Source organism: Dermacentor albipictus, unplaced genomic scaffold (assembly GCF_038994185.2).
Source record: "Dermacentor albipictus isolate Rhodes 1998 colony unplaced genomic scaffold, USDA_Dalb.pri_finalv2 scaffold_35, whole genome shotgun sequence".
Lineage (NCBI taxonomy): Eukaryota > Metazoa > Arthropoda > Arachnida > Ixodida > Ixodidae > Dermacentor > Dermacentor albipictus.
This window is the reverse complement of record NW_027225589.1, coordinates 583,360-655,448: the sequence shown is the minus strand read 5'-3', so window position 1 is coordinate 655,448 and position 72,089 is coordinate 583,360. Positions and strand designations below refer to the sequence as shown.

The following is a 72,089-nucleotide window of genomic DNA, read 5'->3' as shown; positions in this document are numbered from 1 at the left end:
TGCTTAGTTGGCTATTGATTCCAGTTTAATGGTAAAGAGAACTGTCTTGCTTTCATAGTGATTCTGTGCTGACTTATACATTTGAATTTTCCAGAAGACAATAACAAAGATTGATGAAATATTAACTTTTTCTTGCTAACCTGCCGTGTGCTTTTTGTCAAGTTTACTGTGGATTCTTTGTTATCCTATGTTGTCTTTTCATAGTAGTCTTCTTGAGAACTAGCCGTAGTCGTGTGTACTTACAGCAAGAGTTGTTGACACATTTTGAAAAGCGGCTCGACACTGCCATCCAAGAGTGAAACGACTTACATAGATTAGTTACCTTACTTTATTTGCAAGAGGCCGGCACCACGCACTAAGGGTAACTTGACACACTGCTGGAGTCATCAGACTCATCTAGAATTGTTAACGGACTCCCTCAGCACTAGTCTTGTGACCCTTTTGAGAGGGTATAGGTGACTGTTACAACAGAGTATGCATGACTATTGTGTGCGGAGTCACGCAAACACCTTGTATTGACACAGGCACAGATAGTCTCGGGACTCTTTGCCAAAAGAGAGTTCGGGTGTCTCCCACAAAGTGAGTCGTATACGTGACGAGTCCAGACTCTTCGAAAAGAGTAAGGGATACTCTTTTTTTTCTTAGTGTGTACTTGTTTATTCATATTAGCCAAGCATAGCAAATCATATAGTTCCTTAAGAACATTGTTCTTAAGTTTTTGTTAGCTCATTAGGATTTGGACTACGCTCAATGGGTTCGTAAACCCAATAGCCCTGGTCAGATTTGTTTGTTTAAAGAGTTTAACTATAGAGAGGATCGCATGTACTTCTGCAGTAAACGTACTTGTCTAGCGATTAAATGTGCCGGATGATAAAAACGATGGTACTACAGCTGCGTAAGCAACGGCAGGAGGAGCTTTCGAACCATCTGTATAAAATTGAGCAGAGAAATACTTCTTAAGTTCAAGAAAATGCGATTAAATGTGGCAGACCATCCAATGTAAAATTCGACGGGCTGCCACTCCGAAGGCGATGGAAGCCTAGTTGGAGCCATCAGGACAGGAACAAGAAGGGGGACGCCTGTTTTTTCTGACAGTGATTCCAATCGGAGGACAGATGACGCCTGTGTGTGGGTGTTACTGAAGATCCTGCTAGTAGACAAGTAATGAATAATTGAATGACACAGGTGGTCTGCAGTTGAGTTTGCATTCAACGCGTAGGAAAACCTTAAATATGTCCTTTAGAAGTACAGACACCTTGCGTTAGATTCTGCGTATGAGCTTTGCACCAGACTAGTTCCGAAGGCATATGTTGGAAAGTGGATGCCTAACTGGTGGATGGGGGCTAACAATCTCAAAGCACTAAGCCCAGCAGAAGTGTGGACTATGGATCTATCCCCACGGCGTGATAATATTAGATATTTGTACAAGCTTAAAAGGCATTTCCTGTCGCTTCCCTAGGATTTGCACGACAAGAGCTTCAGCAGACTCATAGCCTTAAGGCATTTGGTCTTTAAATACTTCAGGTGTGTGACAAATTTACCTTCCTGTCTAAAAGGATGCCTAAAATGTATATCTACGGCTCATAGCTAGCTGTTGTCCATTGAAATCTATTACGCGGTCCGGCATAGTAGCTATCTTGTTAGAAGAAAAGTGGCACACGTACTTTTTTGAGGGTTTAGTGCTCAGAGCAATGCCGCGCGACATGTGAGTAGGCATTACCCGTTAGCTAGCGCCTATGCGCAGACGATCTAATGTTCAGGCATCGACCTGTTTGGCCGACATAGATGTCACAACACGAAAAACTGCAGGACTATACACTGTAGAATGGGAGTTGTTTACGAGCTTCTATTTTCCTGCGGTCACGTATATATTGGCGAAACAGGTCGATGTCTGAACATTAGATTGTCTGAGCATAGGCGCTCACTAGCGGGTAATGCCTACTCACATGTCGCGCGGCACTACTCTGAGCATGGGTGCACTCCAATCTATGAAGACACCACAATACTTTCCGGGCATAGAAATCGGAATACGAGCGATATTATTGAGGCCTACTATATCATGCAAAAAGGGTCGCGTTGTGTAAGTATGCCATCGTTAAATTTGTATGACGGTGAATTTGAATGTTTATTTCGTTTAAGGAGTTCTAAAACATCTTTTCTTGCTTGCTTTGCTATTTTGTTGTTTGAACGGGTTATATTTCTTTTTCGCTTTAATGTTCCGTTTGTTGTATCGGGACGATGCATTTTGAGAGGAGGTCATTCAAACGCTTACATTGCTTATCCTTTCCTGGGGACATCTTTTCACCTGCTAAGGAGTGGTAAATAGGAACATTATATCGAATCGGCGACAACACTTGACAGTGTCTTTATGTTGGCCGAAACATGTCCATTGAGGTTGCACGTGAAAGGCGAATAGTGGTGTATGATCTAGAACATGCACGAGCTGCAGCGATTGCACTAAAATTGATAATAAGCCATGTTTATATATACCCAACGGGTTCGATTCATAGATCGGATTTCGATAACCTTGCGACTGTGGTCACCAATATCGTTGTACGTTGAACGTCAGTTGCATTCTTTGGTGCAAGTTCGCCCGATGAATCCTATTTTGCGACTCATGTTTTCGATACTATCTGTCTTTTTCTCGTCACAACAACAGCACATTATGTGCATGAGGACTTAATTTATTTTTGAGTGAAGATTCTTTACCAGCTAATCTTTGTTCCAATAGCATCGCTCGGCGCCTTGCGCTGCTTCAGGCATCAGAACTTACTCGAATGTTGGCACGGATTCTATAGCAAAACAATCTTGTCCGCAATAATAATCTATGCCAGACGGGAATAGTGGCGTACAGTCAAGAACACTAAGACGCTCTTGTGATTTCGCTGTTACGTACCATGATTCGAGTACGAATATCTGACGCACCTTACCGACAGATGATATTTTCGACAATCATTGGCTGGACACCTCACACTCGTTGTGTTTTAATGTAACTTGTATTGCGGGCGAAAATTTTATTTCCGTTACGGTTTAGTTTCGTGACTCTTAGTAGTGACGTGGCCTGATTCATCATCACAACCATCATCATCATCATCAGCCTGGTTACGCCCACTGCAGGGCAAAGGCCTCTCCCATACTTCCCCAACTACTCCGGTCAATTACTAATTGTGGCCATGTTGTACCTGCAAACTTCTTAATGTGATCCGCTCACCTAACTTTCGGCCGCCCTCTGCTACGCTTCCCGTCCCTTGGAATCCATTCCGTAACTCTTGATGACCATCGGTTATCTTCCCTCCTCATTACGTGTCCTGCCCAAGCCCCCCATTTCTTTCTCTTGATTTCAACTAAGATACCTTTAACTCGCGTTTGTTCCCTCACCCAATCTGCCCTTTTCTTATCCCTTAACGTTACCCCTATCATTCTTCTTTCCATAGCTCGTTGCGTCGTCCTAAATTTAAGTAGAACCCTTTTCGTAAGCCTCCAGATTTCTGCCCCGTACGTGAGTACTGTTAAGACACAGCTGTTATAAGCTTTTCTCTTGAGGGATGAGGGCGATCTGCTGTTCATGATATGACAATGCCTGCAAAACGCACCCCAGCCCATTCTTATTCTTCTGATTATTTCAGTCTCATGATCCGGATCCTCAGTCGCTACCTGTCCTAAGTAGATGTATTCCCTTACCACTTCCAGTGCCTCACTACCTATTGTAAACTGCTGTCCTCTTCCGAGACTGTTAAACAATACTTTAGTTTTCTGCAGGTTAATTTTAGACCCAGTAATTAAATTTAGACCCAGTGAAGGTGAAGGTGATTCTTCACCTTCACAATTTTTTTAAATTTGGTACCTTCTTCTGCATAACGTTTATTTCGTAGAAATAAAAACGTACGTATAAGAGCACTTGAATTTGAATAACTTCCTTACTAGTTTGTGACATACGGGGTGGTGTGGACATGTTCAGTGTACGGAAATATAACGAAATTTCAGGATGAGTGCATTGCGCCAAAACAGCCAAATTGTTTGGTTGTGTAAGGTGTATCCCTGTACATTCTTTTTGTTTTTACCTTAGGCAGCCATACATAAGGGGTGCGATCTTGTACGCGTTCCAAAATAGAACGGAGGCGGTACGTTCCACCGAGCCGCACACGGTTGGTCAGTTTGAACGGTGAAGAACGCCATGACGTCAATTGTGAAGTGATATCTGCTGTCAATCATTCCGTGTTGTCTGCTATTGGTCAAACGCAATGGAACGGACCGCCAATTTCGCGACGGAAAGAACGGACCGCCTCCGTTCGAGTTTGGAACGCGTACAAGATCGCACCCAAGATTTCGAAGATTAACGATCCTGCTCACCCCTTAGTTGGGCAGTTAATGTTACTTAATATCCTGCGCATAAATCTGGCAACTGAAATGTTAACTTTTTAATCCTTTATATTCACACTGTCTCATTCTTCACCATTAGCACAATGCTACAATAAAAACTGTTTCTTGAAGAAAAAAAAGAAAAAGTATGCACAATACGTTCACATAAATGCAGCCTCGAATTTGTGAAGGTATGTGCGTGTTTTGTCCTGAAATACGTATGACTCATTTTAGAGAAAGCATAACTCACCTATTTGGAGCTGCTGCGGTATGATAATCAGACGCCAAACCTAAACATAAAACAGATCTCGGCAACAAACCTTGCCGAAATTTCGGATTTGACCACATATGGCGCTAATAGCGACATTTGGGGCAGGAACACTGAGAATGGCTGCTCCCGAAAGGGCAGTACAAATGACTGCTGGGTAAAAAATAATCATGCAGAACCAACGCACTTTCTCGGATATATGTGAAGCGAAGCTTCCTGGAAGTGGTAATTAAGTTCTAGTAAGCTAAATGTTATAAGAACATTTGTGTTGGTATTCACTCTACGCTAGGGGTAATCTTTTTTTTTGCATTCTGGCGAAAGTGTTATAAAAAAAGCTTGGCTGTAAAACAAGTCGCCACAAACTGCTCAACTATAAACCCAAACGCTCAAACTTACCTCAGGGGATATGCCTCGTTCCGCTGTGCCCTATATGATCTTATTGCGCTCACCCTACCACTGACCCTGACCAGCTACGTCAGGTGATCTCTTTATAATTGAAATGGCCATGGTGTCACGCCTCAGTGAACTATTGCGCATTCTGTCTACGGTTGTGGGCCGTCCGTGCGGGTTGGAAGTTGAAATAAAAGCAACATTATTTGCAATAAACCTATGGCAAGCTCCACTGGGGCGTTTATTTTGAAAGATTATATGTAAATTTGGTGCTTATGCTTTCGAGTCACGCTGGTACCACGCTTGACACATCGTTGTAATGATGGCGAATTACACCTGAATTTGTCAATTTAAATCGAAGAAAGTTCTTTGGTTTCTTGTTTAGACCAAATGATCGCATTTCTTATCTGCATAAGTGGAAAAAATTTCTCATTTACTCTTATCTTTGTACCGTTGTATTCCTTTAGCAACATCATAAACCTAGTGAGAAACTCTAAAATATGCGAAGAGGCAATCACTTATGGTTCGTGTCACCACCACAAACCATATTGGGATAGAGCGGCGCACATACTCGTTAGTATCCAGAACTACCTACGCAGTCAAAACTGAGCAACCTAATAAAGTAGCTGTCCATACGAAAAGAATTGACTGCTGTGACGAAATGTGCGACTACCCATTTGCATAGATGAACTACAATGAAGAATGAGAGCGTGTTCAGTTTCTTTCCGAAATATAACTATCTATAATTGTACAAAAGTTAGTTAAGATTTTGCCACCGTGGTTTTCGACTGAAGTACCTGATTTCTCTGTAGTGGCGCAACAAAATACCCTTGAATAAAGCCGCTTATTGTGCGGCTACCTGGTAGACAGGGAAGAAGGCACATGTACTCTTACAGAAATTACACCTATGGGTCGTATCTTGCCACACAACACCGGTCATCTGCCTTGCCCGCGCTTCCTTTCTTTAACGCTGCGAGCATGGCACTTCCCACTCACGAACGGCTTGCGCGTTATCAGTGTGATACACCATTCTCGACAGGAAAGTAGCGCGCGCAGCGTTTTCAAAAAAGGAAACGCAAGCAAGGCAGTTGACCATTATCGTTGTGTGGCAACTATACATCCCACAGGGTGTGCATTTGCCTAAGAGTGTAGTCGGCAGGCACTGTCCCATAGGATTGCTGAGTGTCTCTTAGAAGGTTGTTGGATTTTGTGATTTGTTTGTGTAAGTCATTTCTGTTTAATTAAGGTTTGTATTTCGCTAGCTGAATCAGCATTAGAACTTTGATTCGCTTTAGTTTTGACAATGACAGCCTGATACTAAATGCATGAAGACTGACACAGGACTCGGCCCTTGCGAACGACAGGTTTGACAGTGCATCATGTACACTAGCACAACATATTTGATTGCTGAAAAAATTTTGGTAATAATGTCTAATATAATAGTATATCTAATATCTTTAAATTTATAAAGTGATATACAGCACCCCACACGTACACCAAAAAGCATCATTATAGGGAAACAGCTACTCTAAGTTTAATGAGGAACACAACAGAAATTTCAACGCGCTTTTGCGTTCTTGTTCGTCTGTATGTTTTCGCTCTCGTAGACATTTGCACCACTGCTTCCTAATAGCGGTTTTTCATAACATTGTTTTAATTTGTCTTCTTGTTATGGTGGGTGGATTGTGAGAAAACTACATGCTGTGTTTACTCAAGCAGGTGAATAGGCATACTAATATTTGCACGATATGTTTGCTAACTCAACCTGGAACAAAGAAAGGAGCAGATACCTTAGTGCCGCCCTTCGAATAAGCGCACACCGCAGGCTGCTCTTGATTTGCTAGCTAATATGAGCAATGCTTCCTTTACTGAATTCTGTTCTAATCGGAATGCAGCTGCAAGTTAAACCTGTGACATTTTTCTTGGCTACAGCACTGCATGGTCAATGATTCAATTCAGCGGCTGTAAACAGGAACGATTGGCAGGAAATATATAATCTCAACCAGGTACAGAAGAATGCGAATTGTTAATGCTGGAAACTGAAGTGAGGACAGATTTGGTGTTATTAAGTAACTACTGAATGTAGCTGAGCAGTGTACCGGTGCGTTATCGGCAACCATAAATCTGAATTCCTCATTCATACAGTACAGACTATGCGGGCAAGTATTGTATGTTGGAAAAACGTGCACTGGAAGATGACGGTTGGGATAAATTGGAGAATTCCAATGAAAAAGTTTGCCATTTAGACTGAAAAGGGATGCAGAGGAAGTTATAAGAAAATGTAGCACGGCACTCAGTCTCCTCGGATGGCGTTCTAACATTAGGATGGGGCAACATGCTAGCGCGACGAAGCACACAGGACAACTTGTGCCGCACATTAGTAAGCGCTTCTGAACCAGTGGAGTCTAAGGAGTTTCTCGAAGATAGTTTAACGCGATAGAGTTAGGGTCCTGGTGTCGCACAAAGTCTAGTGTCGTCGTCGGGCCTGGTTGACGGCGTTCACATTGCAACGGGAGCGAAAATTGCCGCATATATTATTCACGGCCCTAAAGTTCTTCTATCACTAAAGTTGGTAATACCTTGCCTTGCATTCTTTACAAGATTCTTCCTTTGAATTTCGAGAATGACAGCCCACAAACAAATGCCATATCGAGAGAGAGACGAAAGGGAAAGAAAGACAGGGAGGTTAGCCAGTGTAAATACCAGCTGGCTACTCCGTGCTGGTGAAAGGAGTAAAGGGGATAAATCAGAAGGAACAGAGAAAAAAAAGAGAAATTCGCGCAGTAACGCGATGTTACCCACAGCGATAGTCAAAGGTGGTTTACAGACCCTTAAAAACTTCAGCAAAGACCTTAAGGCCTTGAGTGCCGAATCCCGTCTGGACCAGTGACCTATAACTTTCTATTCCGTGAAGGGGGAGACTGTACAGTTTTTCGAGCGCGGTCACGAGCACTTATCTTGGCACATTGTAACGTTGACAGTCACAGAGGAGGTGCGCGATCGTCTTTAGCAGCCGCAGGTGTAGCAAGCAGGTCTGTCGCCATTACAATGTGGAAGGAATAGGAGTTCGTGAATGCCACGTCGAGCCATAGGTGGCGCAGAAGCTTTGCTTCCGCTCGCGGCAACGCTTGTGGAACACTGAGTTGGAAACTTGGATTCAATCTGTGAAGACGTGCGTTGGTGAATTCACTGGTGTTCCACAGAGTTTCCGTAGGCTCGCAGTCGAGGGAGCGATGACCTGTGGCTGCATTTGTTCTTGACAGCGGTAAGGGTATAATCTGGGCACCATCGTGGGCCGACTGGGCAGCGTAATCCGCACTGACAATTCCCGAAATTCCACAGTTGCCCGAAATGTCATGAAACGAAACACCGACAGCAACATACGTTTTATGTTAGACGTACCCAGACTGAAACATTGAAATTGCGAAACAATAACTGAAGATTAGCCAATGCAAGAAACCTCGTTTATGCCCGAAAGCTCACTGTCGTGCATAGCTGTTCGCCGCCAGCGCTTTCCGGTAAACATTCCGGTTCCGTAAGCTACAGATGCCGGCATGCGCGAGACCCAGTTAGGGATCTTTGAATGATATCGCGTTCCACTCTTAAAGGCTCAGCCTAAGGGTCCCCCAAACATTTTTGAGACAAGACTGAAAAATACAACTGGCATTTCTGCTCGAAATCACTGATACTTTTGAGCTCCCAATTACATTAATACTTTGTTTTATGTTGATGGTTATTGTTTTATCTCCTCAGTACAGTGATTGTAGACCGTGCACTCAATAACGTTAGTGTTTATGCTCATAATGTTTATACCAGCAATTGAAGGCACAGTGCCGGTCTGGCTACCCAGCGCCAAAAAAATTCTGCTCTTCACTTTATAATTTCATGTTTGAATGTTAGGGTGTTCATTTTAATTTACTAGAGAATAATTCTGATACTTTGAAGGCCTTTAGCGGCACAAACATTCTTCGTGCTTATTGAATCGTTTGTTCACTTAATATCCGCAAACTAATTAGGTGGACCCTATGTCTAACCATTTTAGCGTACAATATGTCTGGTGCTGGCATAAACCTTCTATGTATTTCTAGTGTTGCAGAAACCTCGCCTTCCAGCTGCTAAGGCAAGTCGAAATCACTCCACAACGACATGACGCAACTTCCCCTCGTCTTTTCAGTGATCCACTTCTTGGTCAGTCTGATCTGCTCAGTCGTGAAGTGGTTTTTTTCACTCACCCACTATTCCCTTGCGAACAAACCTTGAACCCTCGTGGATCACACGTTCTCTTGTGGCGAATTGTTCACCTCTTCAACCGTCTCCGAAGTTGTTTGCGACGCTGCTTTGACCATTTTCTTCACCCTGTCACCAACATTATCTATCAGGAAGGCTGCCATGGTTTCCAAGCTAGAGTTATCCAGCACTCTCTGCAGCATGTTGCTGTCATCATGAAGGCGGGTGCTGTGTTCGGCACCCAGGAATTGCGTGATCTTCAGAGCCCTTCCTATTTTGTCCGCCTTCAGCTGCTCGTAGGGGAGAAATAGCACGTTGGAGTCACTTCTGCGTTCATACCAGGGAAGCAGTTGATCGAAGTAGTCACTGTAAGGCACCTGAAGATAAAAGCGGTGCTTTCTTAGTGAGATACGCAAACCTACAATGGGTATTAGGGCGAAAAACATATATGCGTCATCGATCTGGCAAACTTGAGCAAACGTGCTTCGGTGACACGAAGGGTACTACAAAAAAGGCTATGAACCCTCGGCCTTTGATTGCAGTTGAACCCATTACCTCTGATGTTAATTAAGGCGAAGTATATGCGCAAATAGTTCAGTAGGATATAATTAAGGCACTCGAACCATCGGTCTTAGTTAGGAGTTGAACCATATACTTTTAGCGGCTGTAGGACGTACATGTAATGGCAATTAAGGCGAAGGTAATTAAGGCACAGGTTATATGGTTTGAGGTAATTAAGGCACTCGAACCGAGAATCTTGTGTGAGTGTCGAACCCTCAACCTTTGGAATAAGGGGGATGACTAAGAGAACTGCACGAAGTGAATTGTGGGGGATGACTAAGCGAATTAAGAGGATGAGTAAACGGATTCAGATGATGAGTTAGCGAAAAAAAAGGCATGACTAACCGAAGTAGGCTCAGCCATTTAAGAGATATGTACCTTATGTACTATGACTAACCGAGGAAGTGTTCCATACAATCCTATGACTACGGTAAGCAACGTATGGAGGAAGGATAAAAATTTATTTATTGGATTTCACGGGGCAATATGACGACCCAATTATGAAGCAGCATGCCGTAGGGGGCGACTCCGCAAATTTGAACCAAATGGGTTTCGTTAAGATGCATTTAAATATAACTACACAGGTTTTTTCACGTCGCGCCCCCGCCGAAATGCGGCTGCCGTGGCCAGCATTCGGTCCCGTGTCCTCATACTTAGCAGCCGTACTCCATAGCGAACCTCGGCGCGCAGTGGAAAGGTTGTAAAAAGGGACAAGGCGTGTGGGTAATTATGTAACTATTACCATACCACAATAAAAACCACAGAGACAAGAAAGATGGACAAAGGCAAGCGTTACTAAGAATTGTTTTATAGAAGCATAGAATTGTACATATATATCCGTTTGTGACGCATGCCCAAACCAAGTAAGAAAACAGGCACATATATATCAATGGCGTTTGCGCAAGAAGACAAATTCCGCATCAAGTAATGAGATAGAATGCTCACTCATACGCTTTTCTCTTTTCTTCTTGATAAAAGGCCTCCAGTGCAAGTATTGACGAGGAGTTGTTGCTCCTGCTCAGAATGTCGTTATCAGAAAATCGAGCTTGACCCCCATACACGGTAACATGAACCTACATATGTGAGTCCTTATCCTGGTTTGCTTTGTTGTTTGTGCATGTTACCTTAAATGGTCATTCACGCAACGATCGGTTTGTCCAATGTACCACTCCCTATAAGGGGGCAAGGAAATTGCATATGGAAACCCTCTGGAGCACTTAAAGGGCTTCTCATGCCTAGCGCGGCAGTACCGCCTGCTCTCACAGCAAACTCGAGAGCATAGATTCTAAAGCTAGTTGGGCGCAGAACAAACAAGAGGAATACCGTCACAATTGGCAACCATTTTAAGCTTGTGTGACACCTTGGGAATTTTTGGTATAATTTCGGGTCTCGCCTTCGGTCTTCGTACCTCTGTTCTTGCGTTTTCTGCGCGTAATTTTACTTTTTTTTGCGGCAGAGACTCTGCTATAGCGCTGATGACCATCAAAGGGAAACCAGCTACCAAAAGTCGTCCAACTTTGTTTGAGAAACTAGACACCATTTGGCGCACGCACGATTTTCGCCGATTTGATTCCAAGCAAAGACTACCTACCGCTCGTTTCACCGCCTTAGACTATGTGAAATGATACGGCAGTAATTGTTTCGAAGTTTGCGGGAGATGGTGCCTAGCAAATGTGACCAACTTCAAAAGACAGCTTTAAATTTAAGAAGTGCATGTCTGTGGCGCCAGGAAGTTCATGCCGCAAACGAGCCATTGGCCTTGTTTGTTAAAAGCTTCCAAAATAAAAGCAGGGGATGCAAAACCACCCTCATTGTTTAAAAGCACTAAAATATCATCAACACATATAATATTTTTAATATCTGCCTTGCATAAAAAACAAGCTCTAAAGACCAATAAAAAAAATCCAAAAAATGTCATACAAGATAGGAGCGACACAAGAGCCTGAACACACTTTTGGGGGTTGCAGATACGGCTGTTCGTTAAAAAAATTAAGGTCACACAAAAATATAGCTCGAGTAAAGTTAAAAAGTTCTCCACTCAGACGCCCTCTGAGTGGAGGGCATTTGAGGCATCGTGAGGAATTGAGTATAACAGGTCTTTAGTAAAGCATTGAACGGGGCTAGTTGGTGGATGTTCATGATTATATTGCCTTAGTGCTACACTGAGGAACATAAGGGACAATACGGGGAGGCACTAATAGGTCTTCTACGTCAACGGAAAAACCATACTTAATGCCGTCATTAGGCTTAACGCATTGCGCAACCTCTGGAGAGCTTTTGACACGGAAGGATTGGCCACATGTAGCTTCTTAAGCTTCTTCAAAAGAAAAAGGCTCAAGTAGTGCTACCACACCCTGCGCTCGCGAATAATATTCGTCAGAGGAATATCGCACTCGAGCGTTTTCGTTACACCCAATATTCATGTGAATGATCCTATCCATGTTAGCGGTTCTTCGGAGGTTCCGCAATTCGTCAACTCTAATGATGGCATTTAGTATGGTTTGATTACGTAGCCAGATCTGTTATACTGAATCCTTTAGGATATGCTACTGGGGCCCTAGAACGTAAAACTATTCCAATATGTTTTTATTCCAATCTTCTGACGTCAAATGTGCGTAACCGCCGAAGCAAGAACTGGTGGGTCAGCCGCAGGGTTGTTTGAACAAACCAATCAAGCGCTCTCCTCGTTCATAGGAGGCAACTTTTGCTTACTTGAAAAACGAATAGCATTGCCTACACTCTGCGGCTTGTCTTATCTAATTGGCTGACAAGAGGCGAGGAGCGCGCTCAAGTACAGAGGGATTCGACATGGCCGAATCACTGCACTGAAAGTCGATAACCTGATGAAGAAGGTGGTGCCGGCGTCTGCGATTGGTGCGCTTTCCCGCAAAATCACGGCGGCATGCAACGGAAGCTTAAGAATGACGGTAAAGCTGATCCTCAGCAAAGGAGAGCTGGCAGAATGAGGTCGTAAACGTGCCGAAAATGCTCGAAAACGTTACACGGCCACGCAAAAAGTTTTATTATACGCAAATAAATCCATGCTCTCCCGCAGGCGCGAGTACCCCGTGCCTCAGCGATAGGCGGTAGCCATCTTTTATTCCTTTCTGAACGGGGTTGCCTGCGGCTATTCAGAAAAAAATTCAGTTTTGTTCGGCATATAATGCATCTTTAATGCGTACTCGTCACCTTGACGCGGTAAGTTTTTGCGGTTTTGTGACGTCGCGTGACAGGCAGGTGAAGTGGGTGCAGCCCGAAAACTTTTGACCAATAGCCGGGGGCTAATGGCAAAAAGGCGTCGAATCGGAAATAACTAGTTTTTTTCTCTTTTTTTCGGTCAAGTCATGCTTAATCAATGTGTACACCTCATATCAGATGGGGAGGTATTGCGGTTCTCGTGATGTCGCATGACAGACACGTGAAGTGGGGGTGGGCCAAAAAAGTTTTTGACCAAGCGCAGAGGGCTGATTACAGAATTGGTAGAAAAGTTTGGAATAATGTTATTATACGGCACCCCTGGATTTGTTAGGGAAATGTATTGAATATAATGATATGGTCAACTTTCACAATTCTGTGGGCGTGTCAGCGAAAATTTTAATGTTGCTCGAGTTTTAATTAGGAGTGATTTTTGTTCTTTTCAACAAGCAGCCATATCTGCACTGGCGGGGAATGTGTATATATTGATGTGTCGCTCCTATGTTTTGCGACATCCTTTCTTTTGTGTTATGTTGATTGGCCTTTGGAGCTTGTTTATTTCGGGTAGGGGGCGCGCAGGTTTGGATGATTTTAGGGATGTGGATGCAGTTGAAGTGCTTTTAAACAATAAGGGTGACTTTACACACCCTGCTTTCATGTTAGAAGCTTTGAACAATCAAGCATAAGTGCTGGTTCATGAACTTACTGACGCCACAGGCCCGCAGTTCTTAGACTTAAAGTTGTCTTTTGAAGTGGTCATGCCTGCTGGGCTCACCAAACACGAGCCTTGAAGCAATTGCCGTATGATTCCCCACATTCTAAGCGGGAGAAGCGAACAGTAGGTTATCTATGCTTGGAATCAGCTCGGCGAAAATTGTGCATGCGCCAAATGCAGTCTAGTTTCTGAAACCAAGTTAGACGTCTTTTTGCAGCTGGTTTCCCTTAGACGGTCGTCAATGCTATAGCAGAGCCTCTAGGGGAAAATGCAAAGCTTAAAGGAACGAAGGGAGAGAGCAGAGGTCCAACGATCGGAGGTATGACAGGAAGTTATACCCTATATGCACAAAGTGTCGCACAACATTAAAGAGATTGCTAACTCTCATGATATTCTTCTTGTTTTTTTTTCTGAGCCGAACAGGCTGTCGAAGCTGTGCGCTGGAGTTTGCTGCGAGAGAAGGTGGGGTTGCCGCATGAGACATGAGAAGCCCGTTGTGAAGTGCTCCAGAGGGGTTCCATATGCCATCCCCTTGCACCCTCGTGGGCAGCTGTACATTGGAAAAAAGAAGCGTTGCGCGCATGACAATTTAAGGGAACATGTGCAAAAAAATAAAGCAAGAGGAGGATAAGGGATCTCATATGGTGGTTGTTGTTACCGCGATTAAGTGTGACGCTCGATTTTCTCACGCCGCCATTCTGGGCAGGAGCGGCAACGCCTCTTCTAGACTAGCACTGGATGCCTTCTTTAACAAGAATAACAGTGATAGGTGTATGCGTGAGCCTTCGATCTCTTTACTTGATGCTGAACATGGCTTCTTGCGCAACCGCCTTTGATGTTCATATGACTTTTTTTTTCATGGTATGCATATGCGGGACAAGAGCATATACATGTAGAATTCTGTGATTCAATTAAAGAGTTGTGATTAGCGCTTGTCTTTGTCCACCTTTCTTGTCCCTGTGCTTTTTATTGCGCTAAATTACTAGTTCAATAATAAAAAAAACTACCCAGCCCAACAATCAACTCTTCCAGAGTGTAAGTACTTAGGCAGCAGCAGCAGAGCAGGCACATTATGCAGGTGTTATATCCAGTTAGCGCGCATGAGATATTTACGGCTAAGCTGCCTTTTCTCAAGGTGTGTAATTTTTTTTTGCTTTTTATACATTTAAGTACTCTAGTAGTCACTAAAATACCGTGGGATGAGCAAGGAATAGTTAAGCACGTTGGAGTGACTACGTCATGTGAAGAGCCAGTTTGTCAAGAATGCAGCGCCAAATTGTCAATTAACAACTGTTACCACCTTCAGAAGTCAACGATATATCTTTAAGAACTTGACCTCGATAAAAGCGGAGCTCTCTTCTGAGTAACTCCTCATGCAATATTTTTCCAGTCACCCATTTCTTAGACTCCCGCAAACGTAAGCAAGAGGGGCCATCCGAAAGATATTATCGATTTCAGATAAATTTGGTGTACATGGTGACGAAAATTGTATAATTTAAAATGCGAAAAACAGGAATCAATATTCTCGTGCCAGCGAGTAAACAGATATCGCTAGCTCAAAAAGGTGTGTACATGCTTGAGAACGGAACGGAAAACATGGTGTACTGCTCAAAATCCAGATGGCAATCATAGCATTTCTGCGTTCGAGTTTGTTGGCAATAAATGCTAATAGACGCAAAGAAATCCCACATGATCGTTTCAAGTATTTCATTTTAAGTTTATAATAAATTCGAAGCTGCTAGCCGAAATCTTTCCCTCTTGTGAACGTTTTCTTGTTGTGCTGTGTGTCCGCGTTTCAGTTGAGACACTTGCAGTTGTGACACTCACACTTGCAGTGAATGTCTATCTTTTGTGCATCGCTATTTATTATGGTACGGAGTGGAAGCTGGTGTGTTGTGCATTACAGACTCCGGCCAGTCTGGAACTGTCAGAGCAGGATATAGTGGAACAGTTGGCACTAAGGGCAGCAAAAGTGCTACTTCGCTTTCTGCGGTCTATGGTCCTGCGACAAATGGGTGGTTACAGTCATATGTGCAGCCGGATAAGCTTTCTTTCTGATCTTAGCCTCGCCCATCATCTTTCTCTCTTCCCCATCTCTTGAAATTCCTAATATTGTTATTTCCGTGAAAGGCAGCACGAGCAGGCACAGCAGGATGAACCTCCGTATTTTTTATAGCTTTGTTGCCTCCTATCAGCGAATGCCGTTATGCAGACATAGCGAAAGATTCCATTCGGGAATGAAACGCTAAACACGAGATCGATATCAAGGTCTTCTTACTTTGCGGAATATAAAAATCCAGATGCTTCACTGTGGCGAGAAAGGGATTGAGAAGCCAGTTGGAGGAGCATGAAGATGAAACAGTACATAAAACGTTGAAAATATGTATTATTATATAATATTATATAATATTATGTAATATAATATAATATAATATATTATATTATATTAGGTACAGGTAAACGTGACTGCGGCAAAGCATGTCATAAAGCAACTCTAGTGTTTACATTCCTATAAAAACATTTTGCCCGTATCTCGCGTTTGAAATTATGGACGCCGAACAAGCTGATGATAACGTTTGCCGACCTTTTATACTCCACCATAAACTTTTATGCGTCAGATATTTTTTTCTTAGGTAATGGCGATAAGTGCTTGCAATAACACTTTAAGCGGCTACTTCGCGGTAGCTCGGTCCATTCAATAAAGCTTAAACATGCAAGAAAGTTAGCTCACCTTTCCAGAAAGGAAAAGAGCGAGGAAATTCTCGAAGGACACATCTGTGCACGGCTTCGGCGTGACTCCCTTTGGGAAGTGGTAACAGGAAACAGCACAGTCGTAAGGGTTCCTGGCTATGTATATATATTTGGCCTTGTCAACTGGCCGAAAAGCGCTGAGCGGAAGATGAGTCACTGTGGGGCCTCTCCTATCTGTGTTCTCTGCTGCGTCGGGCCAATTAGTTTGATGAACGGACACATGACTGCAAACTCCCCATTGTCTGAAGGTTGCCTTCCGCGCGTCAATATATATGAGCAGTGTCCAGTTGGTACCGCACTTCGGGTACGTTACAAGCACAGTGTGTCCTTGTCGTGGTCTGTAGTTCATTGCCGAACGGATAGCTTCATCGTTGAACTACCCCAGCGTACGTACTCCGTCAACTTATTTGTACAGTCCTTCGTCCATGGTGGTGGTGCTCTCAATGCCTGGGTAAAAGAATGGATATGTGCATAAGCCTGATGGAATGTACACAGGCAGTGGCATAGTACTATTTTAAATGAGACACGAAACTGCAAGTACAGCCTTTATCAGACGCTTGAGCAGCTGAACTTAGATTGTCTCTCTTTAGGAAACCTTTCTGCGTGCAGTGGTTCCCTCCTCGCCGAAAATGCCGCTATTAAAGCTGAGTACAGTACACTGTGCCTACCAAATCAAGATGGTTTATTAAGGTTTATTATTGGTTTATTAATTAAGGTTTATTATTTATTATTATTTATTATTATTAACAATTCGAGATTCACGTCTTAACTGAAACGCGGACAAACAGCACAACTAGAAAATATTCACAAGAGGGAATAGATTTCGGCGAGCAGCTTCAAATTTATTATATACTTAGAATGCAATACTTGAAACGATCATGTGTGATTTCTTTGCGTCTGTTGGAATTTATTGTCAGCGTGCATGCTGTTTATGATGGCTCTAAATGTTCATACGTGGAACGTATAATGATCTGCTTTCTTCGCCTGCTAAAGCTGAAGAGACCTCCCGAACTTTACATTCACAAGATGGCCCAGTTGAAAAAGACAACAGGAATTCCTCTCGCAACTACCGAAATTTTTGTAGCGACTACTGAAATTTCTGCTGTGCGACCGAAGTTCCTGATGTTTCTGTAGTTGCGACTGACTTTTCTGACGTTACAACAGACATTTTGCTGTCTCAACAGAATCATTCTAACGCGAAGACTAATAGTTCTGAAGTCGCAACAGAAACGTTCTGTCGCGACAAGAGTTCGGTAGTCGTGACAACAGCTTTCTATTGTGACAGTGACTCTGACGTTACGACAGCCATTCTGAAGTCGCAACAGGAACATTCGGTCGCGACGGCCAAGAGTTCTGAAGTCGCAACAGAAGCTTCCTGTCGCGACAAGAAGAGTTTATGAAGTCGCATCTACAACTTTGTATCGCAACAGCGATTCTGACGTCGCAACAAGAAATCTCTGTCGGGTCCATACATTTTCTTTTAGCGTTAGAAATGTGCCACTTTCTGTCGCAGCTACATAAGGTCTGATGCCGCGACATAAGCACTTTCCGTCGCAACGCTTTAAAATTCTATGTCAGTTTCGCATCGGTGGTGTACGCTGTACTTCTCTTGCGCGGTATTCAATCGTCCTTCTCTGAAGCAGGCAATGCTGATAACACGGACAACAGTAATAAAGTCGACGTGGCCAATTGTTATAAATGCGCCCTGACGACGAGGCACTATTATTGCCCTACCGGCCTCCTCTAAATCGGCCGCTTATAAAAATCATACCATGTGCGGGAATGGCAGGCTATCCGTTTTGTTTTATTTGGTAAGATGTGGCACACAAACCTGTAGACTTACTTGTGCCACTACACTGAAGCATTAGTTAATTTCCCAGAAATAGTGCATAAGCTTTAGCAAAGCGATAAAGATGTTTTGGGTTTTTCCACAAAATTGCATTGAAAGCTGTCTGGCTCGGGTCTCATTATTTCGGTACAGCGCTGCCGTGAAAAGCCAGTATGCTGTAAGAATGAACACTCATCGACGAATGTTTATGTGGCTATTTCGCATTGAACACAGGAATTATATGTGTGCTGAAAAGTGTAAAGAGCGAGAGACAACTGTCGAAAGTAGCAGTAACGACCCTAACAGTGTCCCCGGTCACCGTTGTCTAGTTCAGAATGTATTATTTAATATGAATACCGTACAGAAAATAGATGTTGTAGCACTACACGATGTACCTGTCGGTGTTAAAAACACTTTTACTCTTCTAGGGATGTGGCAGTTGACGCGGTGGAGTGAAAGCACATCTTGGCTCTTAAAATGAAAACGTAAACATGAACGCAGAGATTCTCACTGTTGACATACTTAAAATGTACACTTAGAAGCATGTTCGGTGTGGTGCAGTGGTAAGATGTGGGTTCGCAATCCTCAGCTTCCAAGTTCGAATCCCCGGTGGGAAGATTTTATATTTTTCTGTTTTCGCTAAAGAATTGGCACAGCCTTAAAAAGGTTTCTGTCAATTTTTCGTTAAATATTGATCAAGAACTACAGAACTTTCGGCTGCAGGATTTAACACTATGGACAACAGAAACAATGTCTCCAAATACAACAGGCTGAAATTTCCTGTTGTGGTTTTCAAATGGGGGTCGTATTGCGGCATGGTTTTCTCGAAACGAGTTGATTTTGGAACCGATGCGAAACTGCTTCGCGCTGCAGTTGTCTTATTCAAGCGGAGGAGAATGAGGATGATGAGTCTATAAATTCGCTATTTGCTTACTCTTCTTAGAAAAAAAAAAACGTTCTTTAGAATTTGACTGATAATTTCGTGCTAGTTGAAGAGGAGAGGGATAAATTTATTCTGCATTCCATAGCGGGCTTTCTACAAGCTTTGTGGCGAATGCAAACATGTAGTGCATTTTGCTATGCCATTTCGTGGCGAACACGTAGCCAGAGAATAGCCTGTCTAACAAAAGATCTGCTGTGGTTCAGCTGAAGTGGACGGAAATGAACTGAAAAATCAACAGGGGAGATAAATGGATCATTTACCGGAGTCAATACCAACTGAATTAATACATATAACAAAAAAAAGAAGCAAGACGCATAGACGGAAGAAGAGTTTTAAAATGCCATAAATATACTTGTCAAGACGGCAGTGTATTTGCTGGGTTGTACAAGAAATCTGATAGCGCATAATGCGATTTTCGATGTCAGTGATAATCACCATCAGTAATTATCTCACGTTGCACAGGGCAAAATCTACGGGACAAAAGACCACGCGGATTCTCTAAAGATTATTGTCTTATAATTGAAATCATTTCTGATCATTCACCGGGTCGAACAGCGTAACCCGGTGATAACGGGTGTGCACATTCGCATAAAGACATGCAGATTGAGCGCAACACTAGATTTGTATCAAAGCGTATGTTAGTAATAAAGTGCATACGCTTGGACGAGTTCGTTTGAGACTCATAGTACCATAGAGCTCAAGCAACGCTGAGAAAAAAAAGAACAGATGATGCACTCGTCGAGATGGTGAGATCTTTGCCTGCTGCCTGATTTTTAATCAATTGCTTTTTGTGGATATGGATCAGAGGAGAGGGGCATCAGAGCTATCATCATCATTGCGGTTTCAGTTAGAGGGGTAGCAGCATTAGCGGATGACATGAGGCTGGCCGTCTGTACCTGTGTGCTACATGTGTAAAGAGTACAATGTTACCATGTCGAGTGAAGAATGTTGATCTGAGCTACACGCGTGAGGAAGTGCTACACATATTTGCATACATTGATGGCTACTGTAGTGGTGGTGTCTAATTCCGCTAAAAAATCACAAATGTGATGTATAGTCCCCTGTCTGCTATTATTAGTAACCAGCTTGAGGAGGGTTTAGAACTAAAAAAGAAATCAAATTTGGCTCGCATTTATATTCGTGTCGAATACGCTGCGATTTCATTCTGATACAGTTCTACGTGGAAAAAAATAACGCATTTTTAATGGTTCGCGATTCGGTTTGCAACACTACACCAGTTTAAGAAATGATTCGACGCCCTCCCCTTTAGCCTACTTCATGGCGACAGGTTGCACAGTGCTACCGACTTGTCCACGGGTGCATGTTTTGCCAGGAGGAGGCACAATTGGATTACCTGCGTTATAGTAATCAGGAATTTATAAAAAAACATGACTTTCTTGTGGCAAGGTTTAAGGTTACACTAACACACCATGTGTCCTCCCAGTTGCAGCAATTTTATTTATTGCCGTTGCTTTATTGTTGGGCACCGATTGCGTCACCAGGACATGCCCATGCGCTGCCGTCTCCCGTTCATTCTTTTGTTGTCTGTTTTACATATTACGTGGAAACAGTAGAAAAGAAATATATTATAGGACGTCTAAGCGTGTAGAATTAGTTATTTGTGAGAGTAAATTTTAGAGTTCCTGTCCTGACGGTTATGAATTATTTCTTCATAAATATCAAATTGTATTTGAGCGAATAACATTGTCAACGATTCAAAAGTAAAACTTTCCGTGCACATATGTTTCAAAGTCAAAGTACAATAATATAAGTCTAATATGTACGGAACGTACGGAACTAACAGTGATACATTTTGAGGAGAATAGGACGTAAGTTACTGTAAGATATACACTATAACACCTGATGTCTTAGCATCCAGATGTGCAGAAATCAAGTGTAAAAAAAAGACACATATAATGAGCATCCAGCTCAGTCGAGGTGTGTAGAATTGAAGAATAATGGACTTCATTTCCAATAACTTAGGCGAAGAAACAAAATAAACGCCATAGAAAGGATTTAGTTGGCGCCCTACAGGGGCACGTACGCTAAGATGGCCAAGATTCACGAGTCACGAGCAGTGCAAACGCTAAATTGCGAGCGACGACCGTTTCAGTAAATCTGACATATCAGATTCACTCGTTCCTTTTTATAGCCGAGCTCTTAGGTGCCCGTTGATGTGGTGAGCGTTGGCGTTGTCCCTCATAACGTAGCGAACGAGCGCAGCGAAGGATGAAAGCGAACGCGCAATTCAGTGGGAGAGGAAATAAAGCGAAAGCAATGAGAGCGCGAGGAGCAATGTGGAGGAGGAGCGTATTGAAAGAAAAGCGCATTGCCGCGCGAGAGAGACTCGGCGGCGACATTAGCCACAAGATGGCGCCAGTGTAGCGCAAGTCGTCTGTTTACCAAAGCGCTAAATGAGCGGAGATCTGTCTGTGGCGGCTGTTGTGAATCGAGCCCACGCAGGACCCATGCGCTGTCTGTCGAGATCTCCCGATTAGCGAGGCAGTCGTGCCACACTGCGCCCTCTTTGGAACGCGTCGCACGAGACAGGTTATCCGCACCAATGAATATATCGCGAAATAAAAACACGTACAGCGCTGCACTCATGTTTGGCACTAAGGAGTACGGTAATCGTCGGTGAATTATTTTTCTACTAGGTTTCTTTCACAAATTATTCCTTTTATTATTACGACGAAGTGCCATATTTCATTGCTTTTTCGAGTGTTAAAGGCGGTTTGCATCAGGTTGTGCGTGATTGCGGAAACACGAACAGATTTTGTGCGTCTCGTAGTCAAAAACATAAGGTACGATATTTTGTTGCACTTTCTTCAGCCAAGTACTAAATATGACTGCTGACTTTGCCTGAACTGGCAACCTACCAAGAATATTGCTCACTGCTTCCTTTTCGGCCATGCGATTATATTATTATTGAGTACTCGAACCCCTAGGTTGGGGGGGGGGGGAGTGGAGTTGAAGCTATAGGACCTAATCCTGCATTTTGTTGACAATCAAATCAAAGAGGTCGTGTTTCACCGCTTCGATAAATCATGTTTACCTAGTGATTTCTGCTTTGCAGCTGTGTGCTATCGTCGACAATCATCGAAAGGCGGAACTGCGGAGCACGTGTCCGGGGCGTTACTGAAGGTACAGCGCGTGCCGCCAGCCAGCGACCGTTGACCCCGTTCACGCACATATGGTTTCTACATAGAAAAAAACCTATGCATTCTAATACTTGCGTGAATGTGCCAGGCACTTTAAAGCGAAAGCATTGAACTATACCGTTCAATGCTTGTATACTCACAGCACCCGCTACCGTAGGGTGAACAGCTCTGCATTCCGTGTGAAAACTATATAACGGTGCATGCGCATAATAATGATTGGCTGACGACGCGCACTGCACCCTCAGTCATGTTTCCGGCATTCACTCCGTTATAATACACGACAGTACCTTACAAGGCAATGCGAACTTTCTAATACATATTACAATGCCACGCTGAAGGAACATAGAAGAGGAATGAGAAGCGGTGCGATGGTTTTCGGTGATCGGCTGTTTCGGAACGTTCCACATCTTCTCCATTTTTTTACTGTAAATGAATTCATTCTACATGTGCAACAAGTGACGAAGTTGCTAGGTACAGGACGCCCTAGACACGCAGTTTTACAAGATCTTCTAAGAAGCAGACGCGTGGCCAGAATACCACCAGAGCCAACAAGCATGGCCGACGCCAAAATAGGCCGTCAACGAACCCCGCCGAAGAGGGCATCGATCAAGTCCACCAGACACCTAGGCAACCTAGCTACTTGACGTCGGAACCACGTATTCTCAGGAAAACCAGATGCAGACGTGGATGACTGGCGTGGATGGAGAGGAAAACAGCTTCAAGCCGTTTGAGGTGTTCTTCGAATGTTGCGGAGAACACAATGACGTCGTCGAGGTAAACTACGCAGGTCTTGCACTTCACGCCTGAAAATACAGTGTCCATGAGGCGTTCGAACGTAGCAGGGACAGAGCACAACCCGAAAAGCAAGGCCTTAAATTCGTATGGGCTCTCTGGCTTCACAAAAGCAATTTTTTCACGGTCTCTCGGGTCTACCTCAATTTGCAATATCCGCTTTTTAAGTCCATTGAAGAGAAGTAATGTGCTTGTCAAAGCCTGTCGAGTGAATCGTCGATACGGGGAAGCGGGAACACGTCTTTCTTGTAACTTGATTTAGTTTCCGGTTGTCCACGCAGAAACGCAAGCTGCCGTCTTTTTTCGTGACTAGAGCTACAGGAGATGCCCAGGGACGCATTGATGGTTCGATCACGTTGTCTTGAAGCATTTTTGTCACTTGTTGCATGGCTTGACGTTCTCTGGGAGCAACTCGATAAGGATTTTGGTGAATTGGCCTTGCCGTATCCCCTGCAATTATTCGGTGTTTGTTATAGGTGTCCGACCGACGCTGGCCGTCGACACAAAGCAGTCCTTGAATTTCGCCAGTAACGTAAGACGCCGTTCTCGTTCGTGCGGCGACAAAGCAGTGCTGACGTCAAGTACAGGAGGTGGGTCTTGCGCAGGTGCTTCTTCGAGTAATGAAAAGCAGCCGCGGACATCCGCAACACCGTCAAAATAAGCCACAGTCGTGCCCTTTGGAAGGTGCCGTTGCTCTGCGCAAAAATTTGTTAGCAACAGGCTCGTACGCCTGTCGGTGATATTTACGATTGCTTATGCGACCGACATACCATGAGTGAACAACAACGTGGTTATTTTGACGGCAACGCCTTCGCAATCAAGCGGTACATCACAAGCTATAGAAACAATGGTGCATGATCGAGGTGGGATGACAACGTCGTCTTCTGTTAGAGGAAAGGAGCGTTGTTGGGGCAATACGCGATGGACTAAACCAGGACTCTTATACAACGTCACCATGCGATCGGGGATATTAATTAGAGCGCCATATTCTTTTAGAAAATCCATTTCAATATTCAAATCTTTACATCACACAGGAAGAACGATGAAAGCGGCCACGAAAGAAGAATCCCCAATAATAATTCCAGAAGTACATCTTCCAGTACACATCAGTAATTGATTGCCTGCCATCCTTACGTGAGGTCCCGTCCATAACGTCTTTAATTTCTTCAGGCGGCGGACAAGTACCTGACTCATTATAGAGAAGTCGGCACCAGTGTTGTCTAGCGCTGTCACCGGCGGCCTGTCCATGAAAACATCAATGTCGGCGCTCACAATTTTTTCGGTGTTTATCGGCTTCACAGTGTTCTACAGTGGGAGTGTTTGGGCTTTTTATTGTCTTGCGGCGGGCGTACAACCTTACCCCCAGAGGTCGCCGCCTTCAGTTTCCCCGGCGTGGGCTGGGCGACCTTCGTCCTCGGAGGTCAGCAAAAGTACGTCCAGTAGGTGAAAACATCTGATGTGGCGGGGTTGGAGAGCGCAACCGATGGCCGAAATCGGATCTATCATTGGGCACAGATTCGTCATTCGGGAGCGCTATTTTAGGTCTTCGAAAAGCTGCATCGTCGCGACGTTGCATGGAATCGTCATTTGCACGTCGACCATAGGACCACAGACGATAGGTCAAAATGATGTGTCGCGATGCCAGGAACTACGTGAAATGCAGCCGGTGCCTCCGCAGTGAAAACAAAGTGTTCGCCTATCGACAGTGCGCCATACGTCGGTTCTCCGAAATTGCGGCTGTTTCGTAGCGTCGTTTCGAGGCGTTGACCAAGTGACGCTGAACGACGGCTGCTGGTGCAACTGCAGCGGCATAACGGTGCGCGTCTCGAAGCCTCCTCTTAGGGTGGCGACCAAGGAGTCGCTATCGGAGGCTGGTTGTACGTCGGTGAGGTTGTGACGGGTGGTGGACATGGGACAGCGGCGGCGTAAGTCATGGACCCACCAGGTTTTGACCAACCGATCTTGAAGATCGGTTGTCGCGAATGCTTGCCTGATTTCGTCATGCACCACTTCGGCTATTGATGCTACGGGTATATCTAATGTCACAATATTTTGCACTTCCTTTCTGACAAGCTCTCTGTACAATTTACGCTAGAAATTCTGATGCTCGGCAGTCTCTGTGGTGGCATTGATTGTAGTGCTGGTGGACAGTCGATCGTACTGCCTGCACCATTGATGAAGGGCCCGCTCAATAGCCATAACCTTCATGATAAAGTAAGTGACGGTGTCTGGTGGATTCCGCACAAACCCTGTGAACAACTGCTCTTTTGCACCTCGCATGAGGTAGCGTAACTTCCTATCTTCGGTCATGTTTGGGTCGACTCTTCAAAAAAGGTGGCCATGTCCTCGGCAAACATTGTGACCGACTTATTAGGTTACGGCACCCGTAGCTACATTATCTGCTGGGCGCGGTTGCGTCAGTCGGCACTTGCAAAAGTATAGCTGATCTTCTGCCGAAAGCCATTCCATGTCGTCAGGCTAATTTCACTGTTCTCGTACGGCCAATGTCCAAGTACGGCCACTGTGTTAAAGTACAGACACTATCGTCAAGGGCGAAATATACGTGGGAAAGCATTTGCTGCTCAGTCCGCTGGTTAATCTGTGCGACGCCTTCATATTGTAAAGCCAGTCTTCAATGTCTTCGAAGACTGCACCGCGATAGCGATCGGGAACTAGCGGATGCAGAAAGGTTACCTGTTGTGGACTGGGAAACCGGCTGCTTTAGGGTACTTGCGGTGGGCTGGTCTCAGCCATTGCGAGATGTGTGCAGCTCCCGGAGAGAGGTGGTTGAAGAGGGGAAAACTCCGGGCCAATGCCACGCAGTCGGCGACTAAAGCGATGAACGGGTGTCGTAACTGGTGACAATGCGTCCGGGCTGGATGAACGACTTCCAGAAGGACTCCGGAGCATCAGGCGAGCTCAGTACCCAGCTCCGAAACCAGTGTCGCGGTACAACGCGAAGAAAAGACAGGGAGATGTTCTTCAAGAATGACAGGACAACCTGTAATCCTGTTGTTCAACGGAACAGAGGCACGTATTCCTCGCCGCCGCCCAATTTCAGCCACCCACTAGACGGAGTTCGTTAACGCCCCCATCGTCGTTGTTCTCTGCATAGTATACACGCGTCAGTATAATGTGACAATAAATCAGTTGGTAGTTTTTGCTCTCCAGTGCCACTACATGTCTGATTCATATCTAGTGCACGTTTCGTCCCCATTGCGCCTTACAGAACATGAATACACACCAACCTAAAAAATTTGGGGCACGCTTAAGCTTTGCCTTGAAGAGTGGAACGCGACAGCATTCAACGATTCCTGACTACTCCTCACGCTGCCCGGCAACTGCAGCGCATATAACCGTAATGTTTAGCCGGAAACGCTCGCAGTGAACGCTATGCACGAAGGCGGGCTTTCTGTTCGAAACGTGGCCTCTGGGCCGCGCTGCGGCGAAAGCGAGCGCCATTTAGAAGTGATTCAAGGAAGCGGGCTCGCCCCTCCGTGGACTCCAAGATATTTACGCACCAGCGTGCGCAAACAGCGAATGCCTTCTCCGGTCTGTGCATTGTAGAATTGCTGGAAAGAGATTGACTTTTCACGTAATAGAATGTTGTCTCCTACATTCAAATTGCAATCCGAGAGTCATATTGTCTGTAGGTTGTGTGTAAGTCGTAGTTCAGGATTGTTTTCCGCATTTAGCTTGAGAATATGAATTAGTTCAGTGAATTCTTTGCGTGAAGTGAACGGCCTCGGTATGTGTGGTTCGAAAATCTCGTTATCAAAACGTCGTCCGGTGCGGGCACCATGTTTTCTGCGACACGGGCTCGTTAATGCTATCACGGTAATACAGTTGAATTCACGCTAAAAATAAATCCACCCCAACTAGCCCATTTCATTTATATTCGAAATCCGACTGCGAAAGCGGTACCTATAATCCCTGTAACTAGCCCAGTTCATAGCTATTCGAAAACCCACGGCGAAAGCGGTGCCTATAATCGCTGTAACTGTCTCATGTCTGGAAGTTTATTAGAAATGGCTGGAGAATTTCAAATAAACTTACAGTTGGCAGTCAGCGCTTGTTTGTGGTATTTGTTTCCTTTTGTCCTTGTTTTATTCGTGCTGTTTAACTTCCGTTGTAAATACAAGTACAAACAGCGTTGAAAGATCGCAGCCGAAAACGTCCTCATGAAAAGTGATATTTCAGTGCTATAAAACCTGGTGGCATTGACGATCTTTATGATCTGTGTGTACGAATGTCTGTGTGCGTGTGCGCGTGCATGGACGTTGGGAAACATCGAGAAACTTGTTACAGACCAGCAACAAATGGAACACGAAATATTGACTAATTGGATAGTCATGGGAAATACAAAAACGTCTGACTTACTTTAAGCGATGGCAAGCAACATCACCGCAGCGCTGTCCAGCTATGTGGCAATAGCATGATTTTAAATTTTGACACAAGTTACGTCGACCACCCAGTTGACACCCAAAATATTCATTATCGTAAGCAACAATTTTTGCACATTGTTCTACACTTCACATGAAGAAATAAAAAATAAGCTGCTTGGATAACCTCATGAAGTTGCTTACATAGCAAGATGAAATATTATACCAAGAAGACACAAGTGAGAAAGGCCGCAGTGGTTTTACTATAGGCTTTTTTTTTAATAGGTGACAGCTTGAAAACGTGGGCGTACCAAGTGAATGTCAGGTGGATATAACAGTACGAACCACATTACATTCAGCAGGCTATTTTGCTTTTGTTTCAGTGTCCGTTCCACTTCGCGCTAGAAGCCAAAATCATGCTTTTATTTAACGCATATACAGCTGAAAATACACATTGTAACCCCAATCACATATGTATATAAGGCCATGCGTGTGCGCCATAATATGGATATTACGCTACATTTCCTCAAGGAAGATCACAGTCTTCCCATAGTGCCATGACGCCGCTCCCCTGGGTCTTTTGCCTGATCCATTCTTTCGTACGCTTCACCTGCTCCGTCGCAAAATAGTTTCGCCAATCGCCGACTATTCCCTTGCGAACAAAACCGGAGCCCCCATGCATTTCCACCTTAAGCTCGGCCATGTCCTTCATCACTGCGAACGTTTCTGACTCCTCCGTTGAAGCTTTAAGCCTCATCTTTGCCACGTCCACTGGTTTTACACTGAAGATAGCTTTCATGCTTTCCAGACTGCAGGCGTGGAGGACTCTCTGAAGAAGGTCATCGTCTTTACGCAAAGCAGTCCCGTGTTCTTCGCCAAGAAAATCGGCGATTTTAAGCACTTGCGACCTCGTGTCCGCCTTCAGTTGTTCATATGTGATGAATAGAATATTTTCTGCTCCTCGATGCTCATACCATGGCAGTAGGTGATCGAAGTAGTCGCCGTAGAGGACCTGGGCAAGTGAAAAGCGATCTTTGTTTAAAAAAGAGGAATAGGCATTGTGGATTGTATTAAGGCCAGCAAGCTTGACCATTTACTGGCTTCACCGTTGGGTTTCTGTTTTTTTTCTAAGCTATTCTGCGTCCATTCTTTCTTCCGTTCATTGAATGTTGAAGTGGGTTTTTCGATAGTCCTTACAAAAAGGTAAAACCACATTGCACTCGATGGAGTGTATTATAAAAATGAAACCAGGCTCTAAACAGTATTCTTTAGGTTGCAAGCACAATTTACTACTAGGAAGTCTCATTTCACGCCACTCTTTAGCTGAAATCTGTTTACAACACATTTATTAATATAACAGAAACAATAGTGAGTGCAAATAGTCGCAGGATTATATCGAATATTATTCTATTGTCATAATACGCAGTCTTTTTTAGACTTCTGTTCGACTATATGTGCCACCGATTTGAGAAGCTGAATAGCACCATAGTTGTGCATGCGCGGATAGTTGCGCTATTATTCGTCAAGCGTGAGGCTGCAACACCGTTAATTGGCTGGGACTGAAATAAAGCACCACAGGTTACCAAAACATATAATTTATTGGTAGCTAAGACGGACAACTTGAAATTGGCGAGTGTATTGGAAAATTCGCACTGCCAGGTTTTCACTGAAGTGCACGATTTCAAGCTACATTCACAGGCATCTCAGAAAATGGACTTTAGTGTGGAGTCTCTGGTGTGCACGCGTTTTACTCAAGGGCGCATTTGAAGCAAGACCGATCACATAACATGTTAGTAGTTGTTCCGAGTTACTCAGCAGATGACTAGAGTTGCATTTACCAAATGATGCTATTTGAAATATGACAAATTGGATGGGATGGATCGAAGATGCAGTCGCCCTCTGGTACCCTAAACGTGTTGTACGTACTGGAAACGGAGTATGGGCTCTAGAGTACAAAAATGCCCCTCACCAAAGGCACAAGTTACATCCATTCACGCAATAAAATATGCTTACATGCCAGCACTTCTTGCAGCTAGCGGTCGTATTAGGGGGTAATTTTGCAATTGCGTTCGTTGCCTATAAGTAGTGTCCCGGTTTATTTCGCGCAGGATGTTTGGAGACTAGCGTAAATATGTGACCCCCGTACTGGTTACGCACAAGTAGGCCCTCTGTCACTCAAGTTCGCTGCACTAGTAGATGGTACGGTCTCCCGCGCTTGCATCAATGTCTTACGCTTGTGCTTCTTGCGCAGGCGTGAACGTTCCATCAGGTCTATGCGGTTCAACACCCCTCGATCTCGCTGCCTCAGTCTTTTCACGCCATTTCTGGAGCCTGCGGGTGGTCGAACGCAGAGGCGCCAGAAGCGAGCACGCATGAAATATTTCGAAGAAAGCATTCGCATGGGTACGTCATATCACGCCGGATTGCTATTAATTTGAATTTATGAGTTACACCGTCTACGGCTGAGCGAGTTCACTCAAACACGATCGTTCCCGCTGACACAGAAGGACGTACAGCGAAGCTGCGCCTTTTTGAATACAGCGCGCGAGTCTGAAATTAACTCCAATTGCGTCATGCAGGGAGCAAGAACGGAGTCATGTGTGGACGGGAGACAGGCATGGCTGAGCAGTGACTTTTTTCTTCTACGCTTCGTTGCTAAAGTAAGGCGCATGGCTACTACGGTCACAGAGACGTAAGCTATAAAGAATTGACGTGTATTGATTACATGCTGTTTTTGCGAGCGACCCATGTTGCGAACTTTAAGGACGTTCCACTCAGAAGCCGTCTATGTGTTCAAGCGATAGCCGTTAATTTCGAGAAATCTATAGCGTGCTCAGAAACATGCAAAGAAGATTTTTTTCAGGGTAATATATTTTACGTATGTCTTCCTTGGGAGCTGTCGAGACAGCTGGTTAAAAAAAAAACAGTCATTGTGTGCATGCGCATGAGGTTTCCTCCCCTTTCAACCATGTTTCAGAAAAACAAATTTTCTATATGTTCGCTGTGAAAAGAAGCAGTCGGCCATGGCATGCAGGCTGCCACGTCAGAATAATCGTTCCGAATGCAAAAGAAGTCTGCTGTTTTAAATAATAATCAATAAGCTGAAGTTGAAAGCAGGCCGAAACGCGTTATCGGACACCTTTTACTACGGGCATGCAGGCTTTGTTATTTGTATGCATTGTTAGGAGCACTGGAAACATTTCGCTAGAATAGCAGCTGGGGCTTGTTGGTTTTCCATCCTGCTGGTAACAGTGCAAAATGTAGACAAGAGACGAGACAAGAAGACACCACAAGCGCTGACTTTCAACAACGTTTATTCCGAAAGAAACACGGCTTGGTTATCAATGGTTATAACCATGGCTTGGTTAGCAATGGTTATAACCATTGCCCGCACGTGTCGCAGTCCCGTGATCGCTTATCATGTGAAACATGCACTTTTTCTTTTTTGCACTCAAGATAGTGATTGCACATGCAAAAGCTCAAGTTCTTTTCTTGTCAGTAACGAGGACGGCGTGCTAACGCATCCCATATCAGGGATTGCCCCTCAAAAGATTGCGCCGCAGAATTCAGACGCTGTAAAGTGCTGAAGAAACACAATGACCAGCTGGTCCGGGAGATGATTGAGGCAGCCGAGATTACCAGACTTCCTTTTTGCCTGTGCAACCACTATCTTGAGTGCAAAAAAGAAAAACTGCATGGTTCACATTATAAGCGATCACGTCACTGCGACACGTGTGGGAAATGGTTATAAGAAGCCTTGTTTCTTTCGGAATAAACGTTGCTGAAAGTCAGCGCTAGTGGTGTCTTCTTGTCTCGTCTCTTGTCTACATTTTGCGCTGTTACTAGCAGGACTGGAAACATGTCGGGAGGCCCGTGGGGACATTTTTCTTTCTTTCATTATCTTGAGGGCTCTCATCGCAGCACGAGAAAATGAACTACGTTATGGATAGAATCATGGAAGCAGCATTACGGGATGTTTATCAGCGTGATCTGCAGCTCTTGCACTTGAACTTGTGCCCGAAGAGCAACATTTAAAATTGTGAATTATTCAATAAGGTTATTAGGTAATTGTACTAGATAAACGCATCTTTGTACCATAGGCGACTATATGTAATATGCAGCTCGTCCAGATCGCCAAAGTTGAGTGGCAATTCTTGATGTTTGCTTCAAGTTACTCAGAAACACGGACAATAAACCATTTATACTATTTTCGAAACATGTATATGATTTTGTTACTTTCGTTCGCTATTCGGAGAACACCGCCTACAGAAATTTGTTAACGAGTGTTATTGCAGCAATGCAGAACCGTCCATGTTACTTTTAGTGATTTGTCGCACAATTCCTGAAGCACAAGAGGTGTCCGACCAATTTCGGCAGATGTGGCCGTTTTTACTAAGTGATAATTCGCGAATGCATCTGTGTTGCTATATTATTGTTTTATTTAGTGTGGCACTGTGTAGGCTATTAGGCCGGGTAGCGTGTGTGCAAAAATAAAAGTATCATAATTTGAAAACAGATGTAGTAGCAGAAATGCCAGTTACATTGGTGCCAAACGCATTGAAATGTGCCGCGAGATGCAGCTAGCGGAGTTGTATCGACAAACAGCTATCATCCTTGTCATCGGCAATGCAGTAGCAGCGCTTATTATGGAAAACAGGCATCGTTGTGTATCTGGCACTAATCAGTGCAGCACCTATTGCGGATCTTGTCTTTGTCAAAAAACGAGCATGAAAATAGAAAAAAAGTCGCAACCATCTCTTTAAAACATTGCGAGTAAGAGATACAGCAGTTTCGATACGAACTAAAGCAAAATTGTAATATCTATGTAAAAATCAGACTTCTCACAAGCTTGCTTATGTCTGAGCAATGGCGGGGTCTTTATACGGCACTGCGTCGAAATATGACCGATTCTACAAACCCTACCAAAGTGGGAGATACTTCTATTAGCACTAAGAGGATTGGGCTCTCTCCACTCAGTACCTAGGGAAAGTGACAACGCTGAGGATAGCTCTAGATACACGCTCAACATAAAAGAGGGATCGGTCGCGCACACTTTAGCCGACAAGAAAGTCTTAATACATCTGTACCTCCCAGACGAGCTACTTTCGAAACTGCAGACGTTTGGCGTGCGTATAAGTCGCTTGAATAAAGTTAACTATGGTAAATAAATCGAGATAGATCCGGTTTCCGGATGAATACGATAAAGAGGACACAAAAGTTACCTTTCCTTCCAGGTAGAGGCTGAGGAACTTCTCAAAGGAAACATCAGGGACAGTTTTCGGAGTCAGCCCCTTCATGAAGTGGTAGAAGGACACGGCACAGTCATAAGGGTTCCTGGTTACGTAGATGTACTTGGCCCAGTCGACTGGACGTAATACGTTGAAGGGTAAGTGTGTCATAATGGGGCCAGTTCTCAACTGGTTCTTAACAGAACTTGCTCCAGTCATATCGATAAACGGGCACGTCATTCTGAACTCCCCAATGTTGGAGACTGGCGCCGCATGTGATAAAATGTTGTACACGATAAACTGCGTCCAGTTGGTGCCACATTTCGGGTACGTAACGACAAGTACGTCTCCTTCGCGTGGTTTGTAGTTCATTGCGGAGAGGATAGCTTCATCCTTGAAGAGCTTGTGCATCCGTAGGCCTTCGACGTAACGGTATGACTATTCGTCCATCGTGGCACAGTTGGGTGGCCCTGCGCATTGCATTGATGATAGATGAAACATTTAAATTGGCGGTGACAGTGCGATAACGTGTCATCAAACTATGCTGTCGCCGAGGGCTTACGAGAATTGTTTATATCATGAGAGTGGTTACAAAGTAAGAATTTAAACGTGAGAAACATAAGAACATGAAATAACCAAGTGAACTAGAGAGCAATATTTTGGGTAATAATAACTCTAACCGTTACGAAACAAAAAGAAGAAAACTATGGGTGTCAACTTGTTAGAATAATTGTGAAAGCGCGTATTTACAAAATCATAATACGCGGGGTGATATATTATTAGGTGGACACCTAAAGTGGGTACTGTTAACACAAATGAAACTATCGGAGTCTTCTTTGCCGTGTCATCACGTGCGCGCATTTTGTTTATTGTTCAAGTAAAATCTGCTGCCAAGAATAGCTTCCGAGGCCCATGGTTTCTATATATTAGGTGCACCCCAAGAGTCAAGCTTCCGCCCCAGCCACGGCGCTGTCGATACTTTTGAAGACTATTACCGAAACTTTTAGCGATGCTTTTGAAGACTATAAACCTTACCGCAGCCCAGAAAAGAGGTCTGTTCGCCTAGTTTGAGAACACTGGCGCATTGGATGTTCTTACGCCTGTCGAAGGCACCGCCACGACGCGTAGCATGCAGACTGCCGGATACCGTATTGTCAATCATCATCATCAGCCTGGCTGTGCCCATTGCAAGGCAATGGCCTCTTCCATACTTCTCCCAGTACCCCTGTCTTGTGCTAATTGTAGCCATGTTGTGCCTGCAAATTTCTTAATGTCATCCGCCCACCTAACTTTCTGCCGCCCCCTGCTACGCTTCCCTTCCCTTGGAATCCACTCCGTAAGCCTTCATGACTATCGGTTTCTTCCCTTCTCATTACATGCCCTGCCCATGCCCAGTTCTTTTTCTTCATTTCAACTATGACGTCATTAACGCGCTTTTGTTCCCTCACGCAATTTTATTTCTTATCCCTCATCCTTTAACGTTACGCCCATCAGTATTTCGATAAGCTCGTTGCGTATTCCTCAATTTAAGTAGAAGCCTTTTCGTAAGCATCCAGGTTTCTGTCCCTTAGGCTAGTACTGGTAAGACACAGATCTTATACACTTATCTCTGGAGTGAAAATGGCAACCTGCTGTTCATGATCTGAGAATGCCTGCCAAATGCAGCCCAGCCCACGTTTTAGTTTTATGACTAATTCAGTCTGATGATCCGGATCCGTGGTTACTACCTGCCCTAAGTAGATGTATTCCCTTACCACTTCCCTAGCTACCAATCGTAAACTGCTGATCTCTTCCGAGGCTGTTAAACATTACATTAGATTTCTGCAGAATAACGTTTAGACCAACCCTATTACTTTGGCTGTCTAGGTCAATGAGCATGCACTGCAATTGGTCCCCTGAGTTGCTAACCATGGCAATATCATCAGCTAATCGCAAGTTACTAAGGTCTTCTCCATTAACTCTTATCCCTAATTCTTCCCAATCTAAGCCTCTGAATACCTCCTGTAAACACGCCGTGAATAGCATTAGAGAGATGGTATCTCCCTGCCTGACGTCCTTCTTAATTCGGATTTTGTTGATTTTCTTATGGAGGATTACGGTGGCTGTAGAACCGCTATAGATATCTTTCAGTATTTTTACATACGGCTCGTTTATACGCTGATTCTGTAATGCCTGCATGACTGCTGAGGTTTCAACTGAATCAAACGCTTTCTCGTAATCAATGAAAGCTATATAAGGATTGATTATATTCCGCACATTTCTCTATAGAGAAATGTGCTGTGAATCAAGGAATATATTCCTTGATTCACAGTGTGAAATGGTCTATTGTTGAGTAGCCTTTACGAAATTCTGCCTGGTCTTTTGGTTGTGAGAAGTATAAAATGTTTGTGATTCTATTTGCGATTACCTTAGTAAATACTTTGCATGCAACGGGCAGTAAGCTGACTGGTCTTTAATTTTTGAGGTCTTTGGCGTCCGCTTTCTTATGAATTATTATTATTTTGGCGTTCTTCCAAGATTCCGGTACGCTCGAGGTCATGAGGCATTGCGTATACAGGGTGGGCTGTTTTTCTAGAACAATCTGCCCACCATCCCTCAAAAAATCTGCTGTTGCCTGATCCTGCCCAGCTGCTTTACCTACTTGCATAGCTCCCAAGGCTTTGTTTATTTATTCTGTCGTTACTTGCGGGATGACAAATTCCTCTAGTATGTTTCCTCTTCCATCATCGTCGTGGGTGACACTGGTGCTGTATAAATATCTATAGAACTCCTCAGCCACTTGAACTATCTTCTCCATATAAGTAATAATATTGCCGGCTTGTCTCTCAGCGCATACATCTGATTCGTGGCCATTCCTAGTTTGTTCTTCACTTCTTTAGGCTCCCTCCGATGCTGAGAGCATGCTCAATTTTATCCATATTATGATTCCTTATGTCGGCTATCTTACGCTTGTTGATTCACTTGGAAAGTTCTGCCAGTTCTGTTCTACCTGTAGGGTTACAGGCTTTCATACATTGGCGTTTTTAATCAGAGCCTTCATCTGCTCTGATAGCAATACCGGTATCCTGTCTAACAAAGTTACCACCAACTTCTGATGTACACTTCTTAATGATGTCCATAAGATTGTTTTTCATTACTTCAACACTAAGCTCCTCTTCCTGAGTTAAAGCTGAATACATGTCCTCTAGCTTGATCCGGGATTCGTCTATTTTCCCTCTCACCGCCAATTCATCGGCTTCTTATGAACTGGTTTCTTCTGTTCCCTCCCCAAGTCAGGCTAATTCGAGATCTTATCCTATGGTTACTGCAGCGCACCTTGCCGAGCACGTGCACGTCATCTATGATGCCGGGGTTAGCGCATCATAAGGCTGTTTCGTTTCTAGTCTCGCTATTCGGGTTCTTCCAAGTCCATTTTCGGTTAACCTGCTTGTCGAAGAAGGTATTCATTATCCGGAAAATACTCCGTTCTGCAAACTGTGCTAGTAACGCTCCCCTGCTATTCCTATAACATATGTCATATTCCCCCACTGATTGCCTTCATCCTGCTTCTTGCCTACCCTGGCATTTAGGTGGCTCATCAGTATAGTGTATGTTTTTTTTTTTTACTTTACCCATCGCCGATTCCACGTCTTCATAAAAGCTTTCGACTTCCTGGTCATCGTGACTGGATGTAGGCGCGTAGGCCTCTACGACCTTCAATGTGCAGCGCTTATTAAGTTTCACAACAAGACCTGCCACACTCTCGTTAATGGCATAGAATTTCTGTATTTTACCAACTATATCGTTATTAATCAGGAATCTGATTCCTAGTACTCGTCTCTCCGCTAGGCCCCGGCAGCACAGGACGCGTTTAGCACTGTATATGCTTCATTTCTCCTCCTAGCCTCACTGAGCCCTATTATATTCCCTTTAATGCCCGCTAATTCCTCCAATAGCACTACGTGATTCGCCTCAATAGATAAGGTTTGAGAGTTAAATGTGGCCAGTTTCACATTGGCAGCCTGTCCAGTTCCAGAAATTCAGAGCACCCTCTTCTGCGTCACAGCTCTGACCACCGCCGTGCTCAGTTGCTTCGCAGCTGATGTGGACTGAGGGCAGCGTATTGGTTCTCGTATTCATATAAGAGGTTGTGGCCAAGTACCGCACCCTGGCGGCCAATCCTGCTCTGCTGAGGGAGTGCGTTACCGGTCATGGTCACGGGGATCAGGCCGCACTCCCGGCCTGTTGCCATATTGTTCGCCGGTGGCCATATTTGCTTTCACTTACCGAGGGTGAAATTATTGAAGAAAATATATATGAAATACTTCACTGAATCATCAAACGACCTTCCGCAAGTTCCTGGCGCACCCCAGCCATCCTAGTTCAGAAAGAGGGTGGCTCTATGCGCTTTCGCTTCGGCTATCGTGTCCTTAACGAAATCACGCGTCAAGATGTTTATCCCAGCGGACGAATTGGCGAGGTGCAAGTATCGTAACAGAGCGCCGAATATTTCTCCACCTTTGACATTTGAACTGGTTACTGGCAGATATTAATACAGTATCATAAAAGAACACAGCAGCTTCTTGCTCCCCAGGGGTACTCTATGGATTCATTCTGATGCACTTGGGAAATTGCAATGTACCTGCCCCGTTCGAGAACATTATTGCAAATTGAAAACAATACCATATTATATTTTTCCACAATCTTACTCATCCTGAGCTTTGACGAAGTGCTCGTCGGTCTTGTCTAGGCTGCACTACATCTCTTCACCGAAAAAGGAAAAGAGACAAACAGACGAATGATACGGCAGAATCTGTCTCACGATGACCTCCGATCAATACAGCAACCCAACCTTTCATCACCGCCAAAACTAGTTGTGTATCGGACGCGTAGTACAGCAGGGCTCCTCTTTTACGCTTTTCTTATGCACTCGGTGCCATTTTGCGTGGCTTCCTGAAAGCATGGTGAGACGGTGCGCGCGACAGCTTAGAAAGGCGCCAAGCGTAAACTTTGTGCTTCTATCAGGACGCACTGCGCCATCTGGATGCACCGCCGAGAAGTCCGCACCCCGCCTCCCAGAGGACAAGCGTTGCGCGCTGGCGCCTGCAAACGCCGAGAATAGTTCCCTCGCTAGCCGCACACCCAGTGGTGCGTATACTCATGACCCATGTTAGCGACACGTTCATTGAAGGGCCGCTGATACACCGTGTGCACATCGCGTAGCTCTCTAAAGCGCTGCCGTGATTGTGCCACACACCCAGTGCATTTGTGGCGCAGCCTGCCAAAGCGTCGGGTTACTGTGCTTGAGGAACCCCTGGGGATGTGGTTTCGATTCCGCTGAGCGTGGAGGAAATTTAGGGATACGGTATTACAATTAGCAATCTGAGGGTACTTCACAAATTTTCGCATGGATATGTAAGTATACGTGCATCTGTTAGTCTGTTTCTATTCATATATGTATGTTTTAATGCCTAGCACTCTTAGAATACTTCAGCAACTTTTAGGCGCATATGTATGGACGTTTCTATCTATGCGTATTTATGCATAGATTGAAACGTGTATACCGGGTAGGCGGAAAGCGTTTCTTCAGAAACCCGGCTCACTGGGCAGTCCATGATCGAATCGATAGCGCGTCGGGCTGCTGTGCAAAGATAACAGGGCTCGAAACAAACCATCTAATCAGCTTGGGTCGCTGAGTGTGCGGCAATGCGTACATAAGTGCTGCTCTTCAATGAATCTCTTTGACTCCAACATGAACTGCTCCAGCTGCTGGAATGGGTAAGTACCACTGCTCGAAGATGCTCTTTCGCACTGAATCGGAGCACTGGTTATGTGCCTCGCAATGCACGTTAAGCGAACAAGCTTCGAAAGCAACCGTGGGCCACTGTTGACTGGCCATTACTGCATGCAAGCGGCTGTGGGAGCTCGATGACGAGGACAAAGACTCCGCCCACAAACAGCATGGCGCATTGCCTTCCTGGCCAATCGCCGTAGTCGGTAAGTGTTATAACGTCATCACGCAGCCAAACCGGGAATGGAATCAGTTTATTCAGTGCCGGCGTACATATATATATCGCTATGTGACGTCACATGGATCATGGCCGTTAGCGCGCCCAGTACAAATGCGGCATGACGTGCTGCGCTATCACAACTCCTTCCCGCTCAAATAAATACATGGGTTAGCTAACTAGAATAACACCTAGTAAGATTAGGTACAGTGTAATTAACAATTTAACATTACCACCTGACTAATTTAGAGGAAATTACCTAAAGTCCTCAGATCTAAACCAGTCCGGTTGCCGGCGCACACGAGCACCCCGACGTAGTGGTGGCTGTTCATCCGAGTTGGGTGCAGCTGGCGCCGCTGGCACGTGCGACTCCGCCAAGTCTTGGGGTACAGCCTGCTGTGTGGGTGGCGGTACTGTTTCGTTGTGCTCTAGTGTTGTTCGGCGATCGGGGTCTGCCGGCGTGCCAGGGGAACTGGGACCATCCTGGTCTGCCTGCGGTTGTCTTGGTATCGGAGTGCGGTCGTCTGCCGGTAGCCCTTCTGGTGGCGTTTGTTTTACATCCCCTCCGCGTGCGGGGGCGTCTCGCCGGGGTCAGCATGTCCAGGACGCAGGTGATCGGCGTGTGTGAACCGGAGTTGATCGCGCACTTTCACCATATATGTCACAGCACTGACAATTTGGATCACAACACCTTCTTCCCACGAAACGCGCTCACCACGCACAGTTTTCACCAACACCCGGTCCCCCACCACGAAGCTGCGCTCCTGCCCACGAAACAAATCGCGCTGCTCTTTTAGTTTTTCCTGCTTGTCTCGCATGGATTTTGCAAAATCAGGTTGGAGCAGTGAAAGCTTTATGCGTGGCTGGCGCCTCAAAAATAGTTCAGCTGGTGATTTGCTTGTCACACTGCTCGGTGTGTTCCGGTAGGCCATCAGAAAACTATCAATATTTTCCTGTACTGTCTGCTGCCTACCCGAGGCCTCAAGCTCGAGTACCTGTTTCAGTAACGCCTTTTTCACGGTTTGTACTGTTCGTTCTTCAGCACCATTGGACGCTGCGAGATAAGGCGGAATACGAACGTGTTTTACACCGTTGGTGCTCATGAATTCTGCGAACTCCTCTGAGGTGAACTGTGGCCCGTTGTCACTCACCAATACTTCGGGCAAGCCATAAGCGGCAAAAGCACCCCGAAGTTTTTCCAATGTTTTTTGTGCAGAGGTTGAGGACATCGACCATACTTCGATCCATTTCGAGAATGAGTCGACCAATACCAGAAACACGTTCGTACCCTTCTGTGCAAAATCTACATGTACGCGTGACCAACACTGGGTGGGGTATCGCCAAGGGTGAAGAGGAACCGGCCGAGAAGCTGGCTGAACTGCTTGGCAAATCTTGCACCGCTGAACGTACTGTTCAATGGCCAAATCGATTCCTGGCCACCATACGAAACTCCTCGCTAGCATTTTCATGCGGCTGATGCCAGGGTGCTCCTCGTGCAGCATGTTTAGCACGCGGTCCCTCAGCAGCTCCGGAATTACGACTCTTACGCCCCACGTCACGCAGCCTTGCTCTAGTGACAGCTCATCGCGGCGAACATAGTAAGATTTCAATTCATCTGCCTGCTGTCTAGGCCACCCGTTTAGCGTATATTGTGCCACGCGGCATAGAGTTAGGCTTCGCTTCGAGACCCTTGCAATCTCCTCTGCTGTTAGCGGGAGACACTGAAAGATTGACATGCAATCTGATGACTCGTCGTTCACCGGTCCTGGTTGGGGCAGCCTAGACAAGGCGTCTGCCACTTCAACATTTTTTCCTTTCCTAAATTTCAGCCGGTACCTGTAAGCTGCGAGGGTTAAAGGCCAGCGTTGCATACGCGCGGCAGCGATAGTCGGGATACGCTTATCGTGCCCTAGTATCCCAAGCAGTGGCTGGTGGTCTGTATAGATAGTGAATTCTCGTCCGTACAGGTACCGGTGAAATTTCTTTAGGCCAAAGATCAACGCCAGGGCCTCGCGTTCACACTGCGCGTATTTTTTTTCTGCTTTCGACAGTGTACGCGAAGCAAAAGCAATTGGTTTTTCTTCACCTTCAGCCGTCTCGTGAAAGATAACGGCTCCTAAGCCATATGACGATGCATCGCAAAGCATTGCGAGCGGTTTCTTGACGTCATAGAATGTGAGCACCTTGCTGCTTGTTAGCAAGTGCTTCCTATCTTTAAACGCGGTGCTGCACTCCTTTGTCCATGACCATTTTTGTTCTTTTCTAAGTAGCCGATAAAGCGGCTCTGCTACTGTCGAAGCGTTCTTAAGAAACTTCGAGTAAAAGTTCCACATACCCAAGTACGCCTTAAGCTCTGTAACTGTAGTGGGCTCGGGGGCTTGTAAGATAGCGCTCTTCTTGGTGTCGGTAGGGTAAATGCCTTGCTCAGTCACTGTGTGACCCAAATATGTAACCGATTTACGGAAAAAGCGGCATTTATCCAGGTTAAGCGTGATGTTGTATTCACTGAGGCGTTGCAAGACATGTTCTAATGTCTCCTGGCAGTCGCCGATATCTGTCCCTGTGACGATAACGTCGTCAATACAACAGCCTACATGTGGGATGCCATGAAGTACCTCGTCCATCATTGCCTGAAAGATAGCGGGTGCACTTGCCACTCCTTAAGGAAGGCGCTGAAATTCGAACAACCCAAGACTAGTGTTTACTGTCAAAAATGGTCGTGACTCCGGAGTGAGTGGCAGCTGCTGGTACGCCGAAGAAAGGTCTAGTACACTGAACACCTTTCGTCCTGCTAAGGCAGTGTATAAGTCCTCCGGTCTGGGTAGGGGGTAATGATCTGTTTTGAGAGAGGGGTTTACTGTAGTCTTGTAATCCCCGCATAACCGGACACTGCCGTTTTCCTTCACAACTGTGACAAGTGGGGTAGCCCAGTCACTCCGCATTACAGGACGCAGCATGACCGTTTCCACGTGTTCTCGCAGTTGCCGCTCAACTTTTTCCTGCAACGCAAACGGAACTGGTCTAGCGCGGCAAAATACAGGAACTGTACCCGGTTTCATAACAATCTTTGCTTCAAAGTTTTGTATTGTCCCCAGCTTTTTAGAAAACACGGAAGGGTACTTCTGTTTTAGCACCGCGACTCTGTCTTCAACTGCAATCTGGCCAATTTCTAGCCAGTCAAGCTTCAAACGTTCTAACCAATTTCGCCCCATTAGTAAAGGCGACTTCCTCCCGTTGTTTTTTACAACAATGACTGGTAGAGTCATGCACTGATTGTTGTACTTAATAAGTTCGCAGGGCCGAATCATGTTCCTATTTATATTAATGATCACCTGACCAGAGAAAACAAAGTGCTGTTTGCGAAGGCTCAATCCCTGAAAAGGGAAAAGGGATGGCAATTTCTATGGACCGAGAATTGCCAAATAAAAGCTAGAAAGACAAGCGACAGTCGAGTATTTCGTATGTTGTCAGAGGGTGATTTATCGGCCTTCCGGTAGTTGTAGGAGGGTCTGAATATTAACCTATTTTGTTGCGCTTGATAATGTCATCTTATTTTTCGACTGAAGAACTTAAATCTTTTTTTAGGAACCCATGCCTATCTGCTATTCACTTTAACGCTCGAAGTCTAAAAAAACACCATGATGAAATCCACAACTTTTTAGCATCTTTAGACCACACATTTTCTCTCATCTGCATTTCTGAAACGTGGCTTTCAGATGCAGATAATGATTTATTTGGCTTTCCCTCTTATGCTTCGGAGTATTGCTACCGCCCTCATCAAAGCTACGGAGGGGTCGCTGTTTTTATATCTTCAAATGTGCGTTACAAACGAAGACATGATATATCATTTTCAATGCCAAACTGTGAAGCTGTGTGGATCGAACTGGAAGATGCGAACCAGACAATTGTCGGTTGCCTGTATCGCTCACCTTCAACTTCCATATCTGCTTTTTGCAATGACCTGAACGGTATACTTGGTAACTTGTCTTCAGAAAAGAACAATGTTGTGCTTCTTGGTGACATTAACATCAATCTTCTGGATGACTGCAGCTCTGCTACTACTGCTTACACTAACTGCCTTCATGGATTTCGCTTCGAATCATTGGTTTCGCTTCCAACTAGATGTAATTTAGGGGCTTCGGCCACCTTAATAGATCACATATTTTCCAACCTTATGTGCCCTCCAGTTTGCGGTATACTTGAAATTAACATCACTGACCATTTTCCTGTCTTTTTTAAACTTCCTTATCAATTACATAAACCTTGTCATGAATTCTATAAAGCCGTGATTAATAAAGACGACTTCATCGCTCGCGTTGGTGAGCTAAATTGGTATTCTGTGTTTTCAGAATCAAACGCTGAATTTGCATTTAATGACTTCTCGGACAACATAAAGAAATGTATCGCTAATTCTACAAGCTTTGTAAAATGCAGAAGACATGTCCCAGCTTTACAGAACCCTTGGTTAACCAATGGTCTACTCACTAGCCTACGTAAAAAAGATAACCTGTACCGAAAAGTTAAACACCGCCCTTTTAACATTCGACTCAAAACTCGCTATAAGATCTATTGTAACCTGTTAAACCGTCTGCTCAGGGTAGCCAAAAGAAAATATTATGAATTAAGAATAGCTGAAGCCGGCACAGATACAAAACGGCAGTGGAATGTAATAAATTCCTTCTTGAACCGAAGCCATAAGGCTAAACCAATAAATACGCTTCATTCATCAGACGGCACGTATGAACAAGCAGATGAAATCGCGAACGCATTTAATGAGTTCTTTTGTGACCATTCCTCTGATCATACCACTGATAATCAACTATCATTTCAACGATGCTTACAATCATTGTACCTATTTCCAACTGGCCCAGATGAAATAATTAATATCATACAAGATTTAAAGGTTACAGGAGCAGGTCTGGACGAAATCAGCTCTATTAATATTAAATTAGTAGCTCATCTTATCGCTCGCCCGTTATCACATGTTATCAATTTAATCTTTAAGACTAAAGTATTTCCTAGTCAACTGAAAAAAGCAAAAATTATTCCAGTATTTAAAAAGGGTGACCGCTCCTACATTTCTAATTATCGCCCTATTGCAATTCTTCCTTTCTGTAGCAAGATTATCGAAAAAGGTCTTGAAAAACGCTTAACTAAGTACTTCTCAAAATTTAACATTCTTTCGCCAAATCAATTCGGCTTCAGGGTAGGATCCTCGACTGATTATGCTATACTTTCTTTCACGGATAAAATAAAAGGCGCTATAGATGCCGGTTTCTACGCAGGATCAATTTTTATCGACTTATCCAAAGCATTTGAATCAATAAACCACGTCATCTTACTTACTAAACTACGAGCAGTAGGCATCGATGGCCCAGCATTAGCACTTATAAAAAGTTACCTAACAGATAGACAACAAGCTGTGTATTTTAGTTCCTCACTTTCTAATTTCAGAATAACCAATAAAGGGGTTCCGCAGGGGTCTGTACTTGGCCCGCTACTATTCCTGCTTTATATAAATGATTTACCCGGTTGTTTAACAGAAACTGAGGCCTTTCTTTACGCCGATGACACTACATTACTTGCTACCGATCGTTCACTAACTTCCCTGACTACTAAGCTAAACACTGATCTGAAAAATATTTTAACGTGGTGCCAGCTTAACTCGCTAAGCATAAATCCTACCAAAACGTCGTTTATGCTTTTTCATTCGAATCACAGGACACCAGAGTTCATTCCCACTGTCAACCTAAACTCTCTTAACATCAGTGCAGTTAATGAATGCTCATTTCTTGGAATAATTCTTGACTCAAACTTAAAATTTACGAAGCATATCGCCTATTTAAAGCGCAAAATTTCTCCCGGTATTAGAATTTTACTTAAATCTAGATATTATTTTAGCAAACCAACATTGCTGACCTTGTATTATTCTTTTATTCACAGCCATCTTAATTATTGCATTACAGCACGGGGTAACACATATCCAACTCATATAGCACCACTACAGCATTTGCAGAATCAAGCCATCCGGATATTGTCATTCAGCTCATTCAACTGCAGTGCTTCTGATATGCTTTTCAACCACAGAATACTTTCAGTAAAAAATATTGTTAAATATAAATTAGCCATAACGTTATTTAAGGTAATACGTAATCCTTCTCCAGTAAATATATTTTCTACGGCTACTTTGGTTAACTTGAACCGCACAAGGTTTGCAGCTAACAACAATTTCTTATTACCACTAATACATACTAATTATGGAAAACAATCTGGATACTTCGCAGCAGTATCCACTTGGAACAGCCTCCCATTAAATGTCAAGGACTCTTCTTCTTTGAGTTCCTTCAAGAAAACATTATTCACTTTCCTACTAGATAGCCAAAATAATCCACATATCTAAGCTATTCACCTCACTCCTGCTCATTTCCTTGCCGGTTTTTTTTCTTTTTTCTTTAGTTTTCTTATTCTCTCATTTATAGCCTTTATAAGTATTTTGGTTTGTTATGTTGCGAATGCCCTAAACTACTGTTTTATTTGTACGACTAGCTATTGACTTCATGTTACTTTACAGTTTGTACTTATACTTTGAATATTCTTCATCACTGTGACTACTGTATTGCTGTTTTATGCCTTGTATTTTCTTTAATGTATATATTTTTTGTCAGGAGGTCCCCTTTCAGCCACATGCTCTGGGACCTCCTTCTGTATACTTATGTAAACATGTATGTCTCCTCCTTATTAAAGAAATAAACTGAACTGAACTGAACCACCACGTCACACTGCCCTTTTAGCTGTATTTGCTCCCCAGTATACGTGCGAAGCGACATTTTGCAAGGTTCACATTTTACGTGTGGAAATTCGGACAGGTACACTTGCTCCGGGACAATTGTGACAGCCGCTCCGGTGTCAATCTGCATATTCAGTTTACGCCCTTCTATTTCCACACTCACTTCATAAGATGATTGGTTGGCGTTCATGACATGGTACAGCTCCTGCTCCGAGTCCTCGTCAGAACACTCGAGCGCATGCATGTTTTTAGGCTTCGCTCTAGCAACTGGTCACATGCTTTTCAAATGACCTACAGCCGAACACTTGCGACAAATAAAATTTTTGTACCAACATTCTTCCGACGAGTGTCCCCTGCCGCATCTTGCGCATTTTTCGTTCTTGCGGGCTTCGACAAGCTTAGGATTAGCTGGTCTCTGATACTGGTGTGGTCGGCTTTTCACGACAAACACGAGCGCCTCTCGTTCTCTTGCCCGCAGTTGTTCAGTGTCTCGCGCCGCTAGTTCTCTATCTAGGGCGATTTTGCAAGCCCCATCAAATGTCAGCTCTCGTTCAGCAAACAGGGCGCGCTGGGTCTCTTCGTTCCGTATGCCAGCAACCAGCCTATCTCGGAGGGCGTCTTGCAAAAAGTCACCGTAGTCACACTTCCTGACTAAATGTTTAGGTTCCACGATGAACCCCTCCACGCTTTCGCCCTCCTGTTGTATGCGCCGGTTGAACTTGCATCGTTCTGCTATAACGGAACTCCTGGGGCTGTAGTGCTCCTTCAGGAGGCGTTTAACTTCTGCGTATGACTTTTCTCCCGGGGCAGCCGGCACAACAAGACTTCTCAGTACTTCGTAAGCCTCTGGTCCTATGACTGTCAAAAAGACGGGAAGGCGCTTTGCGTCGGCGATATCATTAGCCGTTAAGAAATGTTCAAAACGCTCTAAGTACGACTCGAAGTTTTGCGTTTTCGGGTCGAACTCGGACATCTTTCCCAGTGGCGGCATTTCGACAGCAGTACATATATCCGTTACTCATCAGCTTGGCGTTTCCTTGCTTGGACGTGCTGCCAGCTCCAAGCCCCGTTGTCGTTCCTTGTGGCCGAGTGCTTCCTCCGCAGGGGTGTTCGGTGGGTGGTGCCCTACTCCGGGAGCCCGTGCAGCGCCTTGAAGCTGGACGAAAACTCCGCTCGCTTGCTTCCGTTCGTACCTGTCCACCCGTGCAGGACCAAGGCCGTCGCTTACGTGGGTGTGCAAGACGCTCGTCGCCAGATGTTATAACGTCATCACGCAGCCAAACCGGGAATGGAATCAGTTTATTCAGTGCCGGCGTACATATATATATCGCTATGTGATGTCACATGGATCATGGCCGTTAGCGCGCCCAGTACACATGCGGCATGACGTGCTGCGCTATCACAGAAGGGCAATGAAATAATGAACAAGCATGCAAGAAAATCAGCACTCGATGTCAACCGACAGGTGTTGCTCGAAGAAGGTGCTTATTGCCGAGAAGTTGAACTTTAAAAGACCCAGGGTGTTTTCAATCAGCGCACCACAATGTGGCTTGCATGTTTGCTAAGCATGTAAAAGCACTCGTACGGCTCTCACACCGTGACCAGATGACGCTCTTCTTGGAGAGAGTGTCAAAGACCTGAACACTGCCAGTTATAACACCTCTATCTACGAGCAATTTCCGCAACCTTTGGCTCTCTCCCTACGCCCTGTTTTCTTCATCCTGCATGTTTTTTTCTCTCACCTCGTCTTGTTTCTTTATTTTTTTCGGTGGTTCCTTTCTGATGGCGTTGTTATTTCTCTACCTAAATAAACAAAAAGACTGTTGGGAGAATTTGTTGCATCCCTTCAAAAAAATTTGGTCCACTCACCGAGACTGTCGGGTAAATAAACCAAAAATAACCGCGAAGTTGTGCTTCTCGTGAACTGAAAGTGCCAACATCAAATTATTGTGCAAACCCTAACCACCGTTTGGCTTTCGTAGCGATTGTTTCAAGTGTTTAACGTACACATGAAAAATATTACTCTCAGTGGGAATGATAAGCCTATCCTTCTGCTTGGCAGACTCCCTGTCTGACGTAAATGCATGAGCGGTGCACTCCACGCCTGACACAGTCCTTGGGAGGAAGATAACTCTGAAACACTATACTGGTTGAAATATATATATATATATATATATATATATATATATATATATATATATATATATATATATATATATATATATATATATATATATATATATATATATATACATATATATATTGATTTATATCTCAGAGTTATACAATATGCGAATGCCTCGTAGCTGACACGAACCAATGCAATCTTGTTTGCCATCGCTTGGAGACACCCATTTTTCTTTTCATTTCGCCTAATTAAATTACTAGTCTTAATCTGTCAACTTCTGAAATATTGTATTTAGATTATAAGTGTCAAAGAGAAAATTCGTAGAGCAACATGAAAAATTCCCCCCCCCCCCCAGATATCTGTTGCGCTATACGTGCCACATAAACGTTTTTTCCGAGCGCGAACTAAGCCCAAGAATACACGCCAAGTGCCTCGTGCTGCAGATCACGCAGCGATTTTGCACGCATTCACGGGCTTCTCCCACACTCGGAAAAACACGTTTGTGTAGCACGTATTGAGCAACAGAAAGCGGTCTTGGGAGTTTTAGAGCGCAGCTCTTTGGCGTCCGTTCCTGGGTTTCGCGTCGGCGTTGTCGTCGGCGTTGTCCTCGGCCTCGTAACCAGCTCCGCCCCCCTTCGCTGGAGTGGGAGACGAAGGACGCGAGCCGCGAATGGCGGAGACCAATGAGAGCGGCCCCTTCAGTGACGTGCGCGCGCGATGCTGGTGTCATGCGGACCCTCCTTACGGCTCGATGCGCACTCGTGTCTGGTCTCAGCCGATCCGCTCGTTTCGTACTATCGTCTGCTCGCGCCACAGCTCTCGCCCGCGCCTGTTTGGTTCTGTTGGGTCGGTCTCGTTCGCGCTTGTTTTGGTTGTTATTGTGTGAGATTGTTTCTTAATCTGATTGTATGCGCTATGCGAATTGTATAGTACTTTCTGGAAGCCATGCGGCACCAGCGATCACACTGGAACCTTTGACGAGTCATGTATAAACGCCGGCTCGCTTGATCCGCAGATCAGATTTTCGACCATTACCGACTCTGCTACATGTCTCTCTCAAATTCTTTGCTTCAAAATATCGCGAAATGGAAACACGTATAGAGCTGCGCTCAAATTTCGCATTAGGGAGTATCGTAATCGTCGGATAATTTTTTCATGTCACTCTTCAAATTTTCTCATTGGCACTTCTAATCTAAATACAATATTTCAGAAGTTGATTAATTATTTAAGACTAATTCGTATAGTAATCTTGTATAGTTAGCTAAAGAAAGTAATTATGGCGTTAAGATTAATGCCGGTGTAACCCTGTCATCTTTGATTGCGAGCGTACCCGACTTGTATTGGAATCGTTTATCCCTATCGACAATGGACGCTGCTACATGGTCGAACGATCCAGATCAAGCTTGAGTAAGTTCAATCACACCAGTTGAAGTGGGTCCAGATGAATCACCGAATTTGTGTAATATGCTGTAATATATATATATATATTACAGCATATTACACAAATTCGGTGATTATAGCCTTTATATATATATAGAGCCTTTATATATATATATATATATATATATATATATATATATATATATATATATATATATATATATATATATATATATATATATATATATATATATATATATATATATATTGTAGAACTGTTGTGCATTGATTGTCTACAACTCTCCGAAACGCATGGTCGCCGGCCTATAATTTCGGTGAGGAGGCGTGATCATAGTGTGCGGATCGCGACTGCATCAATCCGGACCGAGCAAGATCGGGATCAAAATGACGGAACTATGCATACGGGCTGAGCCCAAACCGTATTGGGCCCAATCGCAATGAAAAAAGACGGCGTGGCACGTGTATAACTCGCAATAGCCTTTATATGCAAGTTGTAGTTTGAAGCCGGTCTTTCAAATGCTCAGCTGTAGGTTTATTTGAACTGCATTCCGGAGAGTTGCACATTATTTTCTGTGTGACGCGTAAAGTCATTTGCAAGCTAGCAACTGCAAGGGCAACACTTTAATAACTTCTTCAATCGGATATCATATTCCCTCTCATGAATGCGGTACTACTTAGGCATAAGACCCCTCGACCCGTATTCAGAAACAGCTCCTAGACTAGAATTGTTTCTAACAGAAAAAACAGCTAATCTTGACGCCCGACTTATAGTTAGGGAATGCAACAGGCCAAAGGCAAATAGCAATTAAGAACGAAACTCTGTTGATTCCAAGCCTTTTCGCTGGCAAGTGCTGTTGGATATTGACCGTCCGAACTTCGCTGAAGTGCCCGACATAGCCATTGACAGCGATCTCTTTCATTAACTACAGTTTTCGCCTTTGGCAAATGTTTTTAATGTATACCATGAGTCATACAATACCCCTGCTGCTGAAGAAGTAGCGCAAGTAGAAGGAAACAATAGTGGGTAGATCCACCTAGCTCTGTTTCACAGTGCCTTGTGCTGTGTATACCTGGCGCCTTTTCAGCGGAGCTAGCCAACGGCTGTTTGAGCTTAGAGTAACGCGACTGCTATCTCGGCTACTGGCGGCCAGCAATCCCGCCTGCTTTTCGTTTTTTTCCGGGCGTTGCTCTTGTGAGGGCCATTTTAGTGCTGCTACTGATACGGTCACCGGCTCGCTGTGTGAACATAGGTAATTTTTTTCACTAAACAAAGGTACTTTCTTTTGCTGAATGTTAAGTGTATGCGAGAGCTGTAATTTGCGTAATTCACGTAAGCCATTGGCTTACGTGAATCTTGTACTGCTTTAAAGCGGATTGTGCTTTAATTACTGTACGCGCCTCGTATGCTTAATGCTTACGTTACGGCGATTTCCTCTAAAATGTAGCAGATAAGTTGGTTTGTTACAATCTTTTCGCAACTTACTCCTTCTCTTGAACATTTTCTTCTTGTTGGGCGTGCTCCGGACATTGTTTTCATGTATCGCACAGAAATAAGATATGTAAATCAAATGGCACACTTTTTTTCTCTGCATACCTAACTGCTCTCGAATGTATCGATGCGCTTTGTTCCAAAAAATAGTAATTTTATTCTAACGACACGTAGCCACAATAGGTACTCTACGAAGATAAGCACAGGCGAGTGGGAATATTAAACCATGCGTATGAAACGCGCACCTAGGAGTATATGTGAAGCGAAGGTTCCTTGAAGTTGCAAGTCAAATGCTGTTAGTTGCCGATTTCATTGTTGTGTCTTTCGTGTGAAGGAAAGTGGGAAAGCGCCTGTGCTCTTGAGCGCGCGTGTTGTACTCAATTTGACATATACGGCGACCAACTCTGAGAAGTAGTTGGCGTTGTCGTGATAGAAGTATTAGTGCCATCGTGGCCTAATGATTACATCATATGGCTGCTGTTGTGGTGCGACCAGGAGTATGATTCCACCGTCGCGCAGGTAATTAACTTTTCCTATAGTGTTGTTTGTATATATGGCAGGACCGCAGTACTAACCAGCAGCCACGTCCTTCAGGCAAGTATCGGAGGCATCGGAAGGAAAACGTTCGCGTAAAAAAATTATTCAGGGGCAAATTGTCATGCGCAGTCCACATGTACTGGTCGCGGGCCATACCGCACGTGCTCTTTGAAATCCGCAAGTTTCCCTGTGCTGAACACATGGAGAGCTGAACAAAAACATTAGGGTTTTCTGATGAACGCAGCCACATTCGAGCTAGGTGGGAATTTCATCAAGTAGCACAAAGTAATATCACGCGCCGTTCCATGCACAATGTCTAAGTGTGTGAATGCAAATGGGATTCTTACATTTGCAGCACAATTCAGTTTTTTCAACACGGAGATCGAGCTTCTATGCGCCTGACATTGAGGTAGTATATAGCATAGTCTTTGATTGGAATAAATCTAGTAATAAAGATCTAGAAGCGGCTGTCGCGAGTTCTCTAGAGTGGTAATATGCGAGAGAACTCGTAGCTAGTTGTGTTCATCACGTTTTTCGGTTGAATTGGAAATTCATGCAACTGTAGTGGCACGTCTTTTATGTAGCTTGGAAAAGTGGCAAACAGAGGGCTTAATTCGCATTTTACCCCACTGCCTGTGTGATCGTCTGTAGCACCGACAATGGCCTTGCGGCTACGGGCTCACAGTTTCAATTGCGATGCTGTTCAACGGATGACAGTCCTCTTCTGTACTTCACTTAGCTGTACTGACGCAGTTCTTCGGCGTGACCTAATGAGCACACTGAATTCCTAGAAATTCTGTACTGACATATATTTTGCACGATGCGTTAAGCCAACGTACCATTCCACAGTATCCTTGTAATTTCTAGTAGCAATGAAATATTGTGACAATTATTTGCCTTATCATACTTTTCGTTTCAAGTGTAACGCATTGGGTACGATCGTGCCCAATGCGTTGGGTACCCTTTAACTTTGGGTACGATCGCAGCCACTATGACACTATTTTTTCCCTCAAGGTGTTCAACATATGCTTTTTTATGTGTACTAATATCACTAAAGCAGCTGACTTGAAAATCCGCCATCAGCATGAAATGTACCCTATCATTCTTGCTTTACGCGCGCTTTTCTTCAAAATGGTTCCCAAGTTCTTCATGTTCTCTAATGCCTCATATAGAGTTTTCATTTTGAACTTCTGAAACAAGGTTATAAGGTGTCAGATAGATGTAGAGTTAATGTAGATGTAAGGGATGATGATCTTGCAAAGAAAAAAAAGAGCTAAGCTCCAATATTTACAGAAATTGCGGTGTCAAACTTATTGATGGCAACTGTGAGCGCATTCTCGGCCTAGTAATGGGCTCTGTATCTTGCTCTTCCACAGATATAATTCAACGGCTGCATTTGCTGCTGTCAGGGAGCTGACAATCATGTATTCTTATCCAGGCACCACTGGCAGCATCTCTTTGATGCCGCTGGAAGTACTGACGCTCCACTCACTTCCATTTATTTTACTGTGAGACATAATATTAGTGCGCTATCTGCGAAATCCGCGCCGTATATTGTTTTATTTTACGACATAAACAGTTGGAAGAGCGTTTTTTACTCGTGACTCTAAACGTAACGCCACATCTACCACATTATGTTTGTTGAACAGATACATGGCGTGTAAGCTAAATTGGGCCACGTATTAAAAAGTAAATAAACGGACGCTAAGCGTGTGGAATTGGCGTAGTATGGTTCTGAGCTATATGGAGCACGTCCTGCAATTTTTTGCACTATACCCCTAGGTGGGCAATTAACAAACATTGCTTAATTAGCTTACCAAATAGTAACTCCAGCGAAATATTTTGAATGCGAAAGCTGTAGCGCTCGTTGAGAAGCATCGGATTATTCCGTCTATGCTAGAATAACTGCCCTGTTTAATTTATTTCCAGCCTTCTTTAATTTACGCGATATAAAAAAAGGTACCACGTGACTGCCGCCTAACGCGTCGCACTTTTAGTGCCGGCAAATGTAAGTTGAAAGAATTTGTAAAAGCTGCTCCGCTCACAGAGATCGATGCAACAGGCTTTCGGGGACTGCGATGGACGTTAAGTGAGAAAAAAATGGCTGTGGCTTAGGTAAGGTTAAGCCCAGGATGCGAAGCATACTAGCCTTATATTTAGTTGTTAAACCACTGTTTAGCCTGGTGAACTGCTGTTGCTTGGCTATATTTGGTTCGGCTAGACGAAGAAACAACACATGCATTACTGCTTCGCCTTCAAGAGTGGAACGCGACAGCGTTCCCGTCGACCCGCCAAGGGGTGTAAGACAATGGGCTACAGGGCAGCGAATACGCGCCCCGCATTGGAGGCGGTGAGCGTCGAGCAAAGCAGCGTTCCGCGCGGCAACGAAATGTGCGCCTGAGCAAGAGACGCACGCCTTAGAAACAGCTCGTTTCTAAGGCAACACCGCATTCACTAGAGGCGCTTTTGTACCACTTTGAAGCATCGTACTCGTGGCTCAGTGGTAGCGTCTCCGTCCCACACTCCGGAGACCCTGGTTCGATTCCCACCCAGCCCGTCTTGCAAGAGTTGAGCCAAAGCCACTTCTCCTCTGTCGTGACGTCACGGTGTCACGTGGTTTCAAGGCGACACCGCCGCGCCTGAGGAGCTGGGTTGAGCTCTCGTAATATGCTTCGCATAAAAAATGGCCGTGGCTTAGGTAAGGTTAAGCCCAGGATGCGAAGCATACTAGCCTTTATTTTCGTTGTTGAACCACTGTTTAGCCTGGTGAACTGCTGTTGCTTGGCTATATTGGTTCGGCTAGACGAAGAAACAACTCATGCATTACTGCTTCGCCTTCAAGAGTGGAACGCGACAGCGTTCCCGTCGACCCGCCAAGGGGTGTAAGACAATGGGCTACAGGGCAGCGACTACGCGCCCCGCATTGGACGCGGTGAGCGTCGAGCAAAGCAGCGTTCGGCGCGGCAACGAAATGTGCGCCTGCGCAAGAGACGCACGCCTTAGAAACAGCTTGTTTCTAAGGCAACACCGCATTCACTAGAGGCGCTTTTGTACCGCTTTGAAGCATCGTACTCGTGGCTCAGTGGTAGCGTCTCCGTCCCACACTCCGGAGACCCTGGTCCGATTGCCACCCAGCCCGTCTTGCAAGAGTTGAGCCAAAGCCACTTCTCCTCTGTCGTGACGTCACGGTGTCACGTGGTTTCAAGGCGACACCGCCACGCCTGAGGAGCTGGGTTGAGCTCTCGTAATATGCTTCGCATAAAAGGGGCTTGCCGTTGTAATAAAAAAATTCTACAACTAAAATGCGGCTGCCACGTGTGAACGAGATATGGGCCCGGAGCCAGCATGTTTTTTTTTTAAGTCAACCTTTCATCACTCTATCAGCCTCGTCCCCTCTATCATGTTTCTAAAATGGTCCTAAAAAGAAATGCCTGTGCTGCGTTTAATGTTGCTTTCGGTCCCTTATCGCATTCGCATGTGGGAGCCAATTATTCGTTGGAAAAATTTTTTTAAGAGGGTACGCCCCTTTTGTTAGTTAACGCATCGCAGTCCCGCAGTCCATTGCAGTCACCGGCAGCCTGTGCAATCGATCTCGCAGTGGGTTAGCCGGCAGTCAAGTGGCATTCTTCAATTTCGCGCACCTTAAGGAAAGGCTGCAAGAAAAAAAATTAACAGTGCAGTTATCTTAGCATGGGTGAAATAATACGATGTTTCTGCACAAGTGCTACAACTTCTTTATTGAAGATGTTTCGCTAGAGTTACCCTTTAAAAAGTGACAAGTAATTTTTTTTAATTACCCAGCTCGGCGGATGGGAAAAAATATAATGACGTGCTCCATAAGGCTAACAATACTGAACCAATTCTACACGCATAGCGCCTATGTTTGTTTCTGGTAGACTGCGCCCAAGTTAGCTGAAACACTCTGTATTTATTTATTTATTGCCTGAAAGGTCTCTTTTCGAGACATTAAATGAGGGAGTGGTGCGTTAGTGACAAACAAAAATACTACAACTTAAAAGAGATATTTTCGGTGAGTCGCTTGAATGCAAGTGGGCCGATGATAGTGGCTACTTCGGTGGGTAGGCCATTCTGGTCTCGTGTTGTGCGCAGAAAAAAATTGCTGAAAAGTCGCGGTATTGGCTTGTGGGTGATATACTGTGTTAGTGTGACTGGTACGGGCAATGCTATGTGCTCTTTTTGTCTACGGGTTTTCAAAAGGCTCATAATGAAAAAAAAATTATGAAAAAGGTTAAGACGTGCTATTCTATTCTATTCTAGTTGTTTAATACAGGGAGGAGCGAGGAAAAAGTTACGACGTAGATAACCTAGAGTACGATTAGCAGAATTTATTATGTGGTTAACATGACAGGTCCAAGTTAAGCCACGGGAAATATACACACGAAGATGTTTGAATGAATCAGTTGTTGCAATCTGCATGTTATTGATGCTTTAGCTAGCCATATCGTAATTACGACGACGATGAACAGACATTAAGACGATTTTAGCTACATTTAATGACATGAGCCAAGTGTTGCACCAGTTTCGTGTGCGCAATAGGTCATTTTGTAACGCCAAATGATCGGTGGGGTGAGCAACTGCTCGGTAAACCACACAGTCATCTGCAAAGACTCGGATATGAGAAGAGATATTACAAGGCAGGCCATTGATGTATATTAAGAAAAGAAGGGCGGCTATCGAATAGCGTGTTCTCATTGTCGCAATACAAGCAAGAGGCCCAAACAGCCGTTACTGAACTCGGCATCATGAAGACAAACCACACGAGTCACTTGCGTGCTAAGAGTACAAAGCCTATGTTGAAAGATTGCAGCAGAAAACACCCTCTTGAAAAGTGGAATTTTTGCACTATGATACTTGGTGGCGATGACGAGATACCTTTATCATCAATGTGTGTGTGTGTATGTGTGTGTGTGTGTGGTTGTTGGGAAACATAGAGAAACGTTTTACAAACCGGTAACAAATTGGATACCTAATAATGACTAATCGGAAAGTTAGGCGAAATACAAAAACGTCTGACTTGCTTTGGGCCACGGCAAACAACGTTACCGCGGCGCTGTCCAGCTGTGTGACAATCGCATGATTTGAAATTTTGGCGCAAGTTACGTGGAACACCCAGTACACACCCGAAATATTTATTTTCGTACTCAACATTTTTTGTACTATATTGTGTACTTTAGACGAAGCAATAAAAATAAGCTGCATGGATGACCTCATGAAGCTGCTTACATGGCAAGATCGAATAGTATATCAAGAAGGCACAAGTCAAAAATGCAGCAATCCCTTTACTGGATGCTCCTTTTTGGTAGGTGACACCTTGCAAACGTGCGCATATCAAGTGAATGCCAGGTGGACAGAAGAGTACCAACACCTTTACAATCAGTAGGCTATTTTTTCGCTTTTGTTGAACAAATATACAGCTAAATGTGCGTATGCTAACATATATATATATATATATATATATATATATATATATATATATATATATATATATATATATATATATATATATATATATATATATATGTATGTATACATGTAAGGCCATGCGTTTGCACCATATCATGCACATTGCGCTCATACACCAGATTTCTTCATGGGAGATCACAGCCTTCCCAGAGTGCCATGACGTCATTTCCCTGTGTCTTTTTCCTGATCCATTCTTTCGTTCGCTGTACCTGCTCAGCAGTAAAATAGTTTCGCCAATCGCCGACGATTCCGTTGCGAACAAAGCCGGAGCCCTCGTGCATTTCGTCCTTTAGCTCGGCCACGTCCTTCAACCCTGCAAACGTCTCTGACATCTCCGGTGAAGCTTTCAGCATCATCTTTGCCAGGTCCGCTGGTTTTACATTGAAGATCGCCTTCATGCTTTCCAGACTGCAGGCGTGGAGGACTCTCTGAAGAAGGTCATCGTCTTTACGCAAGGCAGTTCCGTGTTCTTCACCAAGAAAATCGGCGATTTTGAGCACTTCCGACCTTGTGTCCGCCTTCAGTTGTTCATATGTGATGAAGAGAATATTTTCTGCTCCTCGATGCTCATACCATGGCAGTAGGTGATCGAAGTAGTCGCCGTAGAGGACCTGGGCAAGAGAAAAGCGATCTTTGTTTAATATAGAGGAATAGACACGGTAGATTTTATTAAGGTGACATTAGGTGACTACACCATTGACTTTTTCATTTTTTCTAAGGTAATGTGCATCTACTCTACTTTCTTCAGTTTGTTCAATGTTGAACTGCGTTTTGTGTTAGTTCTTACATAAAGCTAAAATCACTCTGCGCACGGTAGATTGTATTATTAAGTTAAGCCATGTGTGAAACAGGGTTCTTTAGGTGGCGAGCGCAATTTACAAATAGGTAGTCTCATATTTAGGCAATATTTAGCTGAAGTCTATTTACAAACCTTTTACTAGTATAACGGAAACGATGCTGAGTGCGAGTAGTTGCAGGATCATACCTAAGATTCTTCGACTGACATATTACGCAGTCTTTTATAGACTTCTGTTAGACTATATGCGCCGCCTATTTGATACGGAGAATGGGACCGCAGGTCTGCATGTGCGGATAGTTGAGCTGTTATTCGTCAAGCGTAAGGCTCAAGCACCGCTAATTTGCTGGGCTGGAAACAAGGCAATCTCTTAAAGTGACAAGGAATCTCATCCTGGTGCCCTTTTTGTTGGCTAAGGATTAAGCCATACGTTCAAATATAGGGCATAACGCAGCCGAAATTATTTTAGTAACCTCAATTGCTGCCGCACCTTCGCGCGAAAAATATAGCTTTTAATGTGGGTGCACCGCCGTTGCTGGAACATATAAAATCATAGTTCAACCCGAAGCTATGAAATGTGCTCTTCTATCATTGTCTTTCAAATGACATAGGTTTTATATGCCCTCATTTTGTCCCATATTGGTATTGTTTGCAACATAAGCTAGTCATTATTCGAGTACCTTAAGGCAAGCCAACAAAACGTAAGCAATCTTACAATGCTCACGTTAAGGTCGGGACAAAAATAACACGAAATAAAAGACGTCCAGGACAGTTGGTGTTTATGGAATATGCAATTCATTCGCTCTCACAGCCACTTCAGGGACTCGTTATTGTTTCATAGTTATTAGGATGTTGTGAAGAGTTGGAGATAACGGGTGCCTGTACAGCAGAGCTTACAGACTGGGTGTTTTGCCTATGTTGTACTAGGCCTTAAAAACGAATAATATAGGTCCGTGAACAAACGTTTAAGTACCGCAGGTTACCAAAAAAATTGACTTTACTGGTAACTAAGACGGACCACTTGACGCGGACGACCCACTGGAAAACTCCTGCCACCAAATTTTCCCTCAAGTGCACAATTTCAACCCACATTCGCAGGCAGCACCAAAAATTTGCGTTCGTGTGGAATCCCTGGTCCATACACATTTTACTCACGGGCACATTTGATGGGATTAAGAGCGACGGCATAATTTTTTACTAGTTGCGACGAGTTACTCAGTAGAAGACAGGAATTGTATTTATCTAATGATGCTACTTGAACTCTGACAAATCGTATAGGATGGATCAAGGATGCTGTCGCCCTCTGGTACCCTAAACGCTTTGTGAGTGCTGCAGATGGTGTATGGGCCGTAGGGTACGTGAATGGCCGTTACCAAATGGGGGCACAAGGTAAATTTATTCGCGCAATAGAAATGCTTAGAAGCCAGGGCTTGTTGCAGCTAGTCGCCATCTCAGGGTGTAATTTTGCAATTGTGCACCTTCCCAATTAGAAGTGTCCCCGTTTGTTTTGCACAGGACGTGTCAACACCAGCGTCAATAAGTGACCGCCATACTGCTGGCGCACAACTACGCCCTCCGTCAATGGAGTTCGTCGCACTAGTAGATGGTGTGGGCTCTCACGCTTGCATCAATATCCTACGCTTGTGCTTCTTACGCTGACGTGCACGTTCCACCGTGGTCTACACAGCTGAACAAATGTTTATCTCGCTACATTAGTCTTTTCACGCCATTTCCGGGGCCCTAAGAGGGGGGGGGGGGAGGTGGATAGTTCAACGTAGGGGCGCCATAGGTGAGCACGCGTGAAATATTTTCAGGAAATAATTCGCATTGGTAGGCCGTACCATAACTGATGTGCAGTCATGTGAGGACGGGAGACAGACATGACCGAGGAGTGAATTCTTTCTGCTACACAGCGATACTTAAGTGGCTACTATGCTGACAGAGACCTAAGCGGTGATGACTTAACATGTTTTCGTTAGACGCGGTTTTACCAAGTGATTCCTTGTGAAGATCCTTAAGGACGTTTCAGCAACATCATGATGTTGCTGAGTTGCAAATGTTTTTGCGATTGCTGTACGCATACCTATGCTGAAAAAGGTACGTAATGGGTGGAGAATTTCAAATAAACTTCCAGTTGGCAGTCAGCGCTTGTGTGTGGTATTTGTTTCCTCGTGTCCTTGTTTTATTCGCGCTGTTTAACCTCCGTTCCATATATGACCCAACTAGCCCTCATCAAGATCTTGCTAATACGTTTATTTGTTCTTACATATAATTTGTGGGCTTTCCTCAAGCTCGGGAAAATGAGCTACGTTATGAACAGCATCGTAGAAACAGCACTACTTGTTTATGAGCAGGGTCTGCAGCTGTTGCATTGTAACTTGTGCCCAATTGAGAATTATTCAACAAGCGTGTTAGGTAATTGCACTTTATAAACACATCTGAGCAGCCTGGGCGACTAATAATAATATGTGCTATCTCTAAATAACCTAAGGTGAATGACTATTTTTGAAGATTGCTTCAAGGCACGCGAAACACGAATAGACAATAAACAATTTATACTACATTGGGAACGTGTACATTCTTTTGTAACATTAGGTAAAGATTCGTGGAACACCGCCCACAGCAATTTCCTATTGAGTGTTCTTGAAGCAATGGAGAACCATCCATGTTACTGTTAGTGATTTCTCACACAGTTCCTGAAACATGAGGTGGCCTACATACTTCAGCAGATGTGGCCGCTTTCACCATGTGATAATTCACGAACACGTCTTTTTTTTGAGTTTCAGTTTAAGTTTAGATGCGATTGTAATTTTGTACAGAAAAAGTAGCTCTAGGAGGTGCCATAGTCAAAGATTGGGAAGGGACCTCCAACAATAAGTGCATAGAAAAAGTGCACTTAATGCGGTTAACAGAAGTAGCAATACTATGAAACAAAAAAATATTAACAAAAATGTCAAGTCCTGATAATAACCTTAAAGTTTAGACACAAAAGGCATATCCTGGAAGTATTATTGCACATACAGAAGCGTGAAATGAACAAAACAATCATTTTCTAACAAGTGGTGAAAAAATTCGTCTTAGACAAATGAATGGAAAGAGATGATTTAATTGACGGCGGTAGTGAATTCCATAGTGATGTTCCCAAAAAGTTCGCAGTAAATTTGCCGTAGTTTCGGTAGCAGGCAGTTATTATGGTGTTAAAATCGAGTGCGAATGAAATGTGGGGTTTGGTCTTTTGTTATCAACGATAGTGGTAATTTTCCTCGACAAAATTTATACGTCAGGACACCAAGAGAACATTTATTAAAGTCCACCACTGACGAAATAAAATATGCGCGGAGTAATGGGAAGGCACTAGATGAAAAATGGCTATAAGGGATAATTCTGAAAGCTTGGTTTTGTGTGTGCTGCCAGGGTGCCAAGTGAGTTACGTAGGTATTGCACGAAAAATAAATGCAGTGAGAGATGTGGCTGTGAACAAATGCGTAGTAGTCTGACATTAATATACGTACAGGAAAATATGGGTGGTCTTTTATTAGTATTCTGATACCACATGCCGTTTTACGGGCTAATAAATATATGTTAGTTGTAAATTCCAAATGATTGTCAAGTTCAACTCCAAGAAATATTGCATGTTCACCAGCCTGAAGCCAAGTCGTACCAATGTTAATGCATGGCTTCTCATCTACACTTTCTTGCAGTGATGAAAACAATTACAAATTTTGATTTAGTAGCAATAATATTGAGCACATCTCCGCACCAATTAACGATTTTAGCCGCACCAATAATGTAAGATATTAGCGATTCCAAACACGTATTAGATGAATAAATTGTTGTGTCATTAACATATAAAATACAACTAGAATTTGTAATGCATCTTGGTAGGTTATTTATGTACACGAGAAATAAAATTGGTCCTAGTATAGAGCCTTCTGGAACCCCTATGTTAGTTTGCTACGAGAATGAGTACCGTATGAGTATAGAATGAGAATTAGTATAGAGACGACATGTTTTCGATCATGTAAATAACTGCGAATTAGCGAAAGTGGTGGACCACATATGCCAACAACGATTAGTTTAGCAAAACTTATGTCATGATTTATTGAATCGAAAGCTTTAGAAAAATCAATAAACAAAGTGCCAGCCAATTTACCTGTGTCGATGGCTGTTCTAAGATGATAAGTTAAAGTAATGAGCGCTAATTTAGTTGAGTACCCAGATCGAAAACGAAGTTGATTAGATGACAAAATACTGAACATTGGGAAATAGCTAGTTAAACGCACTACAAATAAGTATTCAATTACCTTGCTGAAATATGATAAAACAAATATAGGCGGTCGTAAAATAATAAATTTTTGCTACCCTTTTTGAAAAGAGGAATAACTTTGGCGATCTTTAAGCAACAATGAAAGATGCCAGTTTTGAAAATTAGATTTATTATGTGTGAGAGTGCTCCACTGACAAGGTGAGCTATAAGCGTTACATCATATGAGTTGTAAAACATCAGATGGCACGTGTAAAAGTTGTTGCTATATTTATTGTGTTTCATTTAGTGTGGCACTGCGCTAACGATTGGGTCTGTAGCTTGTGCGAAAAAAGTAAAAGAATAATGTTTAAAACAGATATATCAGCAGAAATGGCAGTGACGCTGATAGAATATGCACTGAAATGCGGCGTGAAAACCAGATAGCGGGGCCTTATCAACAAACCCCTGTAATCCTTGTCGTCAGTATGACAATAGCAACATGTCTTATAGAAAAGAGACATTGCTCTGTATCTGGTACTGAGCAGTGCAGCATCTTTTGATGATTTCGCCTTTTCCAAGAAACGAGCATGGAATGAGAAAAAGATCGCCACCATCTCTTTAAAATATTCTGAGTATGATATGCAGCAGTTTTGATAAGAATTAAATCAAAAGTGCAATCTGTTTGTAGCAAGCAGACTTCTCACTTGCTTGCTTATGTCGCAGCTATGGCAGGGGTCTTCATATGGTACTGCGTCGAAATACGACCGATTCTGCAAACCCGAACTGCGTCGGAGATGCTTCTATCAGCACTAAGCGGCCAAGGGTACTCTCCACTCAGTACCTAGGGGTAGTAAGAACTTTGGGGATAGCTCTACACACACGCTAAGGATACATAATTGCTACTAGTGTATGCAATCGTCGGCATCAAAGTCATAATGGATCTGTATCTAGACACCAGCTAGTGTCGAAACTGCAGACGCTTGGCATGTGTATAAGTCGTCTGAATAAAATTACCTGCGGTAAACAAATCGAGATGCGTCCAGAATCCGGATGTACCTCGAAATGATAAATAGGGTAAAAAAGTTACCTTTCCTTCCAAGTAGAGGCTGAGGAACTTCTCAAAGGAAACATCGGTTACAGTTCGCGGAGTCAGCCCCTTCATGAAGTGGTAGAAGGACACGGCACAGTCATAAGGGTTCCTGGCTACGTAGATGTACTTGGCACAGTCCACTGGACGTAAAACGCTGAAGGGGAAGTGTGTTATAATGGGGCCAGTTCTCAACGGGTTCTCAGCAGAACTTGCTCCAGTCAAATCGATATACGGGCACGTAATTCTGAACTCCACAATGGTGGAGACCGGCGCCGCATGTGTTAAGATGTTGTAAACGATAAACTGCGTCCAATTGGTGCCGCATTTCGGGTACGTAACGACTAGGACGTCTCGCTCCCGTGGTTTGTAGTTCATTGCGGAGAGGATAGCTTCATCCTTGAAGAGCTTGTGCATCCACAGGCCTTCGACGTAATGGTATGACTCTTCGTCCATCGTGGCACAGTTCGGTGGCCCTGCGCATTGCATTGATGATAGATGAAACATTTAAATTGGCAGTGACAATGCGATAACGTGTTATTAAACTGTACTGTGGTAGAGCGCTCACGATAACTTTGTCTGTTTATGGAGAGTGGTTACAACATGAGGGATGAAACGTGAGAAATGAAAAACACGAGATAACCAAGAGATATACGGATCAATTTCTAAAATGATAATAAAGCCAAGCGTTATGAAAGAAGAAAAAGAAACCTATACGTGTCAACTTGCTCGAAGTATTGTGATGGCGCGGATCGACCAGGCCGATAACTAAAGAGGGCGTTGTTAACACGAATTGAACTACCGGAGTATTCGAAGCGTCATGAGGTACGCGTATTTTGTTTATTGTTCAAGTACAATCTGCTGCCAAGAATAGCTTACGAGGACCAACGTTTTTCATATATTAAGTGCACCGCCAGAGTGAAGCTTACGTCCTAGCAACGGGACTTTTCATATTTTTGAAGGCTACCGTAAACGCGCGCCTTGTAGCGTTGCCAGAACAAGGGTCTATTCGCCTAGTTTGACAACACCACTGGCTTGTTCGATCTTGATACGCACGTCGAACGTGCCGCCACGACGCGTGGCCTGCAAACTGTACGCTACTGTATTGCTCACCAGTGACCGTATTTCGTGTCACTTACCAAGCGTAAAATTATTGAAGAAAATATATTTGAACTATATAACTGAATTATCATACGGTATTCGTCAAGTTCCACATGCTCCCCAGTCATTCTAGTGCAGAAAAAGGATGGCACCGCACGCTTTCGCTTCGACTATGGCATGCTTAACAAAATCACGCGTAACGGTGTTTAACGCCTGCGACGAAATGGCGAGGAGCAAAAATCGTAACAGAGCGCCGAATTATTTGACCACCTTTGACATTTGACCAGACTACCGGCAGATGGCGATGCACTATCAGAAAAGAACAGCTGTTTCTTCCTGCCCAGGTGTGCTCTATGGGTTCCTTCTGATGCACTTGAGACATTGCAATGCACTTGTCCCATTCTACAGTATGATTTCAAATTGAAAACAATATCATAATATATTTTTACCCATCCTCACATGCTGAGGTTTGAAGACGCGCTCGTCTGTGTTGCCTAGGATAGACTACATCCTTTCATCGAAAAAGGAAAATGAACAAACAGACAAGAAATTTGACGGAGCCCATCTCACGATCACTGCCGATGTCAATCCGTCTATTAGGATCAATAGAGTTACCCAACCTTTTGCCACCTCTAAAATGAGTTACGTATCAGGCGCGTAGTTCAGCGGGGCTCCTGTTTCACACTTTCCTAAAGCACTCGATGCCATTTTGCGCGGCCTCCTAAATGCGCGGCGTGCCCGTGCGTGCCACGGCTTATAAAGGCGTCATGCGGAAACCTCGCGCTACTTTCAGGAAGCACTGCGCCATCTGGAGGCACCGCCGAGAAGTCCGCGCAATGCCTCCCTGAGGACAGGCGTGGTGCGCCGGCGCCTGGAAACATTGAGAGTTGTTCCCTCGCTTGCCGCACACCGAGTAGTGCGTACTCAGTGACCCAAGCTGGCGACAGGTTTATTGAAAAGCCCCACATACACCGTGCACTCATGGCGTAGCTTGCTGAAGCGCTGCCTTGAAAGTGCCACATACCCACTGAATTTGTAGGGCAGCCTGCTAAAGCGTTAATTTACTGCCCTTGAGAAGCCCTTGAGATGTGGTTTTGATTCCGCTCAGCGTTCGCAAATTTGAGGAATCTGGTACCACAATCAGCAATCTGAGGGTATTTCACGAATTTTCGCCGCGCTATGTAAGTATACATGCACCCGCCTGTCTGTTTCTATTCATACATGTTTGTTTTAATGTCTAGAAGTCTTAGAATCCTTCAGGGACTATTATGAGCATAAGTATGCACGTTTCTGTATATGTATACGTATCTATGTTTGTATAAAACCATTTTTCCCGCTAACTGGCTTACTGGGCAGTCAATGATCGAATAGCTAGGGCGTCAGACTGCCCTTCACCGCTGACAGGACTCGAGACCAACCATGAGATGAGCTTGGGTCACTAAGTGTGTGGCTATGCGTACACACGTGCTGCTCTTAAATGAATCACTTTCAAGCCAACATGAGCAGCTGCAGACACGAGAATGGGTAAGTACCGCTGTTGGAAGAAACACTGTGGCGCTGACTTGGAGAACTAGGTATGTCCCTTCCTGCAGTGCGCGCTGAAGGAAAAGTCTTGGAAAGCAAGCGTGTAGCACTGCTGACTGGCCATTGCTTCATGCACACGGCTGTGGGAGCGCAATGACGAAGACGATGACTCCACCCACAAGTAACATGCTGCATTGGTTTCCTGCCAATGGCCGTAGTCGGTAAAAGCCACGAAATTATGAGCAAGCATGCAAGCAAGGTATCGCACGCTGTCGACTGACAGGTGTTGGCCGCACAATGCGCTTATATCGGAAAAGTTGAACATTAAAAGCGCCAGGGTGCTTTTAATCAGTGCGCCGCAATGTGGCTCGCGGGGTTGCTAACCATGTAAAAGCACGCGTAACGCATTCCTCTTTTGCGCCTCTCACACCTTGGCCACTTGACACTTCTCTACGAGAGCGGGTCAAAGACCTGAACACTGCCAGTGATAACCCCGCTACCTACGGGTACTCTCCGTAGCCTTCGGCTATCTCCCATGGCCATTTTTTCTTCATTCTGCATGTTTTCTCTCTCACCCCGTCTTGTCTTCTTTCTTTTTTCTGTCTTTCCTTTCTTATTGCGTTGTTATTTCTCTACCTAAATATATAAAAAGACTGTGGCAGCAATTTATTGTATGCCTTGAAAAAAAATTGGTCCACTGACCGAGAGCCAGGTTAGTAAACCAAAAATGACCCTGAAGTTGTGCTTCTCGTCAGCTGAAGGTTCCAACATCGGATAATTATTATCCACTAAATAAACACGGTTTGGCTTTCGTAGTGAATGTTTCGCGTGTTTAGGGGATCCACCAAAATATTTCTTTCAGTTTGAATGACTAGCCTCTGCTTCAGTTCAGTAAATTGCCTGTCTGTCGTGAATGCTCGAGTGGTGCATGCCATGTATAGCGTCGTGCATGGTCCCTGGGATGAAGAGAAATTTGTAAGATGGTACTGGTGGTCATATATATATATATATATATATATATATATATATATATATATATATATATATATATATATATATATATATATATATATATATATATATATATATATATATATTCTCATCGTAAGAAGCCTACAAGCAATGATACCAAGGACAACATAAGGGAAAGTACTTCTGCTTAATATATAAGTAAAGCAACGATAAATTAATGGAACTAAAAGTGGATAAAAAAACCTTGCCGCAGGTGCGGAATTTCCCACAACCCCCGCCATCATTAATTTATTGTTTATGTCCTTTATTAGGCACGAGTAATTTCGTCTATGGTGTCCTTGGTGTCAGTGTTTGTTGGCTTCTTATTATGTTAGTATATGACTAACAAAAATCATGACCATCGGTTTACCCCTTTCTACTGGTCTATATACATATCTATATATCCAAATTACTTTTCTTCTCACCATAATGTCAAAATGTCAAGTCATGTCATAATGGGTTGAGAAGTGTCACTGAGTAAATTTGTAGAGCAACATTACAAACTCCTGATACAGCTTTCTGTTGCTCCGTACTTGCCCCATGATAGTGTTTTTTTACAAGCGTGAACGAAACCCGCGAATACACGCAATGTCTTTGGCATAAAAATTGTTATCCCGGCCACGGCGGCCGCATTTCGATGGGGGCGAAATGCGAAAACACCCGTGTACTTAGATTTAGGTGCACGTTAAAGAACCCCAGGTGGTCAAAATTTCCGGAGTCCTCCACTACGGCGTGCCTCATAATCAGAAAGTGGTTTTGGCACGTAAAACCCCAAATATTATTATAAAAATTGTTACAGCGCAAAGACATGCAACCAAAAGTGTCAAGGACGGGATACTTGTTGGTGTCATGTGTTGTATGTTAAGTATGCACCAACTCGCCCAGAAAGTAGTTTTATTGAAATACACGCAATCTGCCTTGAGGGGGCAATCGCGCGGCAATTTCGCTTGCATTCGCGGGATTCTCCCACGCTTGGAAAAGAAAAAGCTTTTATGTAGCACACATTCAACAACAGTTTCATGTTACTCTAGAAATTTTCTCATTGACGCTTCTCATTTAATTATATTTGAGAAGTTGCTAATTTACCTAAATATACTTCGTATAACATTCATGTATACTGAGGAATGTAAATTTATTATTGCGTTAAGATGAATGGCAGTGTCACATCGTCTTTTTTCATCGCGAGCGGGCCCAATTTGTGCCGGAATCATTGATCGCTATCGACAATGAGCGCATCTGCATTGAACAACGATCCAGATCAAGTCTGAGTGAGCTAAATCACACCAGTTGTAGTAAGTGGGTCTAAATCATTTATCATATTTGTCTAATATGGTGCAAAAATTCTACCATTGAAATCTTTTTCTTTTTCAAGAAAATATATATACATTTTTTGTAGGACTGTTTTCATCTACTGATCGTCTGCAACTCTCTCAGATGCATGGTCGTCCGCCTACAATTTCGGTAAAGATGCGCGATCGTGATGTGCGGATCGCTATGGTATCAGTCCGCATCGACCAAGATCGCGACCAAAAGGGGCGTGACCATGCATACGGGCTGAGCGCAATCTGGATTGGGCCCAATCGCAATGGAAAATGACAGCCTGACACTTGTATAATTCGCGATACCCTTTATATGCAAGCTGTAGTTCGATGGTTGTCTTTCAAAAGCTAAGGTGTGGGTTTATTGAATATGTATTCCGGAGAGTTACACATTATTTTGCATGGGACGGGTAAAGTCATTTGGTTGCTCACAACCAAAAGGGCTACACTTTATAGCTTCTATAGTCAGATATCTCATTCCTGCTTATGAAAGCGATACTGCGGGGGCATAAAACCAGTAGACCCGTATTCAGAAAAAGCTCCTGGACTAGAATGTTTCGAACAGAAAAAAATCTGCTAATCTTGACGCTTGACACATAGTTAGGAAATGCAACTGGCGAAAGGCAAATGACAATTACGAAGGAAAATCGGTTAATTCAGAGACCCTTTGCTTGGCATGTGCTGTTGGGTAGTGACCATCCGAGCTTCGCTGAAATGTCCAACGCAGCCATTGGCTGCAATCTCCTTCATTAACTACATTTTTCGCGTTAGGCCAATTTTTTTGTTAATGTATACACTAGCCATGAAATATCTCTGCTGCTGAAAAAGTAGCGCAAAGTGGAACAAAACAATAGTGGCTAGATCCACCTACCTCTCTTTCACAGTGCCTTCTGATGTGTATCCTTCGCGCTCTTTCAGCGGAGCTGGCCAACGACTGTTTCTGGGCTTAGAGTAACGCGACTGCTATCTCGACTACTGGCGGCAAGCAATCTCGCCTGCTTTTTGTTTTTTCCGGGCGTTGCTCTTCTGAGAACCATTCCAGTGCTTCTCCTACTGATACGGTCAGATAGATAGAATAAACTTTAATGTCCAACAGAAAAGGCGATCTACCCACCCCCGGACACGCAGGTCAGGGGGCGAGTGCCGCCGCCTCAGATGCAGGCTGGGAGGCCTTGGGTCCCAGCAGCCTCTTCAGCCGGTTGGACGAGCCGGAGCTGGAGCTCAGAGTCCGAGCTGCGCAGCAGGGTCTCCCAGGTGTCTCTACTATCTATTTTGTGCGTTCCTCCGGGAGAGCACGGACATTCCCAAATTATGTGGTCGAGGGTCCCTCTCGCCCCACAAAGATTACATTTATCGCTCCTGGCCTCGGGGAACATGTGGTTCGCCATAACCGGGCGCGGATATGTATAAGTTTGCAGTCGTCTCCACGCGACTGCTTGTCGTTTAATTTTGGGTCTGGCGGGGATACCAGTCTACGAGCCAATCTATAATGCTGCGTGATCTCCCCATATTTTATCATGCGCTCTCCGCTCCCTCGGTCATCGAGGGGCCCCGTAGCGGCTCGGCGGTAGAGATCTCGAGCCAGCTCGTGGGCCGCCTCGTTGCCGGGGACGGCTTCGTGCGCCGGAGTCGAAATTATTTCATTTTTTTCTATCTAGCTTTCTCTGGCCTAGGATTCTGGCCCCTAAAGGCGAGATCCTTCCCTTGCTAAAATTTTGTCTGGCAGTTTTGCTGTCACTGATCACAAATTTCGCATCCGTTCCAGCGCAAGCTAATGCGATCGCAATTTCCTCGGCAAATTCTATGTTCTGCCCGCGCATATAGAAGTTGCCGAGGAAATTGCGAACGCATTAACTTGCACTGGAACGGACGTGAAATTTGTGATCAGTGACAGCAAAGCTGCCATACAAAATTTTAGCAAGGGAAGGATCTCGCCCTTAGCGGCCAGAATCCTAGGCCAGAGAAAGCTTGATAGAAAAATTCAAATAATTGTATGGCGCGCGGTGGGAACAAAGGTAATTTTTTCTAATAAGCAAATTAATTTCTTTTGCTGAATCCCTAGTAAATGCGAGAGCAGTAATTTACGTAAGCCATTGGTTTACGTGAATGGCGTACTGCTTTAAAGTGAAATCTGCTTTATATATTTTACGCGCCTCGCAAGCTAATTGTTTACTTTACGGTGATTTCGTCTAAGATGTAGCAGATAAGTTGGATGGCTACAATCATTTCGCAGCACCACTTCTTTTCTTGAATATCTTCTTGTTGTTGTGCATGCTCCAGACATTGCTTTCATATATCGCACATAAATACGATATATAAATCAAATGGCACACTTTCTTTTCTTTGCATAGTTAACTGCTTCCGAAAATAAATTTCATTAGAATGACGATGTAGCCACTATACGTACTCTACGAATACAAGCACAGGCGAGTATGAATAATAAACTATGCATGAGCAACGCACATCTTGGATATATGTGAAGCGAAGCTTCCTTGAAGTGCTAAATCAAATGCTGTAAGTTTGCTGATTTCATCGATGTGTCTTTCATGGGAAGGAAGGTTGGAAAGTGGGTGTGCTCTCGCGTGCGCGTGTTATATTCAAGGAGACGTACGCGGCGACTAACTCTGACATGGGGTGCTATGCAGGATGCGCCGAGTTTGGCGAAACTCGGGATCTTCACGAGCTCTGGCGACACCCCAAGATGAAAGCACGAATGGTACCGAGACACAGTTTATCTTTCGACAAGCCTCCAGTTTTATTGGTTTATCTAGATTCACTCTGGCTGGCTATCATTCCTTGGGCGTTGCCTTCTGGGCGGTCGACAAACTGGGGCTCACGTGATCATACCGTCGGTGCATGGTCGTGCCTTCTTTCACTTGTTTGTCGTTCCACCGAGTGCATTACATGCAGAAGCAAGTTGTAAAACAAATGCATTTAGTACAATATTATTAGTTACTTTAACGTGGTTTAGAAGCATTTTGAAGCTTACGAGATGTGCACTGAATGCGTCTTAGACTAATTTGTAATTTAGTACGCTTCGCATTATACCACGAGGGAGCGCTGTAGTGGCGTCATCACATCCATTCACCGGGCAAGCATGGCGGCTAAGCATCAGAGAGACCCAGTGTAAACAAACCCGTACAACGAGCTCGCAGTGCGCGACGTAGTGATCAGGCTCGACGAAGGCCACTATTTCTTGGATAGTTCTGTTCCTCCGTGGGCAATCTTCCCGTGCACCCGGTACGACTGCCAATAGCTTCGGCGATTTTACAGATCGCAACGCGCACCTACTGTTCACGGCGAAGTGCTGAAGAAACAACTTGTCCGGTGCTGCTTCTGCGAGTGCGCTGAGTTCCTCCACTCTGCGTGACTGCGAGCGTCACGAACATTACATAGTGTGGGCAAAAGGTAGACATCCTGTATAGCTACGATGCGACGAGGTGGTACCGACGATGGATCTCGCTACCAACACAGTGAAGGAGACTTCGACACACTGCAGATAAGTATATTTCTACTGTTTCATATTTAGCATAATTAGAGTGCACGGATTAAGTCACTTTCGTAGTAACGAACTGAATGTCCAGCAGTTTAAAGAAGGCAGTGAGAACCAATGAGTGTTCGTGCTTTTACGTGCAAGTGGGCCCGCGGAAATATGGAATAGATGAAGGTAACCTTCACTAACTTGGTGAGGCAACAGAAATTCATGAGCGACATTAAGCTAGAAAATTTATGGAAGAGTATCTTTATCCAAGTGAAATATCAATAGCAAGTACTGATATAAAGCAGGAAACTTATACAAACATTTCATGGGTTGAACAGCACATGGAAGGCATTACCGAATCGTGATCGCCACGTTACCGATATCCTTGAAAAAAGTCTAGAATCATTGCATTCCACCGGTTATGCAATATGGGACATAAACCTGGAGGTTAACAAAGAAACTTGAGATGTCAAGGACTGTGTAGAAAGCGAAGTAACAAAAATTGTTGCAGATAGCATTAAGGCAGGAAGACAGTGGCGTAGTAAACCGTGGCAACTGATATGCTAGTTGAGATTAAAAAGGAAAGGAATCGGCAGGCAGGCCATGCACATATTCGATCACTTGTTGCCAATTCATATCAGGTGATTACATAAGCATTACAGAATGAATGTCAAGGAGAGAGAACTACAGCCAAGGATGGTAGAAAATTGCGTAATGGGACAAGAATATGATGTTTGTAGGCATAGGATGCAATCAGCTCGTATAGGACGGGATTGTAGGGTGAGGCACTCGTGAAGGTGCAGGGCCACCTCAGCTGCTGGCACACTAATCAACATGACAACTGGCTCTCAAAAAGAAAACCCCAGTTTTGAAAAATAAAGCAATGTTGTCCCAACGCATTGTTTTACTAA

At 44.1% G+C, this 72,089-nt stretch overlaps 3 protein-coding genes across 3 annotated transcripts; all 3 read right to left on the bottom strand.

Moving 5' to 3' along the window:
* Nucleotides 1-27,969: 27,969 nt before the first annotated feature.
* LOC135897247 (sulfotransferase 1B1-like) lies at nucleotides 27,970-33,266 on the bottom strand. The gene is made up of 2 exons (XM_065425830.1): nucleotides 32,795-33,266; nucleotides 27,970-28,584 (listed from the first exon to the last, which is right to left on the bottom strand). Exons 1-2 carry the CDS (start codon nucleotides 33,209-33,211, stop codon nucleotides 28,099-28,101), a joined length of 903 nt encoding a protein of 300 aa, XP_065281902.1. The 5' UTR covers nucleotides 33,212-33,266; the 3' UTR covers nucleotides 27,970-28,098.
* Nucleotides 33,267-39,042: 5,776 nt separating this feature from the next.
* Nucleotides 39,043-46,570, bottom strand: LOC135897221 (uncharacterized). Its single transcript, XM_065425804.2, has 2 exons — nucleotides 45,908-46,570; nucleotides 39,043-39,239 (listed from the first exon to the last, which is right to left on the bottom strand). Exons 1-2 carry the CDS (start codon nucleotides 46,563-46,565, stop codon nucleotides 39,043-39,045), a joined length of 855 nt encoding a protein of 284 aa, XP_065281876.1. The 5' UTR covers nucleotides 46,566-46,570.
* Nucleotides 46,571-56,681: 10,111 nt separating this feature from the next.
* Nucleotides 56,682-68,848, bottom strand: LOC135897232 (sulfotransferase 1B1-like). Its single transcript, XM_065425815.2, has 3 exons — nucleotides 68,569-68,848; nucleotides 62,743-63,218; nucleotides 56,682-57,224 (listed from the first exon to the last, which is right to left on the bottom strand). Exons 2-3 carry the CDS (start codon nucleotides 63,196-63,198, stop codon nucleotides 56,739-56,741), a joined length of 942 nt encoding a protein of 313 aa, XP_065281887.1. The 5' UTR covers nucleotides 63,199-63,218; nucleotides 68,569-68,848; the 3' UTR covers nucleotides 56,682-56,738.
* Nucleotides 68,849-72,089: the final 3,241 nt, after the last annotated feature.

Coding starts and splice junctions, on each gene's coding strand:
- LOC135897247 (XM_065425830.1), bottom strand. CDS start 33,211: ATGCACAAGCTCTTCAAGGATGAAGCTATCCTCTCCGCAATGAACTAC. Junction 28,585..32,794: donor GCCTCTACCTGGAAGGAAAG/GTAACTTTTGTG, acceptor TCACTTGCCCAG/GTCCTCTACGGCGACTACTT.
- LOC135897221 (XM_065425804.2), bottom strand. CDS start 46,565: ATGCCGCCACTGGGAAAGATGTCCGAGTTCGACCCGAAAACGCAAAAC. Junction 39,240..45,907: donor GGGACACTCGTCGGAAGAAT/GTTGGTACAAAA, acceptor GCACGCCGGCAG/ACCCCGATCGCCGAACAACA.
- LOC135897232 (XM_065425815.2), bottom strand. CDS start 63,198: ATGGACGAAGAGTCATACCATTACGTCGAAGGCCTGTGGATGCACAAG. Junction 57,225..62,742: donor GCCTCTACTTGGAAGGAAAG/GTAACTTTTTTA, acceptor TCTCTTGCCCAG/GTCCTCTACGGCGACTACTT.